We start from the raw sequence: 53,840 nt of genomic DNA, 5'->3' as shown, positions 1-53,840 counted from the left end.
CTTTGAATGAGGCTCTAGATCTATGGGATGCTCAACCACCCTATTAGGAGGTAGTGCTGTGGGCACTTGGAAGAGGTCCTTGCACTCTTCTAGAAGAGTTTTCAATGATGAATTCTTTACTATTTTAGTGGACTGATCTGGGTTTTCTTTATTTAACTGCAATACAAAGATTTGGGACCGTTTCTTGAACTCCTTCTTGAGTTGTTTGCTGGTAATGAATTGAAATTCACTATCATTTTGAATTCCGTGCAAGTGAATGAGCTATCCCACACTGACAAACTCCATATACAGCAAGGAGAATTCCATGGTTATAGTGCCCAAAGTTTTCAGCCAATCACAACCCAAGACAATGTCTATAGGCCCCATTTCTAATGCAATTAAATCCACTTGCTATCCAAAATTTTCAACAAACTGAATATAAACAGCAGGGCATACTTGTGTGCTAATTTCTTCATCCCCATTGGCAACTTGCACCTTTAATGGTTGCTGTAAATCAGTGGGAAAACACTTCAGCTTATCCATGACTGCTCTGTTAATGAAACTATGAGTGCTACCACTGTCCACGAGTATAAACACATCCTTCCCATGAATTTGGCCCTTAATACTCAATGTATTAGGGCTTCTGGATCTTGTCCAAGCATCCATTGATATGGTATAAGTAGTGGTAGCATGTGTTTCAGCATGTGGTTCAATCTTTCTACCCACACTCCATGATAAATGGCCACCGGGGTCAAAAGGAAATGAATCAGCAGGATCAAAGAACTCTTCTTGAACAAACTCTTCATCAGCATCATCTGTTTCAGCAGTCATCATGAAAGCATGTGTATCTTCAGGGTCCTCCTCTGAGTCCTCAAATACCAACATGCTGTGAACCCGTGTCTTAGTATTTCTAAAAGCACATTTTGAAGCATGATCAGCTATATACTTCCCGCCACACTTAAAACAAAGCCCCTTTTCTTTTCTTTCTTTATACAAATCCATGGGAATGGGTCTTGAACTACCAAAGGCTGAAGCATTTTTATTTCTGTTGTCCCCTTGCCTATTATCCATTCTTGGGCTGTTTGCTGTCCTTAAATTGCCTTGTGGTCTTGAAGCATTAAAAGTAGGGTATGTGGGGATTTTGGAGTGCTGAATGACATGTTACCACCACCATAACTGGTCCCAAACTGCCCTGGCCTTACAGCACCTCTTTGTTGTCCAGAATATGACTGTATGTGTCCCCTTTGCTGCCCAAACATTGGCTAAGATGCCCCTCTTTGCTGTCCATACTGAAATGAAGCATCCCGACGATACTTGCGAGAGTACCTTTCAGCCAATTCAATAGCTTTGAACAAATCTGATGGGTCTTGAGCTGAAACATCAGTTGTTGAGAGTTGGGGATCCAGCCCATACACATACTTGTGTAATTTGGCATCATCACTAATAGACTCAACATACATGGTAAGGTTGAGGAACTGATTTGTATATTCTCTAACTGTAAGACCACGCTGTTCAAGGCCATACCATCGGCGAGCAAGCTTTTCTTTCTCCACCGGTGAGACAAATACTTGCACCATGAGTGCCTTGAATGCTTCCCATGAGTTTACTTGCTGATTTTCTCTTTTAATGTACCTTCACCATGTATGTGCAAATCCTTCCAAATGGATCGTTGCAAAATGGATCTTCTGGTCACCATTACAGGGTAGGATGTCAAAATAGTCCTCAAGCTTGGAGAGCCACTCTTCAAGTTCAGCTGGGGATGACGATTGACCATTGAATTTTGAAAAGACAATCTTGTCTCTCAGCTCTCTTTCATGATTAGGTGGCTGTCCCACATATCCAAACTGAGGTTGATCCATATGGCTACCCAAAAATGAACCATCGTTAGAGAAGTTTCTACCAAAAGATGGCTGAGCTCGTATAGATGGCATGGGGCCTTGTGATGACTGAAAATTTTCCCTCATTGCATTGTTCATGGGCTCCTCTTGTCTATGTGAAGGCTTTCCCTGTTCAAAAGTGCTGTTAGGAATGCCCATTCTCCCCAAAATGCCTTAAGAGCTCATATTTGCTGCATTCACTGGTGGAGCCGTCACTCGTTCAGCATGCATACCCGATCTATCTTCATGTTCCTTCCCTTTCATTTGAAATTCCATCCACTTAGTAATCTGGGCAGCAAGGGTGTCCATAGTGGTCTTCATCTGACCAATGCCTTCCATCAATTCTCTATGTCTCTCAGCGTGCCTTGTCTCATGCAAACTGAGGGTATTAGTGAGTGCACTGAGGCTATCCATGCCATGAGAATAATCTTCCTCTTCCACCTTAGGGTTAATTTCATCCCTCGGGGCACGTGCATCCCTTATTTGTTGCTGCAGCTAATCATTTGCCTTAGTTTTTCCCTTATTCCTTGCCATTGTTAGGTGCAGTCTGCTAGACCACCTGTCACTATTTTGCCTGTAACTTGAGCTAGGAAACTCCGATTGACCTAATTTTTTGTTCAAACTGGAGCCAAGGATGCCCTCTTCAAATTGAGCATAAGCATGTGCTCCCAGATTTTATACAGAAAATTTTGTAATAGGAAAAGTACTGCTGTACTATGCAGTCCAGCAACCTGTCTACACCTATAGGAGACCTGTTTTGACCTGTAAGTATTTTGTGGGGTCCCAATAGAGTTCCAAAACTGATCCAAGCCCTTAGTAGGACATGTGGGCACTCTGCAAGACCTACATCTCAATTCTTGAGAGTAGGTTTACCCCTGTAAATGCAACAAACTGCTTACAGCACCCTGTGAGAGTTAAGAAAAGGGTTACAATGGATTATCTTGTCAATGCATGACTGAGGGGTCATCCCACATGGGATAATGCATTGCTCAATCATCCAATTTCATTGTTTGTAGCCTTATCCCAGAACTAGGCATGTCATAAGCATCTCTTAGCACCATTTTTCCATGCATAGCCATCTCTCATACATCCCAAAGCATTGCATTCACTGCCACCGACTACATATGTATTCCCATGTCTGTAAATACATCCTCAATAGAATTTCCATACATTTGTAGCTAGTAATACTTCCATACATCAGTGCCAAGTCAATATTTCAGTTCTTCAAGTGAGAACCTACACCTGCAAGCAACTTGGGCTCCGGATCACCGGGAGGTGGGCAAAGTTCCCCTCGGGCCGGGTTGTGCACCCCTTCAGGGTCTTTAGTGGCAAGGGGGGTCACCCCTCTTTTGTCTTGCCACCTCGCCTGGCATCGGGCTTTTTCCTCACCCGGAGTATACATGGTAGACATTTATTATTTAAGCAATCAGCATGCTATGCAGGGTGGCTTGGAAATAATTCTTTTCATGAGGTGCATGAAATTGAATTGGGAATAAGGAGAGGGCTTACCAAGCAGTGACTCACTGCTAACTCACCTCATTTACAATGGATTTTCAGAGATTAATATTTGCTCAAGCAATCATCACAAGTCAAAAGGTTAGGGTGAGGCAATCAATGAATAGTAATAAGAATTTCCAGCATGGAATGGATCATCTTAAATGCAAGGAAGCCTAAGAGAATGATTGAAATTAAATTGACAGCATATAGGCATTGAAATCTGAAAGGAAATGCATGATTGACTACTTAAATCTCTTCCAACAATAGGCTTATTAGGCTCAGTAAGAGGATGAAATTAGAAGAGAGCTCAAGAGTCAATTGCCTCTTAAATTGGTGAAGGCGGCTAAGAATCAGTAGCCAATGTTCCCATGGTCAGTCTCCAATACTCCCAATAGCTCCATGATGATAATTTCAGCCAAGAATTAAGTCTTCAAGCTTGATTCTTCAATGGAGAAATGAAAGGTTGAACTCTAGTAGTTCTCAGCATGCCTTGAAGATCATGGAAGAAGAATGCTCCAAAATCTCACCCCATAATGTCTTCCCGTGCTCCATAGCTCTTCCCATTGAGTAAGCAAGCTCCATTGACGGTAAAGAATCCAATCTTGAAGCCACGGGACCCAATCTTGAAGGGAACTTGAAGAAGATGAAGGTCATGGTCCATGGCTATGGCTACCCCAAATGTCTAGCTTGCAATCTTGCTTCCATCTTCAAGTACGGGCCTCTAGATGCTTGCTTCTTCAAGGATTCATGTAGGTACAGGTTCCTGGGACCAAGAAAGGCAAAAGCCCTCAAGAATCAGTGTGAATGCTGAAGAAGAATCCATGGCTGTCCATGGCATGCACCTGTTAGGGTTTCAGAGGCTGAAGGATGCTCAAGAAGATGAAATGGTGACTTCCATCTTGCAAGAATCAACTGCCAGATGCTGAGGAAGAAGGCCAAGATGAAGCAGAGGCCTGGTATGCTGGTAATCTTGCTCAGTTAGCTACCTGAAATCTACGCCGCAAATTGCAGGCTGTGCACAGGAAGGAAGGAGGCAGCTCAGTCACATCAAATAGGTATTTAGAATGAAGCATAGGGCCCCCTGGAAGCTATAGTAGAAGGCATTTGATCACTGGGGATGGGAGGAAGAAGATCTCTACTGTTGTTCTCCTCCATGGAAGCTTGGCAGGAGCTTGAGAATGAAGAAAAAGAGGACTGCATATGAAAAGTAACCAGGACTAACTCTTTCCTACTTCTTGTGACCACTGTTTCTAAAATTTTACCTTCAAATTTGGCCCAAAATGACCCACGACCTACTAAATGTGGTGTTCCAGCCTCCAATCTTGGTCCAAGGACTCCATTAATGCTCATGACTGTTGTCCTCTTGGTCCTTGACATGTAGCTCTTCAGTGCTCCTCCATTTTTGTGCCTGTCAACTGTGTACCTGAAACCTCTTGAATTTTAAAACTGAAAATGATGGTAATAACAGAGCATGTAAAGTAACTAAATGGATCAGAACTAGAGCTCTGATACCACTTGTAATGAAGGAGACAGGAGAGAGAAGAAGAAGGAGAGAGAAAGAGAGTGCAGAAGAGAGAGAAAGATTGCAAGAAGAGAGAGAAAGAGAGTGATGAGGAGAGAGAAAGACTAGAAAAAGAGAGAGAAAGACAGAAATAGAGAGAAAGAAGCCATGAGAGCTTGGAGAAGGAGATGAAGATGAAAGGAGACTTGTATTAAAATCTAATAATGAAAAATCAAGTCCCTAACACCTTATATACTAGCCAGTGTAGCTAGTATTTCCCCATTATTAAATCCCCCTCTCTTACATACGAAACATGAGGTTAGGAGCATTGAGGGGAAGGCCTTGGGAAAGAGGTAGTGGGGGACCTATAGGTCAAACTAGTTAGGAAAATTTAAGAGGTGGAAGAGGAGAAAATGGGAGATGATATTTCAAAAGACCAATGGTGACTTGTTTTTCTTGAGGAGAGATAGATCACATAAGCACAAGTTGTCCTTATCCACCTAGAGCAGGAGGAGATATGCATCGTTTATCTCAAAAACTTTCGAATAGACAAAATGATTATGGAATTGAAATAGAAGACCATACCACATCCCAAGCAGCAAGACCAATGAAAGAAGAGAAAGGAAAATCAAAGTGAGGAAAACAAAACAATTGATGTGATACCTACTACCAAAAGTAGGGAGATGTCGAGAGAGATGAACCCGAGACTAGTAAGGAGATGTCGAGAGAGATGAACCCGAGACTAGTAAGGTTAGTAAAGAAAGAGGAAGAAAGATAAAGAAAGGAGAGAAGAAATAAGGAAATAAATCAAGAGCACCTAGGAAACATTATCATGCTTCTGACATTCCATTGCAGGAAGGGAAAAATGACTATGGCCTGAGATGAGATATGATGGGAAAGAAGGATGATATATCTTTTGCTCAGTTAATGGAGTTATGCCCTAGGATGAGAGGACTGTGGAAAAAATTAGTGAATTTAAAGGCTAGGGAAAGAAAGAGAGGAACATTGAGAGTTTTGAGTGTAGAGGAGTTATTGATATTTGTCCTATTGTTGATGTTTGGTATAAGAGTTAGAATATAGAGGAAGCATATCTTGATGGAAGAAAAACTACCAACTTCACCTCCACTTGTTGTAACATAGTCCCTTTCTTCTAAGCATTATCCATATCTAAGATCATCAATCAATGTAGAAATACAGTGTCCTTGAATGTAAAATTGAGTGAATGCTTACTTGTTGCGTAAAGTTTGGCCAATCATAATAATGATCAAACTAGTCATTGATCCCTTCACCTATAACTACTCTAACTATAATACCAAATAAACAATGATTGAACACATAACTTTCAAATATTCTTTGTGTCTTCAATAGATGTTTTCTTTAGATGTACTTGCTTGATTCCATGCAATGTGTCCTAACTAAAGACATGCTTTGAAAATGAACTCAGTGCTCCAGTCAATTATGTTTTGAAAATAAGTTTAAATTTGGAACCCATGCTATGCAATCATGCAATCAATGTAATACACAAAAAGATGAATGCACTCAAAAAATTATACCTAGCCTATCTAGAGGTACTAATGCATCTTGTAGGGTGCAAACATAGTTCCTTGAATATTTTATGATCCATAACCTCACCTACCAACTCTCAAAGAAAGAAAGAAATGTCGCACTCCACTCCTCCTTCCCAATTCTCATAAACTTTTGAGAAAATGATGTTGACTAAATAGAAAACCTATCTCACAATTGTAGGAGTCCTTCACAACCCTCAAACTCACCCAACTACCTTTCCACTCTCGTGTATGCAAAGAACTTGCATGCATAATGAAAGGTGCTCTCTCAAGTGCGCATGCATCTAAGGTTTGTTTATTGCATATAGCTACAGTAAGCATCATGTTGGTGCAAAGAGTGCATCTACCCAATCCATGGCATAAAAATAATTGAGAAAATCCAAGAGACAACCCTCGAGTGTAGTGTATCCGAAAGTGCAAGTGAAGTGCAAAGATATCCATAATCCATGTGAAGTGCAAGTGAAGTGTAAACCCATAATCCATGTGATGTGCAAAGATATCGGTTAGAAAGTTTACGTGATCTAAGATGTCCAATAGCACCAAACATGTCCAAAAAAACACCAATCTCGGTAGGACTATCAAGTTTTCAAGCTTAAAAAATTCAAAATAATGACACAAACAATTCCTACTCTAGACAAACGGAAGAAATATATCTAAAGTACAACAAGACAACTAGTCACACAAATAATTAAGCATAAAAATTCTTACCTTCAAGACATAAGTCTAAGGGTTTTAGTTTACACGTAAGCGCTTGACAACGCCACACTTGGATTTTAAATTTTCATGGGGCTCTCTTTTACAAAAATAATTCCTTATTGTCCGAAAATTGCATGTACTAAACAATTGCTCTATTTTCGCTTGTCTTGTTCTTCTATATTTTTTCTTTTAAAAAATCCCTTCTTTTGCATGCTTTCTTTGTTGCACCTTCTTAGATGAGGTTAACATTCTCCTTGCATCTATTATCTCTGTTTGATGCAACAATTAAAGCAAGTTTTCCCTACCATGCAAGTTTTATCAGTAACCTCACTCACAAACATTTTACTAGTACTTCATCGTAAAAATCACTTCATAAATAGGAAACATACAACATTGAACACATAACATGTTTGCACATAAACACATCTAAGTCAATATTCAAAACATTTTTAGGATTGAGGATTCCAGAAAGACTCATGAGATCAACTATCCACATTGCTTGAAATCAACAATTCCCTTTGTCGTTGTAAAATAGGCAAATACCTCGTCTCATGGCCTGCAAATAAAATGCACATGTTGCTTCCTATAGTTATTTCTATCCCCACAATGACACGACGTCACTCAAGCCCTCCACCTCATAATCTTTTTGAGAATTCTAGTGGCCACTTGGTGGTGGTATCGACAATATGGAATACACCTTGAGATGATTACCCATCAAGAGGGCATGGCATCCCGGGACCTCTTCAGCAGTTACTAATTCCTCTCTCTCTCTCTCTCTCTCTCTCTCTCTCTCTCTCTGCAACCTTCATGGGGAAGCTCTCTCTCTCTCCAACCTTCATGGGGAAGCTCTCTGGTGTAGAGGCCTGTTTGTGAGTCCGGTAGAGCAAGAATATACTGGGTGTTCCTCTGTAAGAGCTTTTGGGTCGACATCAAGCTCCTTTTGGATGCACAATTCTTCGGGCTATTGCTCTAGCTGAAGGAGGTTGACAAAGTCCGGACGATCATGGAGAGAGAGAGAGAGAGAGAGAGAGAGAGAGAGAGAGAGGTTCTCCTGACGTGAACGCACAGAACCATCTTCTTATTTCAGAAGGTGCAGAAAGGGGTTACAACTCTACAGGCCGAATATTTTATCAATAGGCCGATCAGCATACTTTAATACAAGCCGACTTCGGTCTTAGAGACTACTGCGCCTTTGCTCAAAATGGGCATCATGCAGCCGATTTTAGAGACTGATGCGCCTCACGAGGCCTCACCCAAACGAAGAAATCAACACTGAAACTCTACGAGCTAGTTATTCCTCCATACTCTCGAAGCTTACCTTCCAACGTTTGTTTCCTAGGTTCCTCTCGAGCAATAGACCCAATTGAGCGTCAGGGGAGAGCGGAGGAAGGCTTTCTGCGGGACATGACGGTTCCCTATGGTCTCATATGGCGCAAAAATTCTAGCTGTCCCGCTCCCGAGTGGAAATCTTGAAAGAGCTCCTGGTGTGGATGTTGCAGGAGCTAGCAGCTGCTATGGTCAAGGAGGTGGTGGTTCGCAAGGTGCATCTTCGGAAAGAAGCAGACAGCGGCTATCGACCAGGATGTCCAAATGGTCAAATAGCTGGTTGTTCGAAAGGTGCACGTTCGGAAAGAAGCGGACATCCTCCAAGCGGATGCGGCCACCAACCAGGATGTCCAAATGGTTGTGGAGCTCAATGCGGAGGAGGTCACGATGACGACAAGCAGCCAGACGGCCTTGTAGCTCAGCGATAAGAAAAGCAGGAAGAAAATGTATAGTTGTGGGTCATCAAGGTATGGATCATTGCAAACTTATGTTTGCCAATCGTGCGCTCGTCTTCGTCGTGGTCCCCGTCCCCGTTCCCGTCCCCCTATTGAATTCATGAGAAACTAGATTAAATACAACTAGCGTTCCGAACGCTATTGGCGTGAGAGAAGTGAAGATACACAAATCACACTACAAAGTTTAAGTGTATCCAAGCATTACATACACACTCTCACTATTAATAACCCACACAAGGGAAGCAAAGCCCGAAACTAAAGTTTGTTCTAGATATTGCCAATAACTTTGTACCACAAATTCAAGTATTAATAAATCACAAAATGTCATTCCTTGATTGTGCCAATACATTTGCATCTAAATGTTACAAAAATTTTAAAACTTCCTATGGGGCTTAACCAAAATGACACTTTTTTTTCTTTGAGAAATCACTAGGAAAATTTTCATTTTCCAATACAACATGGCTAGGCGAAACAAGCCCCATTGCCACTCTTCGTCTTGGTGATGGTACAGGGGATGTCATAGTCTTTCTTCTCTTTCTTGCACCTAAAATTTTAGAAACTCACAACGTAAACGTAAATACATCTAACAATCGACAAAGATTACTTAACATTAGAACAACAATACCTGGCCTAACATCCACAAACCACTCGGTAGGCATTGTCATAGCTTGATGTAGTGTCACAAAACAATTGAGGTCTTTAGATTTATACGCCAACCATTCCCTTGGTATTCTATCAGTGCGAGATCGTCGAAACCTCTTATTCTGTTGTTCAGCTTTACCCATATGCACTCGAAAACACTGACTATACCCACAATGTCTTCCTCCCTTCCCTTGTCTATACCTCTCCTCTGTTTGCGACGCTCTCCCACACCATTTTTATATCTCTCTTTGTCTTTTCACACACACACACACACACACACACACACACTCTCTCTCTCTCTCTCTCTCTCTCTCTCTCTCTCTCGTATACACATGCATAAAAGGATAGACATGCATTTGCATTTAGGTCTATAGAGACTCATATATGTATGTAATGCCTTTTATGCATCAGACTTGTCAACTTTACCCATACTTACTTTGCATGATATCTAGAACGAAATATTTTGCATCCTTGAGTGTAAGAAATCACATGCTTGCTTACTATCTTCTCTCAATCTCGAATCTCTCTCACTATTTTTTGCCTCTTCCTCCCTCTCCCTACCCCTTTTCACCCTCCTCCTCCATCTGTGACTCTTCTCTCGTATATTTGTTACCCGTCTCTCTTTCTTGCATCCATCTTTCTCATTCCCTCTCTCCTTCCTTTTTATCTCTCTTCTCCCTCCACAACCTCTATCTCTTCCTCCCTCCCCCCTTTTCACCTCTCCCTCCCTCCCCTCTTTTATGCCTCTCCTCTACTTGCAACCCCTCTATCTCTCACCCCTTTTACAGCTCTCCCCTCTCTATTCACACTCACTCACTCGCTCTCTTCCTCCCTCTTCCTCTCTTGTCCTCTCTCTTACTCTCTCTCTTACACGAATGTACAAAAGGCCAGACATGCATTTGCATCTAGCAGTGATGCCAGGAGACATATTACACGGTGGATTCCGTGAGGTTTTACGGTGGATTCCGTAAACTTTTATTACCGGGGCTCATACACAAAGTGGATTCTTTGTGCGAGAAGTCGATGGGGACGCCTATCCTTTTCGGGCGTTTTGTTAATTTAGTGTGTACATGGGTGATTCCATAGCGGGTGATTTCGCAAAATACATATTTAAATTAATAAACGTTTATGAGTTTAGAGTGCGCACTCGTGATAAATTAAGGTTAGGATTGATTTCTAACCAATTGATTTATTTATGTAGCTGAAGATTGCTAGGTATTCACTTTTATCGGTTTAATTGTATTATTTTACTAACGATTGTGAATGCTTCAATTGATGTGTAGAGATAGCAGCAGTGGTGGAGGAAAGCATTGGAGGATAGCGTGTATTCGAGTTATCACCTATTATTTGATGGGCGCATACCTTAGGCATGTCGCCTATATTTTATCGCGCCTATTTATTAAGGCGTTGGATATTTATTTATCATTTTTGTATGCGCATGGGTGCACGATTAAGATATTTGTATTTGGACATTGTATTGGGTATGCCTGACTTCTTGGGTGTCCACCCATTAGCTTTATTTCTATTTGGCACTAAAGCAAACTCAAAAGCCAAAAGCGTGCTATTTTGTAATTTGGGCTATTATTTGAGCTTGAAGATGATTAATACATAAAATACATGCTTTGTGGAGCGTTCACACAAGGCATGGGGAGAGATTGCACCCAATTGGTCTCTTGTTCAAGTCGTGCAAGTCTTTTACATTGATTTGAGTGCAAAAAGTAGATTCTTTTGTTCTTGGGGACCTTCTGATGCTCACTACGCGTGCTTACGGCATTCAATCTGTACACCAGTGGTATCAGAGCGAAGCTGAGATCGAGAGCTTCCAATCGCTACCCATCTTGCGCGAAGGCAGAGCTCCTGGAATGATCGAGCTCTACAGTCAGTTTCATTGAGAACGGTCGATACGGGTGGATTCCTGGCGGTCAAGAACCTCTGTCTACAGTCTCTGATCGCGAAGGACCGGCCTGAGGAAGCGGAGGATCATGTCAATATCTTCTTCATCAAGTCGTTTTGTAATAAAAAACATATAAGCTCCCATAACTTTCAAAAGTTTAAGCTTAAGTTAAAAGCTTAAGTAAGCTTAAAAAGCTTATTTAAGAGCTTAAAGCCCACAAAATCGACGTTTGGTAACTCGGCATGTCCTCATATGATTCGCGGCGGAGAAAATGGGCCCCCCCTAAAAAATCGACGACGACAGCAGATTAGTTATAAGCCTAATCAACTAAGCCACTAAGATTCCTAATCTCCTAAGTTCCGCAAGTCTTCAAAGTTTGCAAGTTCTGCAAGTTCAAAATTACCTACCCTGCAAGTCCTGCAAGTCCGCAGAGATCAAAATTGACTTATTTCAATTACTCCCATAAGGACTATTCCTGCGTAGATGCATAAAACTACAAAATTGTTCCCTGGAAAACTCTATTCGCATACGCAGACTTGCTGAACCAGTTTTAGCACACGGAGAAGGTCATACGCAGATTTTACAAAGACTATAAATTCCGCAACCGCAAAAGACGAAGACCATGAAAGCCAAACAAAAATCTATAAGCCTTGTATATCCGACTTTAAGCTACGCTCATCCCGCTAATTGGATTTTGAGATTGTGAGGTCTTTTGGATTTTTACAGGATGATAGAACAAAATATGGATGATTTAATGGCTGAAGGCGATCTTCCCGAACCTACGATGGAACACAAATTGGATTTAATTATGATGCAGCTTGATGAAAAATGAAGAGCTCGACAAGCTTTGCAAGTTCAATTGGCCAATTTGCAATGATCTACCACCGACAAAGATGGACCACAACCCGAAGATCTTATCCGACGAACCATCGATGCGACTCTCGAAGCTCAATCCATCCGCAAAGAAACAAAGATAAGTAAAAGAAATTTCAAATTTCGTACTTTCAATGGAACTCGAGATGGAAAGACTGTCTTTGCATTCATCAGTCAGTTTGATGATTACTTTCATGAAGAGACATACGCTGAAAAAGATAAAATTAAATGTGTCACTAATCACTTAGTCGATCGAGCATCTCTTTGGTGGACCATGGTTCGTAAGAGTATTGAATGTCCCACTACCTGGGAGAATTTCAAAAAGAAGTTTATGCAGAATTTCCTTCCTTCTCAATTCCATGAAAAAGCCATAAAGCAATGGGATCTTCTTCAGCAAAGAGATCATGAGCCTATTTCCTAGTACACCGAATGTTTTTGGAATGCCCTACTGCAACTCCGAATGCTTGAAGACGTACCTGAAGCGACTCACAAGCGTAAATTTATGTCTGGATTACTTGGACATTACTATGCCGAAGTCAATATGTTCAAGCTTGCAACCCTTGAAGATGCAATTTCTTTGGCTCATGACACTGAAGTCAAGATTCGAGGAAGAGACAAGCGTCCACAACAATTTCAAGCAAATGGTAACTATGGTTCCAAGAAATTCAATTCAAATTTTAGAAGATTCAATCAAAGTCGTTTTCTTCCATCATCTTTCCGTAAGTCTTGGACAAAACCACCTGCTTTGCCATCAAATACCAATCAAAACCCTAAGCCATCCTGACAGCCAAATCCTAATATTCGTAGACTTCCTGTCATTGCCAACAATGTATCCAAAACTAAACCTATAGTGTGTTACAAATGCCATCAACCTGGACATCTAGCAGCCAATTGCCATTCGAAGAAACCACCTGTCCATATCAATTATCTTGGAGCAATGGAAGAAGAAGAACGTGAGGAAATGCTTGACTTTACAGAAGATGATGACGACATTACTACTACTTCAGATACTTTGCTAGGTATGCCAACTCCACATTCTTTGTTGACAATGAAATGTTTAGTGTATGAAAAAGAAAAAATTATTTTGCATGATGATGGTAGTACACATGATTTTATTTCTGCAAAGTTAGTGAAAGAATTGAAATTAAAAACTATTCCTACGCATTATCACATTAAAGCAGCATTCTTAGGCACAAGATATAATCGAACACAAGAGGTGCATGATTTAGGAATTCAAATTGGCGAATACACTGAACGAAGGAATTTCTTAGTTATACCTTTACAGTCCAGTGATATTATCCTAGGTATACCTTGGCGTCATCAACATAATCCTGACATAGATTATTCCACGCATTCAATTAAAATTTATTTTCAAGGAAAACAAATCACATTGCATGGTATGCACGCTTCTAACAATTTTCCACTGCTTACTCATACTCAAGCTAAACGTGCATTATGTAAAAGTAGTAAATCTTATTTAATTTGGGTGAATGAACTTCAAGCTAAAGAAAAACATATGCATCCTAGGCATAAAGAATTCCTTACACAATTTAAAGATTGTTTTACTGAAGATTTACCACCTGGACTACCTCCTTCATGTCTTGAAAATCACAAAATAGATTTAATTCCTGGTACACAATCACCATGTAAAGCACCATATAGACATAACCAGATTGAACATAAAGAAATTCAAAATCAAGTAGAGGAATTATTAAACAGAGGATTAATTAGACCTAGTAGTTCTCCATTTGGTGCACCAGTTTTATTGGTAAAGAAGAAAAATAATATTTATTGCATGTGCATTGATTATCGTGCCCTGAATAAAATTACAGTTAAGAATAGATATCCAATTCCTAGGGTAGATGATCTTATGGATAAACTACAAGGTTCTACCATATTTAGTAAGATAGATCTTAAATCTGGTTATCATCAAGTGAGATTAGATAAATCTGATATATTCAAAACTGCATTTAGAACACAATTTGGACATTATGAATTTCTAGCGATGCCTTTTGGATTGACTAATGCACCTGCTACATTTAGTCGAATGATGAATCACATATTCTTGAAATATCAACATTGTGTTATAGTATTCTTTGATGATATCTTGGTATTCAGTAAAAATGAGAATGAGCATTATGAACATCTGTCTTTAGTTTTCAAGTTGTTAAAAGATAATCAATTGTATGCTAATCCAGAAAAGAGTGAATTCTTTCAAACAGAAATTGAATATCTAGGTCATATTGTTTCATCAGAAGGTATTAAGGTTGACCCTAAGAAGATAAGATTATGTGTTACAGTTCCATTTAGATATTTTGTTTTGAATGAGATTCATTGTCCTCTATATCAAGGTCATAGAGGTATTATATCTACCTTGCGTACATTGACTGAAGTTTTTTATTGGCCACATATAGACACTGATGTATCTAACTTTGTTTCTGAATGTTTAGTTTGTCAAAGAGTTAAGAGACATCATGGTAAACAGTATGGTTTACTTATGCCTTTATCTATTCCATCAAGACCATATGAACAAATTTCTATGGATTTTATTACTGGTTTACCTAACACTAAAGCTAACCATGATATGATTTGGATTGTTGTAGACAGGTTTAGTAAACAAGCATATTTCATTCCATGCAAGAAAACTTTAACAACATCTCAGGCAGCACAATTGTTTTTGAAAACTGTTTTCACTAATCATGGATTACCAAAAGTTATTATTTCTGATCGTGATTCTAGATTTTGTAATAATTTTTGGATTACTTTGTTTGCTAACTTAGGAACAAAGATTGATTTCTCATTTGCATTTCATCCTGAAACAAATGGTCAAACAGAAGCTACTAACAGTACTATTTTAGATCTTTTACGTGCTTACACTATTTCAAAACCACATACATGGGATACACATCTACATTTACTTCAGTTTGCATATAACAATACACTACACACAGCTATAAAGAAAGCACCGTTTGAAGTGATTTATGGTTATAGATTGTCTACACCTGTTGCATCTTTATCAAATAAAATTCAGAGTGCTGATGATATTGCTAACATGCACGCTACTATTTTTGATGAAGTTAAAGATATGATTGCCAAAGCCCAGCAACCAATCATATACAAAGCAAGCCAATAAGAAAAGACAGGCCATGAATTTCAAAGTTGATGACTATGTTTGGTTAAGAATAGAAAAACGTGGATTACAAAGTGTAGATAAACACCCAGTTGTGAAATTAGCACCTAGATTCTATGGACCATTTAAGATCATTCACAAAATCAATGACAATGCATTTAAGTTAGAACTACCACCACATTGGAAAATTCACAACACCTTTCATATTAGTTTATTACGACCATTTAGAGGCCAATTACATGTACACCCTGTTTATGAAAACCCACCTTTGTTAGATGAAGAGACTGAAATCCTTGAGCTTGAAGCTATTATAGATACTGACTTTATGACCACTAGAACTGGCCGTAGATATTTTAGATATTTGGTCAAGTTTAAAAACCATCCTGTTGAAGAGGCCCAATGGATGCAAGCTAGAGACTTAAATGCTTTCCCCACTCTGTTAGCTCCACATTGAGCTAATAGCAATTGAGGACAATTGCTATCCCACCTCGGGGGTATGATGCCAGGAGGCATATTACACGGTGGATTTCGTGAGGTTTTACGGTGGATTCCGTAAACTTTTATTACCGGGGCTCATACACAAAGTGGATTCTTTGTGCGAGAAGTCGATGGGGACACCTATCCTTTTCGAGCGTTTTGTTAATTTAGTGTGTACATGGGTGACTCCATAGCGGGTGATTCCGTAAAATACATATTTAAATTAATAAACGTTTATGAGTTTAGAGTGCGCACTCGTGATAAATTAAGGTTAGGATTGATTTCTAACCAATTGATTTATTTATGTAGCTGAAGATTGCTAGGTATTCACTTTTGTCAGTTTAATTGTATTATTTTACTAACGATTGTGAATGCTTCAGTTGATGTGTAGAGATAGCAGCAGTGGCGGAGGAAAGCATTGGAGGATAGCGTGTATTTGAGTTATCACCTATATTTTGATGGGCGCATACCTTAGGCATGGCGCCTATATTTTGTCGCGCCTATTTATTAAGGCGTTGGATATTTATTTATTATTTTTGTATGCACATGGGCGCACGATTAAGATATTTGTATTTGGACATTGTATTGGGTATGCCTGACTTCTTAGGCGCCCGCCCATTAGCTTTATTTCTATTTGGCACTAAAGCAAACTCAAAAGCCAAAAGCGTGCTATTTTGTAATTTGGGCTATTATTTGAGCTTGAAGATGATTAATACATAAAATACATGCTTTGTGGAGTGCTCACACAAGGCATGGGGAGAGATTGTACCCAATTGGTCTCTTGTTCATGTTGTGCAAGTCTTCTACATTGATTTGAGTGCAAAAAGTAGAGTTCTTTTGTTCTTGGGGACCTTCTGATGCTCACTACATGCGCTTATGGCATTTGATCTATGCACCAAGTAGTACATAGACTCATATATACATGCAATGACCATGCACCAAACTTGTAAACTTGCATCTATACTTGCTCTACACAACAGTTAGAAGTAGCTCTACATGATCCTTGGATGTTACAAAGAGAAATAACATTGCTACGTTGAAACGATGTCAAAGAGATCGTGCAAGAGCTGCAGAACACTGGGTTCAAGGTACAGCAAGATATGAAGCTAACAAGAAAATCTCAATATTTGACGCCAAAGATCACTATAATGCTTGTCAAGTACTTTTCAAGAGAAGAGTTAAAATAAATGTCAAAGTATGACAATCTGTCCATTGATTTACAATAACCATTCGAGCTTGGTTTTCAGGGCATCAAATAATACATTCAGATTCAGGACTTAGTCTTATATAGCTTGATCAAACTTCAGGTTCAACGGATAAGGCATAAGATAAGTGCATGCATAGGTTCCAGACATGTATACTGCTCAAGTCAGCAACAAATTGAAACTTATTGTAGAGAGATACAATTCATAATGGCATATAGGGCACACTCTTGTATCTACCTCATCAGAACTTGAAAGGTGCCAAACCAGTCCAACCATTATTATGGGTGTTAATGGATCCACTGATAGCCTCAAATTTGATTGTCTTACAAAGATCAGTGACCAGTTACATTTATCATCTGATTCACATGTGACTGGAACAGCATTCTTCATCCATGTGGAGTATACATCTTAACACAATCGTCCAGTGGAACTCCTGCAAATTTCAAGGATTGACATACTCTTGACTCCATTTTACACAGCTCTCTGGAGTTGTTGGCGTCCACTTGAAAAGAATTCGTTGATTCTTTTTCAAATTGAGGTAGTCTACCTCCTCTGGGTCGAGTGTAATCAGACAGAAAGTTTCTACTGGACCATCAGAAGGGTTTAATTGGGCCTCAGACACAAGACTGTTCTCTAACAATGAAATTGCTGGTGAAGGACCAATAAACAACAAATTTCGCCTCTGGGATTATGATGAAAATCCTCGATCTTCTTGCTTCGATGCACAGTTGTAAACTGGTCCATGTCCATACCTTTCACAAAACCTCTAAAGACAACCGTCTTTTTGGCAGGACTTCCATCCGGCCTCACAGTTGCCAGCTGAAAGTAGGAGGAGTGCTTCAGATGGGAACTGGCTTTCAAGGAGCTCGACAGCAGCTGCCTCCATGGAGCCACCTCCGCCATTCTTTCGCAGAGTTATCTCCATCAGTACATGATTAGATACTCAGCAGTTGTGTTGTCAGAAGATTAGAAGCAGATACTGCTCCGAATAAAGTTTTATGGAGGCCCAACCTCAAGAAACTTGTGATGAGCTACAGAAGAACGTGTGCCTTCAGTAAGGACCGTCTTTTCCTCTCAAAGCACGCTGCAGGCTGAACACTCCGCCCTGTCCACTATTCAGAGTCCACTTTTCTGTTTGACAGGCAGTAAGCTGACGAAGCAATTTTTCTAAAGTTGATTGAGAACTCCTTGGAGACACACATGAAGGATCAGTCATCAAAACTGCTGTATTGACTGCATCAGCAACCGTTTCCCTTTTCCCTTGTTTCAGCAAATACCCTACTGGAGATTCAGCAGGATGCTCATAGGCCAATAAAGCAATTCAGTCCTGGAGGAGGTTCTCATAAAGACCTGCTTCGTAAAACCGTGCAAGCTCTGTTTGAGAATAGGTAACTGCTGCACAAATGCTACGTATGGCGCACAGCTTGAGGGAGAGGGCTATGTCCCGCAGCTCCATTGGTAAGTGTGTGTGCTTCCAGGAAAGGACAATTGCCCGTCTGAGGTGTTGATTGTGATCATCGTCCACACATCAAAGTCAAATTTTGAAGATCAATTTTCCTGATAAGGATCGTATAGCCATGGGTAAAACAGAGTAGCCCTCTTAGTCAATGTTTTCATCAATAAGATCCACACGACCTGGAGCTCGAGCCCAAACCTTCCAGGGGGGGGCGCAGAGTAGTGTTGAACGTATTTTTCCCAAGACAATTGGGAGAAGCGGCCGAGAGCCTTTTCTAATTGGGGCCCTTCTTTTTTTCTATACACAGGCTCCCTCCCCTCTCCAATCCTCTGCTCCTATGTCCTCCTTTTCCAAGAATAACAACCGCCATTTCAAAAATAGCTCTCCCATTTTGAGCACGGGGAGGTCCTCAATTTTCTGAACTTTTTCCCCCCCCCTTTAGCCATACAAATCCTCCTTTTCCCCCTCTTTTTGCCATACGAATATTTATCCACTATCTTTAGCTCCCTATCTTTCCATTTGTGAATTCCTCCTTTAATGCATAGCGACCATCCATACGAACGGCCTCGTTTGGACAGTATATCATAGTCTCAACAAAATCAGGGACCTTTTCACTAGAGTCTTGATTACCATCTGGTTCAGTGAAGGACTCATTGTAAGCTTGCCCCAAGTCTCGGATGCTCCCACGAACAGGACGGTCTACAAAGGGTAGGATAGGTTTTCCTTCCTATTACAAGCATCGAATATGCAATACATTTAAGGGAATATATACATACATTGAATGTAGTTTATTAAAATGCGCCACACAAACGATGGATCACACGCAGAAATTAACACAAATGCACAACAAAAATGGAGGTGTTCACGACTCAGATGCGCAGCATCACGACATCCACCCCCTCTAAACCTGCGCATCCTCCGGATGTGCCAACTATCCAGGATCATTCAAGTCCACAAACAGGTCAAGTTCATCTTCTGATTCTAGCGGACCTGTTTCTCCATCGGCTCCATCTTCTATGTCCTCTGTTTCTTCAACATGTCTTTCTCCTACCTGCTCATCTTCTGTCAATGCTTCAAGCTCATATTCTTCATCTTCTCTTCTCTTAAAAATCTTGACTCGTTTTCCAGCAATAGGCACCCTCAATAATGTACCATCTAATTCAGCCAGCTCATAGGTTCCATTGTCGAAAACCTTTTTCACTTCATACGGTCCAAACCATCTTTGAACCATTTTTCTCATGCTACTATGCTGATTTTCTAGACTACTGTCGTAGACTAGAACCCAATCCCCTTCCTTTATGACTCTAGGCCTCAAGCGATGCCTTAAATCAAACCTGTCCTTATTTCTGAGACGGGCTGCCTTCAAACGGTCAACAGCTAGCTGCACATCTTCCGTCCTTCTCTCTAGTTGACGAATCCGAAGGGCTAACAGCTCTTCCCTTGATAAATGCTCATGCCAAGGAAGAACACTCCAAGTGAGAGCACAAATTTCAGTAGGCATGACAGGTTTTTGCCCATACATCAACTCCGCAGGCATGTATCCAGTAGTCACACTATGTGTAGAGCGATCAGCCCATAATGCAAAAGGTAGTAATCTCGGCCAATCTCCAATCCGACCTCTACAAGCTTTTGCCAATGCTTTAACTATTGGCGGATGTCCTCTTTCACTTTTGCCATTTCCCTCTGGATTATAGGCAGTAGTAAGAGCCAATTTAATCCCAAGCCGTGAGAAGAATTCTCTAGCTTCATCAGCATTTAGCTCTCCACGATCAGCTGTAATCTTGCCTATACATCCATACCTGCAAAATATTTCTTCCAACAAGAATTTACATACTGTAGTGGTGGTCTTCGTCCGCAACGGTCTACCTTCAACATAGTTTGTAAGATCCTCCCTAGCCAAGACAAGATATCTCATCTGCCAAAGTCCCACTGGCAAAGTAACCAAGTCTATCACCCACTTGTAATGCATACATAGTGGATAAGTCGGATGTAACTCATCACGATGTCGCACTATAGAGTAAAGCTGGCAATCCCTGCAAGTCTCCACAAAGTGAGAAACATCTTTATACATCCCTTTCCACCAGTATCTTTCTTTGATTTTTTCATAGGTAGCCCATACACCTCTATGTCCTGCCCATGAGCTCTCATGAAACTCTCGCATAATCTGTATTTGCATCGCTACATCACAAACTACTCTCAAGGGCAAGCCTCCTCTCTTCTTTGGATGCTTCCAAAGAAAACCATCCTTCAAGAAATACCCATAAGCCTTCCTTCTGATTTTCTTGAATTCATCATCTGTCCAATCAGCTCTTCGAGTCAATGAACTTAGATACTGTCCAATTTGCAGCCACTCATCAACATAAAGTTCTTCAATAAAAGCTTCAACAGTAGATACATGACAATCATGAGTAAGGACAGAAGTAGCAAACTCTGTCTCATCATCTTCTGCAAGCATTGACTCCTCATCCTCATATCTCGCTCTAGAAAGCATGTCAGCAACTGGATTATCTTTCCCTGCTATGTGTCGAAATTCTGGATTCAATGATTTGATATAGGCAATCCACCGAAGCATCGCTATATCTGGAGTCGAGCAACTAGTAATCATCCCAAGCAAAGGTAAGCAATCTGTTTCCACAATAACTGATGCTCCAATGAAATACCCTTTATCACACTTCAATGCAGTGACTACTCCCCACAACTCTCTTTTGATCTGCGGATATCTCCTTTGTCGCTCATTAAGAACTTTAGCTCCAAAGCGGATAGCATACCTATTTCCATCACCATCATCCTGTCCCACAGCCCAACCTATACCAATAGGGCTAGTATCACCTGTCAACATGATAGGCCGTCCACACTGATAATCTGCCTTGCGTAGAGTAGGAGCTGATTGCAACAGCTTCTTGAGCTTACGCATGGCTTTTGAATGCTTCTCATCCCAATGAAATTTCTGCCCCTTTCGAAGCAGCTGATAGAGAACATCTGCAATATGAGCAAAATGAGGAATCCAAATCATGTAAAATACACAAGCTCCCACAAATCTCCGCACCTCTGAAGTAGTCGAGCAATACTCTGCAATCCTGTTTATGGCATCCACCTTTGCAGGAGAAGGCTTTCTGCCATAATATCCAACCATATGCCCAACTATGATGACTTCATTAACAGCAAAGACAGATTTTAGCCCTGAAAGTGTCAAATTTACCTCCTCTAATCGTGTCAAAATTTGCTCACAAGCAATCAAGTGATCAGCCACAAACTGTCTACATCCACCCAAATCAAGACTTTCATTCTTTTCTTCTTCTGCACAACCCTTAATAGGCACATCATCTAGAAAAGGCATGGTATACTGCGGAATATAGTCTCGAAGAACTCTATGCATAGCATTCATCATATGAGCAACTGAGTTTGTAGCACCTTGAGGTAAGGTACACATCCTCACAAGACCAATAGGTGTCCGCATAGTAGTAATATCCCTGCTTTCCAAGGCAAGCTGAAACTGATCATAACCTGAATACAAGTCACCTAGTGAATAGATGGCTCGTCCTGCAAAAGCTTCAGCAAATTCATCCACAACTGGACCTGTTCCCACATTCCTGATTGTCACCTTGTTCACGGGCTGCATATCCTGAATAAATCTCAAAGTACCATTCTTCTTTGGTACAGTAAACCACCTGTTAGAATAGGGTGCAGAAGAGGGCTCCAAAATCCCCATTTTAATCTTCTCATTCAGCAACTCTATCAGCTTTGGCAAGTGTGCTTTAGGCACAGGTATAGGACGAATATTCCATGGTACATGAGGAACAGTGAAGATGACCATAGGTGCAACCAATTCGGGACTAATGCAGCCAATTTCATGTGGAAAGAAAGCAAATGCCTTACCATGACGTCCAAGCATCTCTCTAAAATATTCTTTTTCCACTGGAAGCAAAAAATCTTCATTTCCAATCTTCAATTCTGCAAGAGTTTCAGCTGTAAACTTATGTCCAATATTTGCAGGATCCCTCAACATAGGCTGCTTCATAGCTTTTTCAATCTGCTCATCACTATCAGAAGGAAGCGGGCCTGCAACCGGCTTAACCTTCTTATCAACTGTTTTATACTTCGTGTCAACCTTGGCATCATTCAAGCATTCTTTCCTTTGCTGCAATTTCTGCAAATTTTCAGCATCTTTCAACTCTGTTGGCTGAAAAATTTCAGCCTTTAGCTCTATGGACTGCATGGGTGCAGTCTGAAACTTTGTATGCAGAAATTTTTCTGCATTCAACTCTGTTGGCTGAAAAATTTCAGCCTTTAGCTCTATGGACTGCATGGGTGCAGCCTGAAACTCTGTATGCAGAAATTTTTCTGCATTCAACTCTGTTGGCTGAAAAATTTCAGCCTTCTACAATTCTGTTAGCTGATCAAGATCAGCCATAAATTCAGTTTGCTGAGTTTTCTCAGCCTCTAACTCTGTTTGCAGCATAAAACCAGAAATTTCCTGAAACATATCTAAGGTTTGCACAGGTATGATCTTTGAACCCTTGCATGCATCAGTTTTCAGCATTGTTCTCATCTCAAGCAATGTATCTGCATAGGACATCCCTTCATACAATCCATCCACATGCTCTTCTGCTTGCAAAATACCTGCATTCTTCAACTCTTTCTCCTTTCGACCAATGTACTGCCTGGCAGCTCTAGGCAAATCTGAAATTTTCTGATAACTTACCGAACTATCTGAAGTAAATCCAACAAAGTTATTGGAGAAAGACTGACTGCCAGGAGGCGAGATCTCCTCTTTTCTCCGCTCCGTACCACTGGCGTCTCGCAAGACAGCGGTACCTAATGAAAATCCAACTCCTTCGCAGGTAGTGGTGCCTCACGCAAGGAGTCCCTGTTTCTCGGATGATTTACCCCAACAGTCATAAACTGAACAGCTCGCATACCATCTTTACTGCGTATCCGCGCATAAGCTGATCCATCATCCATCACTTTTGTTTCCATTCTTGCTTCTGTAATGAAAGGCTGTCCAAGAATAATCGGATAAGAGCATGAATCCTGAACAAAGCAATGATAATCCTCCTCAACATTACCAATGGAAATTCTGATACTCGGACAAGCAGCATACATATCACCAGAAGTATTATTGGCGGCTCTCATGCGCCAGCCATGCTCTGCGTCCATAGGCCACTTGCCACTCTCATAAACACCTCGAGCAATGAGATTAATCTCAGAACCATGATCAACTAAAGCAATCAAGGGAATTTGTTTCTCTCCAATCCTTACCACTGTCTCAGTGGTTGCTCTAGCCCAATGACTTCGTGAAAAATGGCTGCGAGGAATAAGAATAGGGGTCTCATCATCTTCATACTGCATAGGCTGCACTATTTTCTCCAATTGCGGATTAACAGAAGCATTCTCAACCATCACTGCATCATCATGCTCTTCTCCAAGAGCTCCATGCCACAATCCCTGTAAAGCAGGTCCTTCCATCGCATGCCGTTTCCTCCGCAAAAGATCCTGCATCTGATCCTGTATTTCTCTTCTAGCAATCCCAAGAGCCTCTCCAACAGTAAAAGTGACTTCACTATTCAAAATTCTTTCATGAAAAATCTTACTCATATCCGTTTGCATATCAAGGTCTGACAAGAGCTTGAATCCTGGCTCTTTTCTTGGTTGCTTCTTTTCCTTCTGCTTGTCTTCCATTGGCTGATCAGAACCTGTTTGAGTTGGAGAATTTGGCATAGGTGGAGCTGTAATAGGTGGTGAAACAAAGTCACCCCCTCTAGTCTTTTTGGAGGTACTAGGACCCTCCTCATCTCTCTTTCTCTTTTCCTCAACCATGGCATCTAAACCCTGCATTTTAGCCATATAAGCAAAAATAGAATACCTGTCAACGGGAGAATCCCATCCGGTCTCTCCTCGGATGCTAGAGCCCACACAAGTCATAGTAGAAGTTTGAACTTTTCCTCTTCTCGCTATCTCCAAGGCAGAAGACCATAAAGCAGAGTCTCCATCAGATTTCTGCTCAAGCTGGACTCCAAAAGCTGAAGCATCTCCTCTAACACTCACATAAGCTGATCGCGCAGCCATATCATCAACAAGCTTCTTCATACCTCCCTTACCAAAGTTCGTGTCAAGAGGAGCGCCAGTCTCTGTCAGCCATATCTTCCCATCTTGTCCCCAGAACACTACATTCTTCCTACGTGCTTCCTGAAAAGCATCACAATCTCTGCAGTGTTGGTGCTCTGTACTATCACACCAAATACATCGTCGCCCTTTTCTTTGACCAGCTGGAAAAGCAGTCACTGGAGCAGGTGCTACAGCAGGTACTGACATAAGTTGCTCCTTTAACTTACCAACTTCAGCTTTGACTGCTTCAATCGTCAAATCTGCCAAGCCTTTAATAACATCATCTACAGATAAGGGCACTGGAACAGCAGGTGGTGGATTCATAACAGGAGGAGTAGGCTTAGGCAAAGAAGTAGCAGGGGTAGAAGAAGAAGTCTCCAAGGATTTTTCAGGAACTAATCCTGTATTTCGATGCAATCTGACTCTCCTACGCTGCTTCTTGACAAGAGCATTCACAGCATCAATAACATGTCTCCATTCAGTCTTTAGCCCTGAATCAGTAGCTTGATCTTCCAAAAGATCATCCAACTTTTCCTGTAAATCAGCATCTGCAGCTTGCAAAAACAACTCCACTTTCTGCATCTCCAAGGCTTGCTGTTCAGTCCCATCCAACTGATCATATCGGCTTTCAAACTCTCGCAGAAGAGCGGTAACAGAAAGTCCCTTATTAGGCATAGAAACCCATGCTAAAAAATTCCTGCGATTCATAAGACCTGTATCCTCCAAGAAATATTCATCTTTTAATGCCTTTTTAAATTCAGCCCAACCTGCATGTGCCTCTTGAATTTCTGCAATTCGACCTTCAAGAGCGCGCACCACGATCCGCAAGAAGTAGCGGCTCCAAACATCTTGAGAAACCCCAAAAAACTTCATCTTTTCTTCATACAAATGCAGGTAAGTTGACACTTGTTGGCCATTAAACTGCTTCATCTCCTGTTGGACAGCTTTCAAAGCATCCATAGCATCACTGTCTCGCTTTGCATGAACTTGCTGCTGCATATACATGGTAAATGACTGAAACAGGTTCTTCATGACATTATCATCTGTCATCTCTTCTTGCGAGTCTCCCATCTTGCTGATGACGCAGCACTTTCACATCGGGTTCACCAGAAATGTCAAAGAGATCGTGCAAGAGCTGCAGAACACTGGGTTCAAGGTACAGCAAGATATGAAGCTAACAAGAAAATCTCAATATTTGACGCCAAAGATCACTATAATGCTTGTCAAGTACTTTTCAAGAGAAGAGTTAAAATAAATGTCAAAGTATGACAATCTGTCCATTGATTTACAATAACCATTCGAGCTTGGTTTTCAGGGCATCAAATAATACATTCAGATTCAGGACTTAGTCTTATATAGCTTGATCAAACTTCAAGTTCAACGGATAAGGCATAAGATAAGTGCATGCATAGGTTCCAGACATGTATACTGCTCAAGTCAGCAACAAATTGAAACTTATTGTAGAGAGATACAATTCATAATGGCATATAGGGCACACTCTTGTATCTACCTCATCAGAACTTGAAAGGTGCCAAACCAGTCCAACCATTATTATGGGTGTTAATGGATCCACTGATAGCCTCAAATTTGATTGTCTTACAAAGATCAGTGACCAGTTACATTTATCATCTGATTCACATGTGACTGGAACAGCATTCTTCATCCATGTGGAGTATACATCTTAACACAATCGTCCAGTGGAACTCCTGCAAATTTCAAGGATTGACATACTCTTGACTCCATTTTACACAGCTCTCTGGAGTTGTTGGCGTCCACTTGAAAAGAATTCGTTGATTCTTTTTCAAATTGAGGTAGTCTACCTCCTCTGGGTCGAGTGTAATCAGACAGAAAGTTTCTACTGGACCATCAGAAGGGTTTAATTGGGCCTCAGACACAAGACTGTTCTCTAACAATGAAATTGCTGGTGAAGGACCAATAAACAACAAATTTCGCCTCTGGGATTATGATGAAAATCCTCGATCTTCTTGCTTCGATGCACAGTTGTAAACTGGTCCATGTCCATACCTTTCACAAAACCTCTAAAGACAACCGTCTTTTTGGCAGGACTTCCATCCGGCCTCACAGTTGCCAGCTGAAAGTAGGAGGAGTGCTTCAGATGGGAACTGGCTTTCAAGGAGCTCGACAGCAGCTGCCTCCATGGAGCCACCTCCGCCATTCTTTCGCAGAGTTATCTCCATCAGTACATGATTAGATACTCAGCAGTTGTGTTGTCAGAAGATTAGAAGCAGATACTGCTCCGAATAAAGTTTTATGGAGGCCCAACCTCAAGAAACTTGTGATGAGCTACAGAAGAACGTGTGCCTTCAGTAAGGACCGTCTTTTCCTCTCAAAGCACGCTGCAGGCTGAACACTCCGCCCTGTCCACTATTCAGAGTCCACTTTTCTGTTTGACAGGCAGTAAGCTGACGAAGCAATTTTTCTAAAGTTGATTGAGAACTCCTTGGAGACACACATGAAGGATCAGTCATCAAAACTGCTGTATTGACTGCATCAGCAACCGTTTCCCTTTTCCCTTGTTTCAGCAAATACCCTACTGGAGATTCAGCAGGATGCTCATAGGCCAATAAAGCAATTCAGTCCTGGAGGAGGTTCTCATAAAGACCTGCTTCGTAAAACCGTGCAAGCTCTGTTTGAGAATAGGTAACTGCTGCACAAATGCTACGTATGGCGCACAGCTTGAGGGAGAGGGCTATGTCCCGCAGCTCCATTGGTAAGTGTGTGTGCTTCCAGGAAAGGACAATTGCCCGTCTGAGGTGTTGATTGTGATCATCGTCCACACATCAAAGTCAAATTTTGAAGATCAATTTTCCTGATAAGGATCGTATAGCCATGGGTAAAACAGAGTAGCCCTCTTAGTCAATGTTTTCATCAATAAGATCCACACGACCTGGAGCTCGAGCCCAAACCTTCCAGGGGGGGGCGCAGAGTAGTGTTGAACGTATTTTTCCCAAGACAATTGGGAGAAGCGGCCGAGAGCCTTTTCTAATTGGGGCCCTTCTTTTTTTCTATACACAGGCTCCCTCCCCTCTCCAATCCTCTGCTCCTATGTCCTCCTTTTCCAAGAATAACAACCGCCATTTCAAAAATAGCTCTCCCATTTTGAGCACGGGGAGGTCCTCAATTTTCTGAACTTTTTCCCCCCCCTTTAGCCATACAAATCCTCCTTTTCCCCCTCTTTTTGCCATACGAATATTTATCCACTATCTTTAGCTCCCTATCTTTCCATTTGTGAATTCCTCCTTTAATGCATAGCGACCATCCATACGAACGGCCTCGTTTGGACAGTATATCATAGTCTCAACAAAATCAGGGACCTTTTCACTAGAGTCTTGATTACCATCTGGTTCAGTGAAGGACTCATTGTAAGCTTGCCCCAAGTCTCGGATGCTCCCACGAACAGGACGGTCTACAAAGGGTAGGATAGGTTTTCCTTCCTATTACAAGCATCGAATATGCAATACATTTAAGGGAATATATACATACATTGAATGTAGTTTATTAAAATGCGCCACACAAACGATGGATCACACGCAGAAATTAACACAAATGCACAACAAAAATGGAGGTGTTCACGACTCAGATGCACAGCATCACGACAACGAACCACAAAGTTTAAGCGTATCCAAGCATCACATACAGACTCTCAGCAATATTAATAATCCACACAGGTGAAGCAAAGCCCTAAACCAAAGTTTGCTCTAGAGACTGCGCCAATAACTTTGTACCATAAATCCAAGTATCAACAAACCATAAAGTGTTACTCCTTGATTGTGCCTATGCATCTAAATCCAAACGCTAGAAAAATTTTGAAACTTTCTATGGGGCCTAACCAAAATGAAGCTTTCTTTTCTTTGAAGAATCACTGGGAAAATTTCCATTCTCCAATACAACATGGCCAGGTGAAGCAAGTCCTATCGCCACTCTTTGTCTTGGTGATGGTACATGGGATATGATAGTCTTTCTTCTCTTTCTTGCACCTAAAATTTAAAAGCCCACAACGTAAATATAAACACATCTAACAATCGACAAAGATTACTTAACATTAGAATAACAATACTTGGCCTAACATCCGCAAATCACTCGGTAGGCATTGTCACAACTCGATGTAGCATCACAAAACAACCGATGTCTTTAAATTCGTACGTCGGCCACCCGCTCGGTATTCTATCAGCGTGAGATTGTCGAAACCTCTTATCCTGTTCAGCTTCACCCATATATACTCGAAGACACTGAGTATACCCATAATGCACTACCTCAATAAAAATACGAAGTAAAATATCTATAGTGACATCATCATATAAACGTTCAGTGACCCTTGCAAGCGTCCTTCTTATAATATCATGCGTTGTTACTGCGCGCAAGATATGCTACAGTTCCTTCTGATAGTCAAAAGGAAGTTAGATAATAGCCCTAGCTTGGAGTAGGCATCTACAAAAGTTGAGCAAACACTTCAATATAGTGTAGAATATACTCAATTACCACTAAGTATATGCCAATCAAATATAGCACAAAGGCCATTTCACATATATGCTAAGTAAGGACTATAAAGCCATCAAAATTTAGCAGATACATCTTTGCGAAAAAACAAGCATATCATTTGACGCTCCAAAAAATACATCTTTATATGCATATTTGCAAAAAAGCAATGCACCTTATTGCATCTTCTGAAGTATATCCTTGTACACAATGTTTGTTGTGACATTCACAATGCTTCCATTCTTATCCAATAAGACCCTTACACCTCATGAGGATTTCACCCTTGAAAATGCAACATACAACTGTCCATGTATAAATACCTGTGTCTTTAAGTAAAGACCAACAACATACAAAGTCTGGCCCTGCAACTTATTGATCATCATAGCAAACGCCAGTCGCGAACAGGAAATTGCCTCCTTCTCATAGTAAATGGAAATTGCAAGGTGCTAGGAATAAAAGTGATCCTAGGATTAAGAACTCATTCCCCTACATTTGTCCCTGTTATTATCTCAACATCTATCACATTTTTATTGAATGCCTTACATATCAACCGTGTACTATTACAGACATCTTTTCTTGGATTTAAGTTCCTAAGCAAAATAATAGGTGCATTTATCTTTAGTAGCAATAGACGGGGAGAAAATCCACCTTGAAGATCTAGTGTATTTGAATACTCTATAGAGTATAAAAATGAGCTATCATCTTTCTCTACAATTGCATCCGCACTATAGTACTGTATAACTTCTCTTGGCATCAATTGCAATGTGCGATGATTCAAAGAAGCCACCTCTGTATTCCACGCTGCAAGTATAGCACACTCGCTGAAATATGCTCCAAAGTCTCTCGCCATGGACACTTCATTGTACACAATATCAACCAAGGTTTTGATAAAGTATCCTTTCAATACCATGCCAGATGGAATATGTAACTTATCACAATTCTTCGTAATACCCACTCCATCTCCTATCCCTTGAATCTATGTAATAAATCCATTATCCATTATACCTCCAACAATTGACATCCACATATTCCCAGATAAGCTACTGCCATAAATGAGAGTAACATAGTGCCGCATTAACAATATTTTCATGGGAGCCCTTCATCACGATGGGCAGGATCTGTCTAAAATTACCTCTAAGTAAAGTGACATTTTCATCAAATGGTTTATCACAACTCATAATATCTCTTAAAGTTCTATCAAACAATTGTTTCAAATGCAAACCTGTGCATCATGGGAGTCTCATTCCACAAAATAAGGCTCGACTGTCTTAATAGTTGAGCAAGATCACTTTGAACATGAATATTATAGGTAGATCGATTACATAGATCCAATGGATTTTTCAACCTCGAGTGAGTAGTACGACCGCCTTGTAGAAGCGAAGCAGCAATGCTAGATGATGTTGTTGCTAATGCTATATGCCGATCACTGTGTAGCCTAGTAAGCAAACACTTGTAAAGAAATGTCTTCCTAGACCCACCAGGACCATTCAAAAAAAAAAAGAACTTCCCTAGAGTTTGCATCTATAACTGCATAATATACTCTATGTCCGTCATTCAACATTGCCTCCATAAAAACACAAACTCTATGTTGCTCCAGTATATCATATGCATATTCATCTTCTAAAAGAGGGTTAGCACACAACTGAGAATCAGTTTGACGAGGTTCTGGCAATCCATCAAAGTCAGACAATCTTTGCCCATGTTGTCGTAAAAGATCTTGAAGATGCAATGAAGCCCTGTTTGATGCCTCTTGTTGTACAACTGCAGAATATATATGCATAGGATCTAGCTGTAACTTATGCAAAATATCCTCTACCATTGGTGACATAAACACTGACCAGGCTGCACAGACTCATAGAAGACCAAAATTGCAACAAATAAAGCATGCAATTGGGCACCAATTTGTATAGAGGTAGCTTCTTTCAAGCACACAGCACACTCATAATCACTCTCTAACATGTCCTTTGCAATGCAGGCTTCCTTAAAAGTGTTGTACATCACATTGCCAACAATACACAAATCATCAAGAGACATACATCCTCGAGACACTATCAAGAGCACTTGTAAGTAATAACACTTACCAGATGTGGGTGGCACAAAATATTGATACCAGGAGGCATATTCCACGGTGGATTCTGTAAAATTTTTTTGCCGGGGCTCATACACAAGGTGGATCCCTTGTGCAAAAAGTCAATGGGGATGCCTGTCCTTTTCGGACGCCTTGTTAATTTAATGTGCAAGCGGGTGATTCCATAGCGGGTGATTCTGCAAAATACATATTTAAATTAATAGACGTTTATGAGTTTAGAGTGTGCACTTGTAATAAATTAAGGTTAGGATTGAGTTCTAGCCAATTTATTTATTTTGTAGCTGAAGACTGCTAGGTATTCACTTTTGTCAGTTTAATTTTATTATTTTCTAACAATTGTGAATGCTTCAATTGATGTGTAGAGCAGGCAGCGATGGCGTTGGGAAGCATTGGAGGATAGCGTGTATTCAAATCATTATCATATTTGATGTGCGCGCATCTTAGATATGGCGCCGATATTTTGACACGCTTATTTATTGAAGCGCTTGACATTTATTTATTATTTTTGTATGCGCATGGGCGCACGATTTAAATATTTGTATTGGACATTGTATTTGGATACCACCTGACTCCTTGGATGCCCAATAGCTTTTATTGGAGATTAATAATATATAAAATATATGCTTTGTGGAGCGCTCACACAAGGCAAGGGGGAAAATTGTACCCAATTAGTCTCTTGCTTCATGTCATGTAAGCTTTCTTCCTTTGATGCCATGAGGCATATTACACGGTGGATTCCGTGAGGTTTTATGGTGGATTCCATAAACTTTTATTACCGGGGCTCATACACAAAGTGGATTCTTTGTGCGAGAAGTCGATGGGGATGCCTATTCTTTTTGGGCGTTTTGTTAATTTTATGTGTACATGGGTGATTCCATAGCGGGCGATTCTGCAAAATACATATTTAATTAATAAATGTTTATAGGTTTAGAGTGCGCACTCGTGATAAATTAAGGTTAGGTTTGATTTCTAATCAATTAAATTATTTACGTAGGTGAAGACTGCTAGGTATTTACTTTTGTCAGTTTAATTGTATTATTTTACTAACGATTGTGAATGCTTCAGTTGATGTGTAGAGATAGCAGCGGTGGCAGTGGAAAGCATTGGAGGATAGCGTGTATTCAAAGTTATCGTCAATATTTTGATGGGCGCATACCTTAGGCATGGCGCCTATATTTTGTCGCGCTTATTTATCAAGGCGCTTGATATTTATTTATTATTTTTATATGCACATGGGCGCACGATTTAGATATTTGTATTTGGACATTGTATTTGGGTACACTTGACTTCTTGGGCGCCCATTAGCTTTATTTCTATTTGGCACAAAAGCAAACTCAAAAGCTAAAGCGTGCTATTTTGTAATTTGGGCTATTATTTGAGCTTGAAGATGATTAATACATAAAATACATGCTTTGTGGAGCGCTCACACAAGGCATGGGGGGAGATTGCACCCAATTGGTCTCTTGTTCATGTCGTGCAAGCTTTCTACATTGATTTGTGTGCAAAAAGTAGAGTTGTTTTGTTCTTTGGGGACCTTCAGACGCTCACTACGTGAGCTTACTGCATCCGATATGTGCACCATCCTTGTTCTTTGTGCAAAAGTAGAGCTCTTTTGTTCTTGGGGACCTTCCGGCGCTCACTACGTGCGCATACAACGTCCAATCTGTGTACCAAGTATATTCGACCACATGCATTTCCACCCTTTCTCTTGATCCATACCTTTTGTTGTGCATTCCACACCCAATACACTAGGAAGTCTTGATAGGGAATTGGTTGAGCCTTTGAATGAATACGATTGCACACAAACCATTTCGTAAGAGTAATTTTTCTGATATCTTTATTTTGTGTAACATCTGATATACTGAATGTATCTTGAAATACCACACGATTCTCATCAAGCAAGTGCACCTGCAACCGTTGTATATCAGGCTTCTCATTGTGCAATGCATAGTCATATATTTGCCAATATGCTTCAGAAGTAGAAATATATTGTGCATCTAAATACTCTCGATCTCATCCACTTCACGGATGCTCGTACCATTCAACCTTGAGTTTTCAACAGAAAATTTAATGGTTGCATGATCATGTACCTTGTATATATACTTATACAAATACTTAACAGCTGCCACCGTTGAGTATACCTCAATATTTATATGTGCATTGTATTTTTTTTACTCAAGTAAGGATTGTATGGAACAATCCATCGATTATCAATAGTATTGCCCTTTATTGTGACTGTCTTTCCATCATCCCATCTTTTATAAATAGGATAGCTAGAGCTATCAATAGTTGTCACATTCACAAACCTTCGAGGAAAATTTTTAGTACATTGACCATTGCACATGCAAGGGCTCTTAGGATTCATTGCATCGCAAGGACCATGGACATTGCATTTTGAGATAGTTTCAAACAAAGTTGAAAACTTTGCTTTATCAGAAAACTCAACACAAACAAATCTATCATAATGGCATACTTCAGAGGGTCTAAAAGGGTGCTCCAAAATTAGCAAAGGATGAGAATGTGGTAGCCCTCGCTTTTGAAACTCAATCACACTAACATAGCCTACAACATTCCCAAATAGATTCCTTTTCAACAATGTATGGATCATATCAGCATGTTTTTTATGAAAGACTCGAGCCGTCAAATCAGAACAATCATAAGCAGTCTGTCCAAGCAACAAAGCATTAGTTATCTCTAACCACTTTGGATTACATGTCATTGTTATAAAGAGGTCAGGTTTTCTCTTACTCTGCACAATAGCCATGGCATCCTATACAACTAATACATGTGTCTTGGCCCACTAGTAAAAGAAGATGGCAAAACCACCCTTTTACCAATAGAGGCACCAATAATTCCCATTGGCCCATCATCCATTACTCCCATCATATCTACAAAGCCCTTATAAACTTTCGAGTGTAAAACTGATTGATTCTGATGACACCAAGCCAACCTACATTGCGCTATACTATAGTAAGCATCAACAATAAATTGTTGCAACAATCAACCACCTTGCAACATGCATACCTTAGTGTCTTCATGCATTTATAGTCAAAAATGCATAAAATTGCATCCGAGTAACATAGTCCTTATTAGACAATCCATGTATATTAATTGGAACATTAACACTACTATAAGGTACCTTTACATGCCAACCATCATCACCCATAGGAAAAAGAAGAATGTATAGCATTAGCATATATGCCCTATGTAAGTTTGAAATAGCAAAACATCGTCCATCTCGACTATAAACATGTATGTCTCGATGATCAAGAGTATTCTCATCACCTTGTCCTGGCATGATAGCCACAACCTTAGTAGCCCGTTGAACCCCAAAAATATTCATTCTTAAATCATGGAAGGGATTGTTTTGATTGCATACCCATGGATTTAAAAGCTTGTGCATATACATTGTGTTGATGCATCATAGACTGAAGCTCCCCAAGCAAATTTGGCAACAAATTAGACATAATATCCTACCGATTAGATAATTCATGCTCAATATCATAAACATAAAGTTGTGCAAATCTTGGCCTTTCCTATCGTTGCATATTGGAAATCAAAGGGCCTATATGATGATAAATGGAGCCATGCATTCTAAAGGTATAAGAATTCCCCATAATAGACAAAAATTCATCAACATTGGCACCAAGTGACACAAATGAAAAAGCACTATTATATGCATGTATATTATTTTTAAATACTCTACTTTGAGGATGCATATCATGCAACAAATCATGCAATAGATGTGGTGGATGTTGCAATGGTGGCAACATTACTTTTCCATTTCGACAACAATGTTTACCAAACAAAACCAATCCCTACACTTGAGCCTCACATCTCCACAATTTAGCCAAACATCGCTCACACATCTAAAAAAGACTCCCCGTGGAATGCACAATCGGGTCTTGGAATAGCAATATTGTAGTTGTAAGATGAATATCCACTACAGGAAAATCATGTAAAATGGAGCAAAAACCTCCATTTCGAGGCTAAAGGTTGGAGCATTATTGACATGTTACTCATTAATCACAAGATTTCCTAGATTTTGGTGATTTCTAGTATCACAATTATAATCCATAGCAAATTGTTTCTTAATCGATTCACTATTTCCATTTAAAATTCCCACATGAGAAGGCATATTTCACATACTATGCATAAAACTGTGAACTCCCTCATGAATCAAGCTACCATGATTTAGAGTCCCTCCCTACAAAACGTTTTGGCACTCAACTATAGTAGAACACATCTCTTTGTGCCCCCTCCAGTCATGTTTTGCCATTTGAGCCCCAATCTTAGCAACCTATCGTCATCTATGTCGCGTAGAGTTGAGCCTATGCCTATGAATACGTAACACATAATCCTTGCTAGTTGTCCGATGCGAAAATCCCATTTTGATTGGATTCCCACAAAGCTTGCACGTCAAGTGAGAGCATGCATTCTTTCAAGGAGAGACTTGATTGGGATTAGAATTTTCAAAAAGACTTAAAAGTAGAATCAATCTAGAATCACATAATCAAAAACATTGTAGCAATTTAAATTAGCACAATGCTCCTAATGCAAGGAATGCTAGCAGCTAAAATCAGAATCATATATTTTTATATTCTATACAATTAGATATTTAATCCAAAGAGAGACAAAAAAAAAGATATCTAAAGCAATCCCCCAAAGCCTATAACTCAAACCCAAACATATCACTCTTCAATAGGAATACGCAATATACCTAAAACATTAGGATTCTTACATTATTTCCAACACTAATAAGTTCCTCAAATGTCATAGATGGGTGTCACTAAGAGTAGAGAGAGAGAGAGAGAGAGAGAGAGAGAGAGAGAGAGAGAGAGAGAGAGAGAGAGAGAGAGAGAGAGAGAGAGAGAGAGAGAGAGAGAGAGAGAGAGAGAGAGAGAGCTATCCATATCCAAGTATTTTACAAAGAATATTACTCTCTCTTATGTATTACATTGCAAAAATCAATTAAGTTTTCTCTCTAGATTGCAAGACATAATAAGTCTTTCTATAGATCAAACCTCAAGAAAGAGGCAATGGACACATACACAAAATTCTAAATGCGATCAATGTTTACAAACTCTCTTTAAAAGAGAGAAAAATGCATATTATTATTCTAATCTAATTCAAGTCCCTATAAATTGAACCAAATGTTGTATATATATATATATATATATATATATAGAGAGAGAGAGAGAGAGAGAGAGAGAGAGAGAAATAGAGAGAGAGAGAGAGGTGAATATTCAAACATTACAATTAGAGAATAATACTCTCACATGCATTACACTGTAAAAATCAATAAAGTTATATCCACATTGTAAGACATGATAATTCTTTGTACAAATCAAACCTCAAGAAAGAGGTATCACATCACATTGTAGATACCCAATACATTTTACTTAGTTTAGTTGCCTTAAATTAAAACCAATATAGGCTTCACAAAAAGGAAGCACTTTATCACAAAAAAAAGCGATGGTCCAAGCACTTTAAAATAATATAAGCAATACAACAATAGATCATAAGCTTCATCCAAACATGAGAGAGAGAGAGAGAGAGAGAGAGAGAGAGAGAGAGAGAGAGAGAGAGAGAGAGAGAGAGAGAGAGAGAGAGAGGTAAATATTCAAACATTACAATTAGGCCATACAATTAGAGAATATTACTCTCACATGCATTACACTGCAAAAATAAATAAAGTTATAGCCACATTGCAAGACATGATAATTCTTTATACAGATCAAACCTCAAGAAAGAGGCATCACATCACATTGTAGGTACCCAATACATTTTACTCATTTTAGCCTCATTACATTAAAACCAATATAGGCTTCACAAAAAGGAAGCACACATTATCACAAAAAAAGTGGTGGCCCAAGTACTTTAAAATAATATAAGCGAGACAATAATAGATCATCGGCTTCATCCTGAGCAAGTCCTCCTCAGTTGTGATAGTTCATTTGATGACTCAATTGCTGTAGTAAGGCATTAAACCTATTAACATTCATTTGAAACTGCAAGAATGGTAGTCAACAACCCCTCTAGCAAATCACAAGCTTGTGATTATCTCCAAGCCCTGAAAACGATGCCCACATATCATTCACCAACAAATTCATCAACCTACTTGTCTAAGAGACAATTGCCGAAACTTTCCTTACTTCACCACCCAAACCACTCGAGGCTTGTTGAAGAACACTCTGGGTGTGCTTTGTCTCGCACACAACACCATACAAACCTTTAGCTTGTTCATGCAACTCTGTAGAGCAAATGGCAAGCGCATGATTGACATGTGTGGATAAACTCATTTGCAATTCCATCAACTCATTCATCTTGGTCTTGAGGCATTTAAACTCTGAAGAACTTGAAGCAGTCTCTGTGTTTCTTTGAATCCTTGTTGTCCTTGTAGATTTAGTAACATGGGTTCCTTGTTGCCTTGCCATTTCTTTCATCTTTCGCACATTTACTTTATTCACTCTATTAAACTTCACATTTTGGCTGCAACAAAATACACAAATGAAGTCTATCTCCCCAAGAAGTATACAATACCTTGATGCAAATACAATTAGAACAACTATATCCCATACCCATGAGAACGGCTCCAAGCAGGCAAGCATCGAAGAGACAATGTCATGGATGTTTTCTTTAATTCCACCAAATCAATGCGTTCAATGGAGTCAAATGCACTATGTCTGGAACATCGTCCATGGCTTTGCTTTGTTCCATGATGAGTACACGAAACTTTCAAAAGAGTATAAGAGTCCCAATAGAGAAATCTCAAAGCCATTGAAGACACAATCGATAAACACATTTGCAACTGAAAACCTTAAATTGAAGGTGTCTTGGACTCAAAGATAAAAGAATAGTCATGCATGAACACATGCGTAAACAGCCATGCATGAGCACATGCATACATAGTGTTTGCCAAAGGCCAATTAATGATTCCCTTCTCCAATGGATGTCCATTCATCCACATGTGCACACAACACCCGTTGAAGGCCCAGTAAGTATCACTCAAACTTGAAGATACGGCAGTCTCAAGGGTATCCTAGACTCAAAAGTGAAAGAATGCACACACATAACCAAATGCATATATGGCCATGCGTGAGCACATGCACACACATCACTTAAGAAAGGCCGGTTGTCTAACCTCCCTCCTCCCCCCCACGCCCTCTCTCTCTCTCTCTCTCTCTCCCTCTCTCTCTCTCTCTCTTTTCTCTCTCTTTGTAGGCCCTACTAATGGATGTTCGTTCATCTACATCCGTACATAGGTCTTGCCAAAGGCTCGAATGCATTGAAGATTCGAAGGTGTTCGAGGCTCAAAAGGGAATAAATACCAAGGCAAAAGATGAAAAAAAAAACTATTAAAATGGTTTAAAAAGAGTTTTATAATTTGGAAGAGATAGACAATGTTTTTCAAAATGGAGATTTTCATCAATCAAATCAAATACAATAAACTCATTTAAAAGGTCTTGCAGAGGTTATATATATAAAATAAAGCATGGATTCAAGGATGTGCTTATGCGGCGATTCATCCAAGTTAACATTGCCAAAAACCTATCCATATAAACTTTGAAAGAAGAAAGTTACACATCAAGGGCAATGTTCTCCAGTGTAAGGGGATAACCCTACACGACAATTCATTTGGGTCAACATTGTTGAAAATCTATTAAGACAAACTTTCAAAGAAGTAAGTTGCACATCAAGGGAAATGCTCTTCGGTGCAAACCAAGTTCTCATTCTTGTGAGCAATTAACTCACATACGCCATCCTCTATATGACATGCACTGTCAATAACATATTTCATCTTCTCCTCATCATGAACATCCAAGGATCCAGTACGTGGCCAATATTTTTGGACATGGTCATATATCTCCCCTATGTAACCCTTGATTTTTTCTAACTCATCCTGTATCCTCACCCCATCACAAAGGTTCCCTCTGTATTTCTCCTCCAATATTCTCTCAATCCTATATAGACGGCTACCAATGCTCTCACCAAGAGAAATTGAAGCCCTTTGACATCGAAATTGTGCCTTCACTTGCTTCTTAAGCCCATCCAGGCGATGAATAACTCTCAAGAAACCAACAAAACTTTCACACCCTCTAGCATGCCTGAGTGCATGACGAACTACCTTCTTCCTTGTAATCTCTTTCACATTGTGCATATTCATTTGCATGCTGGGAGTGCAATGCATAACTTTTGTTGCAGACACATTTTTGTTTGCTAAAAAAGTCTCCATGCTGCGCAAAATAGATGTGTCAACATTGAGGTGCATATTTACTATTCTTATCTTATGTTAAATTTTAGAAATAGTGAAAAATCCTAGATGGCATTAGATATAACTTCCAATGCATTAAATTTAAAACACACATGCATTAGACCATATGATCGATTATGATAGGATTTGATATAGCAAGTAGCATTTGGAGTAAGGTTTCAATTTGTTTATCAATTTGTTTATCCCACACACAGGACTCAAGTGGGTCTTCAAGGTGCATTTGGATTATTTCAAGCAAATTCCCATGGCTCCCTAGGTGAGAGATTAGAGTTTTTGTCACAATGGATGAATTCATTTCAACATCCCTATGAATGCATCCATCATGATGTGAAACCCCCTTCTCAGTCTTAAGTTTAGCAATTTGTCTTTGTTCACAACTTGTGAACAAATTCAAAGGTCCTTATAGCTATACCCACTCATGAATTGCAATGAGCAAAGTTAAGGATGGATCTTTTGGTGAACCCAATGTTACAATGACAAGTGAGTTAGCTTTTTAATTGGTGCGCCTAATGCTGTATGGTGCACACCATACAACATCCTTTCCTAGAAAATCATGCCCTAGGATGATGCAACATTCCCCATTCCTGCCAATAAAACTATAACTCATACACTAAACAACTTCCTAAGTTTAAAAACAGTAATAATAGGTTTTTTATGTCATTAAGTGTTATTATATGTGTGACAGCCCTATGAATTGCAATGAGCGAGGCAAATGATAGTTTTATCTCTCAATAATGAAAGCCATTAACAAATAAATAGTATTATAATTTAGCTCCACTCTAGTACCTTTAGGGGTTGACAATATAATACATATCTTAAAGTTACCTCATAATCTTCCACTCCTTGTTTAAAAATCAGCGTAAAAGATATCTTCCACTCCATATCTTAAAACACATATCTTAAAATGTTTATTCCAATCCAATGTGGATCCTCATATTTTAAAGTGTGTGGGTGGGTATTCTCTATACAAATCCAACATTAATCAATAACCCCACAATTTCAAAAGCCGAGAGAGAGAGAGAGAGAGACACACACACACACACACACACATAGAGTTTGCCTAAAAAACCAAAATTAAACCCTAAACTCAAATCAAAATATTGAGACTTCATGCCCTACACGCGAGAGAGAGAGAGAGAGAGAGAGAGAGAGAGAGAGAGAGAGAGAGAGAGAGAGAGAGAGAGAGAGAGAGAGAGAGAGAGAGAGAGAGAGCTGTCTTATCCACTACGACCTAACTTTTACAGAGCAAGAGAGAGACAAAGATGTGCTCTCCCCCCTCTCTCTCTCTCTCTAACCAAACAACCTGCTAACAAAACTAACCTACTTCATACCTTATATGAGAGAGAGAGAGAGAGAGAGAGAGAGAGAGAGAGAGAGAGAGAGCTGTCTTATCCACTACGACCTAACTTTTACAGAGCAAGAGAGAGACAAAGATGTGCTCTCCCCCCTCTCTCTCTCTCTCTAACCAAACAACCTGCTAACAAAACTAACCTACTTCATACCTTATATGAGAGAGAGAGAGAGAGAGAGAGAGAGAGAGAGAGAGAGAGAGAGAGAGAGAGAGAGAGAGAGAGAGAGAGAGAGAGAGAGAGAGAGAGAGAGAGAGAGAGAGAGAGAGTGTGTGTGTGTGTGTGTGTCCATGATCAATCAATCAATCAAAATTTCACTCCCTCCCTCCCCTTCTCTCCCATACTTGATTAATATTCTCTCTCTCTCTCTCTCTACCCCCACACCATGTCAAGAGAAGGAGAGTCCATAACCAAGCAACAATCAACAAAACTAATAATTGATTAATAATTTCTCTTTATCTCTCCCTCTCCCTCTCCCTATAAGCAACCAAGCAACCTACTAACAAAACTAATTGACATCAATTAACTTATTAGCAACACAAACAAAACTAACATGTGAACAAAACTAACCTACCACCCTACCAATAACTAACCTACCAACTAACCTAGTTCACACCCTATATAAGATAGATAGAGAGAGAGAGAGAGTATGCGTGCATCTATGATTAAACAATCCAATCAATTAATTTTTCTCTCGTTCCCTTCCCTTCTCTTCCATATCTAATTGATTAATAAGCTTCGTCGCCCATGTTGCCATCAAAATCAATTATATCAATATTAATTATTAATATTATGCAAACACGAATTAATTAACAACTCTCTCTCTCTCTACCCCACACCTACATCAAAAGAAAGAGAGTTCACAACCAAGCAACAATCAACAAAACTAATAATTGATTAATAATCAATTAATAATTCCTCATTATCTCTCCCTCCTTATCTCTCCCTCCCTCCCCCTCCCCTCCCTCTCCCTCTCCCTCTAAGTAACCAACCAACCCACTAACAAAACCAATTGACATCAACCAACTTATTAGCTCTCTCTCTCTCTCTCTCTCTCTCTCTCTCTCTCTCTCTCTCTCTCTCTCTCTCTCTCTCTCTCTCTCTCTCTCTCTCTCTCTCTCTCTCTCTCCAAAACCAACTAACCCAACCACCACAAAACTAATACCAACACAAACGAAAGTTTGGAGAGGCTAGGCCAACACTAACATAAACAAAAGTTGGGGATCACACACACACACACACACACACACACACACACACACACACACACTCTCTCTCTCTCTCTCTCTCTCTCTCTCTCTCTCTCTCTCTCTCTCTCTCTCTCTCTCTCTCTCTCTCTCTCTCTCTCTCTCTCTACACACACACACACACACACACCCCAATAACACAAATCAATATTGAAGGAGAGAGACCACCAACCTAAGCAACAACCACAAAAAAATCACTCGAAAGACTAATGGTTGCAAAAAATACTTGCATGCTCACAAATATGCAACCAAAACACCAACAAAGAGCAACATCAACCAAAGCCTTAATCAAAAGCACAAATATAAGTAAGTATAACTATATATATATACGAATTAAAAAATATTATATATACATATAAGCACATAAAAATATTAAAAAAACAATTAAGAGTGGAGGAATATCAACAAATCTTTATTATTCACCTAAATAGTCAATTAATCAATTCTAATTAACTAGTTAACTACTAAGTAATTAGTTACTTAGTTTAGAGCTAAAAGTAAATATAATAGCTATATATATATATATATATATATATATATATATATATATATATATAAGGACACAAAAATATAAAAAGAATAATCAATTACTCAATCAATCAATTTAATTTAATAATAAAATTATTATTAGTTACTTAGTTATATTATATTGACTAAAAATATAATAGTAAAGATAACAAATTGCTTTAATGAACTACTATTACATTATATATATTAATATTAATATTATATTATATAATTATTATATGGTTATATAGTTACATAACCATATAATTGTATAATTATTAATTAATATTAATTAAGTTTAACTAATATTAATTAATTTCAATCATCAACTAATCAACTAACTATCAATAAAATAAATGATGATTAATAAAAATCATTTTATAATTAATCAATTCATCATCAATAATAAACAAATAACTATCAATTAATATATTAATAATAACTAATTAATCACTAACTATTAATAAGTATGATTTAATTAAGATTATAAATGTTAATTACTAATCAACCACTAAGTATTAATAGCTATGATCTAATAATAATTAATTAATTATTATTAAATTAATTAATTTACTAAGCCTAATACTAATCAATAATAATAATTCATTATTCAATATTAAATTAATCACTTTACTATCACTAATACTAATACTAACATTGATGATATCACATTATATTATTATTATTATATTATTTTATATACATTATATTAATATTATGATAGTTATAACTATTAGTATAACCATATAACTATAACATCACATCACAAGATATTACTATTAATACATAATTACAATTACAAATATAACTACAATCATATAATAACTATAACTATATAATATAAATATATTATTATAATTATAATTATAACTATTAATATTATATCAATAACCAATAATTAATATTAATAACTAACCAATTATTTAAATTAATAATTAAGTAATATCTAATCAATCAATCAATGTTACACTTACAAGTATAACTATAACCATATAAGTATAATAATAACTATTGACTATTAATATTATATCAATAACTAATAATTAATATTAACTAGTCAATTAATTAAATTAAATTAATAATTAATAATTAAAAACTAATCAACCATCAACTAATCAACCAGTAACTATAATTTAATTAATATTATCAAGTATCAATATTAAGCAATAATAACGATTCATTATTAATTAATTACTTACTATCACTAATACTAATATAGTAACCAATCTAATACTAATGGTATCTATTCTATTTATTTATTTAATTTACTATCACATTAATTTATAATATTATTATATTATATTAAATAAATAAATATTAATATTAATGATTAATTAATGAAATAATAACTAATTATTATCATCAACTTCAATTATCAGCTAATCAACAATAACTATCAACTAATTATTAATTAATTAAACAACCAAATAATTATTAACTATCAATATCATCAACAATCAAATCGACATCAACATTAACAAATAACTATTAACTAATTATCAATGTTAATAATAATAATAACTAAATAATATCAACTAATCAACTATCAGCTAACTTTAATTAATTAAACAACTAAATAGTTATTAATTATAAACTATCGATAAAATAATAACTTTAATAATAATGAAACATAATAACAAATCAACAATCAACAAATAATTACTAACTAATTATTAATGTTAATAATATAATAATAATAATAAATAATAATAAGTAAGAATTAAATAACAACTAATTAAATAATTAATAATTAATTAATCTATATGTATAATCTATAATATATAACTATAACTATCAACTTTCAATTCAACAAAAGAAGTAATAACTAACTAAATAATAATAATGATAATAATAACCAAATAATATTATATTAACTAAATAATAAGTAAATAATAATAACTAAAAACTAAATAATAATAATAATAATATCTTTAACTAATAATAATTGTGAACAACAATCAATCAACAAATCATCAACTTCTACTATGAACTACTCAGCTATCATCTAACTTTAATCAATTAAACAACTATCATTAACTATGAATAATTTTTAACTATCATCCATAATCAACATAAAAAAATATCAACAAATAACTATTAACTAATTATCAATGTTAATAATAATAATAACTAATAACTAAATAATAATCAAATAGTAACTAATAACTAATAATTAAAAAAGCAATAAATAACTTCTTATAATAATAATTAATAAAATAAATAAATAATATTAATATTATAATAATATATTAATGAAAAATAAATAATAACTAAAATAAATAAATAATAACTAACTAATAAAAACTAAATAATAAAATAACTAAAAATAAACTAAATAATAATAACTAATAATTAATCATTAATAGTTAACAAATCAACAATCAATCAACAACTAATTATACTAATAATAATAACTAATAACTTAAATAAGTAATATGATAATATAATAAAATAATAATAACAAAAAAATAATAACTAAAAACCTAAATAATAACTAACTAATAAAAATAAAATAATAGCTATAATGAAAGGCATCTTGGATTGATCCTCCTGGGCAAGGCGTACTCAGTTATAGCCACTAAATCCATCAAGGAAAGGATACATCTCCTGACCAGCCACTTCATCTAGAATGTTGTATAGGTAGGGAATAGGGAATGGATTCAAAATAATGGAGGCATTGGGCTTTCTATAGTCAACACAAATCCTTAGCTTCTTATTCTTCTTAGGGACAATGATCATTTGTGAGATCTAATTAGCGTGACCTACTAGGGCTATGAAGCCAACTTCCAATAGTCTATCCAATTCTTCCTTATGGCTTCTTTGGGTATGTGTGTATTCATCTGATATCTCTACGTCCAAACTGGAATAGCATCCGACTTCAAGGAAATTCGGTACTAGTAGAATCTTAGATCCAATCCTTTCATTTTCAAACAATCCCAAGCAAACACATCCTTGAATTCTTGAAGTAAACTAACTACTTGCCCCTGGAAACTTGGCTCAAGGTGAGCACTAATTTTTACCAATTTGGTTTTCTCAAAACCTAGAAACACTCTAGCTAATTCATCCTCTTTTACTCTCCTAACTTTTTGCATATGAGCTTCAAACTCTTTGACTATCTTTTGAGTTGAATGTCTACAACCAGAACTCAGTAGTGTATATTTCATTATGACCCATTCATCTACTCTCCATCCTACCACTTTGCGGTAGACTCTCTCGTGTTTTTCCCTTTCTTAAACAAAGGATCTATGGGTTTTATTGTTTCTTCCTTGTTTTTCTAAATTGGGTTACCACATTGACATTTCGATCTAGGAGCTCTTTAGTTTCCACAGTATTGGCCCCGAACATGGTTGTTGAGCCTTAACTTTATCGTCTTCCAACATCATATGCCTTAGATTTTGGACAGTCTAATCTCTAGTGTCCTTCCTACATATAGAATAAACAATGTTTAGAAAATCACCGATCTCTTCCTCTCCTACCATGTATGCCACAACCACCACTAGTTGCTAATACTCCTTATTTGTATAAGCCATTATGGGTGCCTGGACCTAATTGGCTCATATAGGATTCCATTGGCTAGATTGGGACGCTTCAATACCTTGTCATCCTTCAACACAAACCATCTGATAGCAACCATTGTAGCAACAATAGTCCGTGTTGTGAATGGTCATATTATAGATGTCACACCACCGCTAATTCAAGTTGCATTTAGCCTGGACATGGCCCAAATTATTACAATGTGTATACCATAGATTCTTTGGCCTTGTTCTTTTAATTTCTCATTGAGGATTTTCTTCCCTTTTCTTTCTTCTTGGACTTGCTGGGTTTTTTCTCATTCTCATCCTCAAAGTCATCTTTCTCCATTATTAAAAGCTAAGTATAACAATACTAGAAACAATCCTCTCATTTTCATCAGTCGAGGAAAGCACATATTCATGATCTTACACAACATGACCACAACATCGCGTATGCCTTCTTCCTAAGATGTAGGATAAACTCTTCCATATTGGGTCTTACAACACAATAGGCTCAACAAGATACTTGCAAATGCTGAGGTTTGACCCCATCCACATCAAGGGTGGCAAATTTTTTTATCTTTTTGATAATCCTTTAATAGCACACCATTGATTTCAAGTATTACAAGCTAGTCAGGAACTAGCCTGCATATCCTTGAAGAGCAATGTATTTGAGGGTTGCACATTTAGCCACCAAGGCTACCTTGCTATAATATCCAAAGTCCAAATGAGAAAAGGAAGGCACATAATTTAAAAACAATGTTTCAAATAGCAATACACCATCTCAGTTGAACTATAGAAACATCACAATGCTAAGGTTAATACTAAGCAATATCCAAATAATACAATGCACTACCAAATTGAAAGTCTCTCCCACGGCCCCATTGCCATGCTTACCATCATTTTTCCCACTTACTACCAAAGTATGTGAACTATGAGAAGCATCAATATTCTTTTTGTTGACTTCCTCATTCAACAATGCACTGTCTATATCTTGTAACTTCAACCCATCTTTGGGCATATTTACACACATGGTAGTGTAGAATGTGTCCCATGACTCAAGTAAGGTGACCAATAAAAACAGTGATGAGAGATTCTCTTTAAAATCTATCCCTTATGAGGTCAAGTGGCTAAAAATAGAGTTGAACTCATTCAAGTGGGTAGATATAAAGGTCCCCTCCTTCATGCGGTCCATGAGTTTCTTTAGTCAATACATCTCAGAGGCAGGGCTTTACTTATCATAGAGATTCTCAATTTTCTCCCATCATTGCCATGCATTGTACGTGACATTGACAACATTGTAATACATCTCCTTAGAGAGTGACAGAATGATTGTAGACTTGCATAACTCATCCAAATCAGCCCAAGTCTCCTAATCAACAATTGGAGGTTTAACACTCAATTTTCAATGGCTTGATCTGTGAATTCTACCTAAAACCTACCAAATATGTCTTTTTCAATAGCTATAATTCGCGCCATCCAACTTGTCCATGTTAAAGATTGCACTATCGTTTGAATGGCCAACCATACTGAAGTAAAAATAGGCATAGTATAGAGTAAACAAAAAACTATAAATTCTTGCAAATCGATCTTGAAATCATTGCCAAACAAAGCAAGAGACAAGATATACTACCAAAGTAATGAGTTATTCACAAACTATAAGCAAAAGGCTATCAAGAGGAGGTGACTACTCTCATAAATAGTCTAGAAATCTACAATTATAGCATGCTGAAAATAGAGTACAATAGTAAGAAATCAAAGCTAAGTATGAGCTATCACTAATAAAATGTAAACTACAACTGCCAAGGAAGAACTGCAACTAGCAATGAATGAATATGCAACCAACACCAAGAATGTCAAAGGTCAATGTGTCAAACTGAGACACATCCTATAGGCATAACCATCATGCGTATAGTAGGTCTCATAGATAACAAAAGAGACCTACCATACATCACTAACAACAATATGATAGAGACAGGTGATGACCCAAAACAAAAGCTAGATCAGCCCACTAGGCATCAATTGAATACATATAGCATGAAGAGAGCATGTATATCTCACATTGAGTCCCACTATCTCACCATAATCAATAACACAAACCAAATGCTCTATAGCACATCCAAGTGTCAAATATGACTCAATACATAAAGCCAAATAGTCCCCCACTGAAACAAAAGTCAAATTCCAAATGAGCAAGCAAAGCTCAAGACATCATGGGAATGTCATCCATACATCCAAGATCATATAGCATACATCTAAAAGTATCTGACCCAAGTAGTCTGCAAAGCTTTGAGTAGTAACACTCAATGAAGTATCCAAGTAGCATTCATAACAATGAATGATAACCAAGCATGTAGCATCCCTCATAGATATTGGTACATCCTTTAGATAACCCTAATGGCATCAAGTAGCTATAGGCATAAGCTTTGACTATCAAATGCTTGCTCTCCTAAAATATTCCGTCACTAAAAATCTTTGATCAATTGAGCTAAATGCAAGCTCAAGCAGGCCAATAGCATTACAAGACATTATCATAACATCCCAGCATCAGTGTGATTGCATAGGGGCATCAATGAATACATGTATGAGCTCCAAACTATGAAAGAGACCTTATCACAAACCTATAAAAGTAGGTCTAATATTAATAATAGCAAATAGGAGTGAAGAGGAACTCAAATCCAATGCCAAATGCGCCAAGGGTTGTCAACAATGATTGTGAGTCTTCAAATAAGTGTCCAAGAGCCGACAAGGAGGTCGAGTAGGCCAAGAAGGAGCGCATAGACAATAGGAGCAAATACATTGCTATAGCCCCACTTAGTACTCTCCAAGCCAAGGATGAAGAAGCTTGCAAAGCTCTTTGTAATGGCCAATACAACCTTTGGAAAGGCTTGACAAAAGCTCCTCAATCAAGCTAAGAGATGAAGAAGTGACAATGGATACATTCTTAAAGCTAAGAGCAATGGTAGCTGCTATTGCTGAGATAAATGTTCATTGGGGTGGGGTCAAGGCATACCCAATTATGCCCTAAAGAAGCCTTAGTAGGCCGTGGGAAGTGCTGGAGCAATGGGAGATCAACTCATACCTTGAGGGTTGAAGCTATGGCTGCCAATGACTATGAACTATTGTAGGTATTTGAATGCAAGCTAAGTTAATGTCAAGTTGAGCTCCTCAAAGTTGATCCAATGGCTCTCATACTAGTTGAAGGGAGTAAGCCTTGAGTGAAAGCACGCAAGCGAAAGCAAGAAGTATGGTGGAAGGCACAAGAGCAAGAGAGAGAGACACACAAGATGTGGGAACTCCAACAATCACAATGTGTGACCATGGCCGTGACCGTGGCCTTCCCTTATTTAAATGTCACTGAAAGAATAAAGAATAGAGTGACAGTGATGGGTGCCTACTGCCTGCAATGTATAGGTATGTGAGCCGGCCACCTACAATGTGCAAGTGTGCGGGTATTGTCATTATAGTAATATATAAGTGGCTAGGCATAGGCACCATTAGCCAAATTATGAGACTTCCCTTTCTTCATGTATAAACATCTTTTAATGCAATCCCCCTTCAAGGGATGGCCCCATGCTAGGAAGGAAAAGAAATAAGAGTTCATTATAGGAAACCAAATACTTAACTCTCCCCTTTCACCTTTGAGCCACAATTCAACCAAATTTCATCATAAAGTTTGGGCTTTTGTGAAAATTTTCCCAAACTCACTTACATTAAGGCCGCACATGTGAGGGTATTCCCTTGTAAGGAAAAATTTATCCCTCCTCCCTCTTAAACGGGTATTTCCACATGCTTTATAGGGTTTTGTCTCTTCATAGTGTAAAGAAACATATTTTAATTCTATAGCAGGGTAGCTGTTTGATTTAATAAAGTGTAAAGCATTCTTAGTTCATAAAATTAGGTACTTTTAAATTTGCATTGTCTTTAAATCCTAAATACAATACAATTTAAATTTCAAAATAATAAGTCCATTAGCTTGAAGTTGGATACTTAGCATCCTCTCCTCCTTAGAGGAATCAAAATGTTCTCATCTTAAAGAGACTAAGGGTTTTCAATTTCAAGGATCAATTATAGTTTGGTTCTTATGACCTATGGGTTACAAGCCCAATCTCAATTTCTTTAAGCATGCAAATCCTAGAGTCAAATTTGAAAGTAATCATGTTCTAAAAGAAACAATCTAGTTTTGTCCTTTCTTATTTTAACTTTTCCTCTGATATCATATGTAAAGGATTGGCCTTAAACTTAACAATGGATCCTTGCATACTTTTGTGCAAATGGTATAGCATCCCTAAAACTACCTTGATGTGGTGCATGGTTTGAATCTAATATGCATTCTCTATCATCATCCTAGACAATTGAGAATCAAAATTATCTATCCTTAGGGTTGTGATGTTGCAAATCAATGTGCACTTAGTTTGTGGAGAATGATAGTTTCTTCCACATCCTCAAGGGTAAACATTTTACCACCTTTCCCCTAAAATTTGCCTTGACCACTTTAGAGGCCTATGTGTACACACCTCTTTGGCCTTCAGTAGAAAATCCCTAGTTGCCGACACAAAGTCTTAAAACATATAAGAATAAATAATTAAGACACCTACTTCCTATCCAAGAACACTCCCCTCCAGCATTCCCTTCTCCTTTAGCTCATCCTTGTACTTGTAGGCTTTGTAAATCCCTTTTTAGAGAAACATGGATAGACATAGAAAGCCCTTGTTCACAATAAGCACCAATTCACACAAATGCATACATGCATGAAATATGGATAGACATAGCAAGCCCTTGTTCACAACAAGCACCAATTCACACAAATGCACACAAGCATGAATCACAAGCACACAAACTCATACACACATAGACTGACCCACATCCACCATTGATAAATCCAATAGTAACATAACACGCATACACAAAATGAATACACATACCTACATAAAGAAACACATATAGCGCAAATAGAAAAGAACACGTAGCAAAAAACACACACACATTAAAATAACACATATAAGCCTTTAAAGAACATTAGAGCATGCACACTATAAGCACACACCAAATGTGCTAAAAAGAGAAAAAGGTAGAAAAGACATGAAGCAATTGCAAAAGCCTTCAAAATCATAATTGACATTAGAGATAGTCATAAAAGGATGCAACTTCCATTGCAAAATAGCAACTATAATAGGAAGATAGAGGTGTTGTAACTATCTATGGAAATGAATATAAGTCAATGGACTACCCTCTTTTTTTTAAAGAAAATCATTATGATAATGTATTAAGTAAAAATAATCAAAATTACATCATAGTATAAAGAGGCCAAAAACTAGCAATGAGGATCACCCAACATTTGAAGAGAGATAAAGAGGCAAAGCTGCTTACTTAGTCGACAAGCTATGGAAGTTGATAATTTAATCTCAAACCCAAGAGGGAATCCTTTGGTGACTTTTAGCCAAGAGAAGACCTAATTACAAAGCTGAGGATATAGAGTAGACAAGGGGCCCAATGGCATATAGCAAGTACAGGTAATTCTAGAATAAGATGGACTAAACCAAAGAGGGGCGAGCTATGGTGAGACAACCACAAGCACAAAGCATAAGTATTTGCTGGCTACATCCATAATGATCATGATGATGTTCCACAACTCTCGCTCTTCAAGTATTGTATCCAAGAAGGCTTGTGCTTCATCATGCATTTGTTTGATCTATTGCTTCTTTCTTGTTTATTTCACCATTTCTTTCTTCTTTGAATCGACTTGCCAAATTAAAACAATTTTAGTAGTTAATAGATCAAAAGAGAAGTTGCCTTTGAAACTTGCATCACTCCGTTGCAACCATATAGTCCATAGAAGATATACTTGAATGAAAGTCCATAATTCCATAGGAAGTTCATTAGCTTCCCCTAAGAGGCACTCATTCTAGGTGACAAGGAGGGGGTGGAAGGGTTTAGCGATTGCATGTCCAAATTTAAGAATGTCGTTGTTGAACTTGCAATTAAAGGATTTTGTTGTTAAACCTGCAATTAAAAAAGAGGTGGGTTAGAGTTTAAGGATTGCATATACAAATACAAGGATTTCGTTGTTGAACCTACAGTTAAAAAAGAGGTGGGTTAGAGTTTAAGTTTCAAGTTTGCATCTTGGGCACTTACGATCATCAATGCCCATCTAAGCCCATTCACATGTCCATAAACCCTTGTGAATGATTAGCCATGGAAGGGTGGATTTTTTAGTAGGTATAGTAGGGTAACATATATTGGAAAACCTAAAAACCCATCAAGTAGAGTTCCAATTGATATGCCATTTTTTGTTGAATTTGGTTGTGAGTTAGTTTGAGGAGGGAATAATGTTAGGAATAGAGAATAGAGGTGGTCCACCCACCAAGGAGAATGCTCTTAAGTAGAATTTTACCCAATGTTGGATAACTTGGATGAGGTTTTGGGGCCAAGCTATTATTCTCTCAAGAACCAACTAGAGCTCTATTCGTAACAATCTAAACATGTTTTTGATGGATCTATGTGCAAGCCAATTTTTTTGATTGAAAATCGTAGATATCTTCCCCAAGTTGTATGCCTTTCTTTTAGAGCCAAACAGTAAAAGACAAGATGTCTTCTGAGGTATTTCCATAGTTAATGCTAAACCAGATGAAGTCCAAAGAGTCCGATGTTAGAATGAACTTTGGGGAATGGTTTGATAGGAGATAAGGTTTGAATTTAAACCAAGCTTCCCACAAGTTTTTGGTAGGGAGCTTGCCTTACTTTTGGAAATCAGTGTGTTGGTAAAAATGGTTGTGACAACAACATACAAGGTCTTCCACTTTGGGCATGCTTTTGATGGAGAATTTTTGAACTCTCTAGTGCACCAAAATAGCCCAATCCTCAAGAGAATGCATGAGGCTCCTAACTATTCATTTGGCCGCTAGTTGGTTTGCCACTTTTCTAGATCCGGGATGCTGATGCGTCCATGCTCTTTAGGAAGGGTACAAGTGCTCCATGCAACTTTAGAGAACTTTATGTTATTGTCCTTTATACCCTAAAGACATAAGCCTTAATGGATGTTTTTGGGGGCCTTCAATATGCTTAAAAAAAAACAATATATGCTATCGAAATATGCTTGGCTACAACCACCCTATCAACTACATTGACTTGAAAATCTTTCTAGTTTTCTAGCTTATTCTTTGCCTTGGTAAGTATCCATTGCCACTTTGGTTCATAGAGACCATGAAACCCATAGAGAGGCCTAAAGACAAAAGATACTAGCTATCCTCAATGATCATGCATCCCTATCTTTTGTGGGTTCACTATTGAACCCAAAGCCCAACAAAATTGCTTGATGCAATACCAAAAACATCTAAGACATTTATCATCATTACTTACAATGCCATTAGGGTCATTAGCAAGAGCGTTAGAATCATTTGCTTTTGACCATGTAGGAGCCTAATCCCTTTGACGTTACCAAAATCAACAGATATGGCAAAGGGGCTGGGGCAAGGGGCAGCCCTATCTTATAGATTTTTTGAAAGGGAAGAGAGCCATTTACTCCTAGCCTAGTTGAGGCATTGAGGCATTACCAAAGAGGGTTATAACCAATTTAACAAATCATCTACCAAGACGAGACTAAGACCCATATTATGGAGGGATTGAAAAATAAAATCCCATTCCAATCTATCATACGCCTTATCGAAATCCATATTAATTGGATAT

General features: G+C 38.3%; 1 protein-coding gene and 2 pseudogenes across 1 annotated transcript; all 3 read right to left on the bottom strand.

The window, feature by feature from the left end:
• Positions 1-17,555: 17,555 nt before the first annotated feature.
• On the bottom strand, positions 17,556-18,020 carry LOC148018879 (pyridoxine/pyridoxamine 5'-phosphate oxidase 2 pseudogene; annotated as a pseudogene).
• An 8,369-nt stretch (positions 18,021-26,389) lies between these two features.
• On the bottom strand, positions 26,390-26,854 carry LOC148018878 (pyridoxine/pyridoxamine 5'-phosphate oxidase 2 pseudogene; annotated as a pseudogene).
• Positions 26,855-29,653: 2,799 nt separating this feature from the next.
• LOC148018877 (uncharacterized) lies at positions 29,654-31,209 on the bottom strand. The gene is made up of 3 exons (XM_087701273.1): positions 31,014-31,209; positions 30,758-30,936; positions 29,654-30,151 (listed from the first exon to the last, which is right to left on the bottom strand). The coding sequence occupies exons 1-3, from the start codon at positions 31,207-31,209 to the stop codon at positions 29,654-29,656; spliced, it is 873 nt and encodes a 290-aa protein (XP_087557399.1).
• Positions 31,210-53,840: the final 22,631 nt, after the last annotated feature.

This window comes from Lygodium microphyllum, chromosome 20 (assembly GCF_053477565.2).
Source record: "Lygodium microphyllum isolate KBCC chromosome 20, Lygodium_microphyllum_v1.1.10, whole genome shotgun sequence".
Taxonomy (NCBI): domain Eukaryota; kingdom Viridiplantae; phylum Streptophyta; class Polypodiopsida; order Schizaeales; family Lygodiaceae; genus Lygodium; species Lygodium microphyllum.
Note: the sequence above shows the minus strand (reverse complement) of the source record. Positions and strands in the feature narration are given on the sequence as shown.

Excerpts from the sequence above, each read along its gene's own strand:
- LOC148018877 (XM_087701273.1), bottom strand. The coding sequence starts at position 31,209 with ATGTCTCTTGATGATTTGTGTATTGTTGGCAATGTGATGTACAACACT. Across the intron at positions 30,937-31,013 it reads CTATGAGTCTGTGCAGCCTG|TTGTACAACAAGAGGCATCA; the intron begins GTCAGTGTTTAT and ends TATATTCTGCAG. Across the intron at positions 30,152-30,757 it reads ATATACTGGAGCAACATAGA|ATTCAAGGGATAGGAGATGG; the intron begins GTTTGTGTTTTT and ends TTTATTACATAG.